The 72,089-nt window shown below is 36.9% G+C and overlaps 4 protein-coding genes across 8 annotated transcripts; 1 reads left to right on the forward strand and 3 right to left on the reverse strand.

The window, feature by feature from the left end:
* The first annotated feature begins 886 nt into the window (after positions 1-886).
* On the forward strand, positions 887-3,250 carry LOC148868087 (ENTH/VHS family protein). The gene is made up of 4 exons (XM_088972445.1): positions 887-1,755; positions 1,945-2,067; positions 2,165-2,326; positions 2,434-3,250. Exons 1-4 carry the CDS (start codon positions 1,619-1,621, stop codon positions 3,044-3,046), a joined length of 1,035 nt encoding a protein of 344 aa, XP_088828571.1. The 5' UTR covers positions 887-1,618; the 3' UTR covers positions 3,047-3,250.
* A 2,198-nt stretch (positions 3,251-5,448) lies between these two features.
* On the reverse strand, positions 5,449-19,046 carry LOC148868088 (U-box domain-containing protein 33-like). 3 transcript variants are annotated; one of them, XM_088974061.1, is made up of 7 exons: positions 18,425-19,046; positions 17,885-18,003; positions 16,045-16,154; positions 8,583-9,123; positions 7,921-8,472; positions 6,514-7,236; positions 5,449-5,878 (listed from the first exon to the last, which is right to left on the reverse strand). In XM_088974061.1, exons 1-7 carry the CDS (start codon positions 18,708-18,710, stop codon positions 5,696-5,698), a joined length of 2,514 nt encoding a protein of 837 aa, XP_088830187.1. In that variant the 5' UTR covers positions 18,711-19,046; the 3' UTR covers positions 5,449-5,695. The 3 variants fall into 3 exon arrangements, with proteins under 3 accessions (XP_088830187.1, XP_088830188.1, XP_088830189.1); XM_088974062.1 differs by having other exon boundaries at positions 17,885-18,000; positions 18,425-19,020; XM_088974063.1 differs by lacking the exon at positions 17,885-18,003 and having other exon boundaries at positions 18,425-18,936.
* Positions 19,047-42,702: 23,656 nt separating this feature from the next.
* Positions 42,703-55,071, reverse strand: LOC148868089 (two-component response regulator-like PRR1). Of its 3 annotated transcripts, none has more exons than XM_088967395.1 (9): positions 54,628-55,071; positions 53,737-54,348; positions 52,761-52,922; positions 52,533-52,666; positions 51,871-52,038; positions 50,050-50,137; positions 48,713-49,651; positions 48,524-48,611; positions 42,703-43,005 (listed from the first exon to the last, which is right to left on the reverse strand). In XM_088967395.1, exons 2-7 carry the CDS (start codon positions 53,897-53,899, stop codon positions 48,726-48,728), a joined length of 1,641 nt encoding a protein of 546 aa, XP_088823521.1. In that variant the 5' UTR covers positions 53,900-54,348; positions 54,628-55,071; the 3' UTR covers positions 42,703-43,005; positions 48,524-48,611; positions 48,713-48,725. The 3 variants fall into 3 exon arrangements, with proteins under 3 accessions (XP_088823521.1, XP_088823522.1, XP_088823523.1); XM_088967396.1 differs by having other exon boundaries at positions 42,703-43,026; positions 54,628-55,026; XM_088967397.1 differs by lacking the exon at positions 53,737-54,348 and having other exon boundaries at positions 54,628-55,016.
* A 4,383-nt stretch (positions 55,072-59,454) lies between these two features.
* Positions 59,455-66,568, reverse strand: CER10 (3-oxo-5-alpha-steroid 4-dehydrogenase family protein). Its single transcript, XM_088967398.1, has 4 exons — positions 66,144-66,568; positions 65,735-65,774; positions 60,270-61,024; positions 59,455-59,781 (listed from the first exon to the last, which is right to left on the reverse strand). Exons 1-4 carry the CDS (start codon positions 66,210-66,212, stop codon positions 59,713-59,715), a joined length of 933 nt encoding a protein of 310 aa, XP_088823524.1. The 5' UTR covers positions 66,213-66,568; the 3' UTR covers positions 59,455-59,712.
* Between the last annotated feature and the right edge of the window lie 5,521 nt (positions 66,569-72,089).

Raw genomic sequence — 72,089 nt, forward strand, 5'->3', positions numbered from 1 at the left:
GGGAGATAGTATTTTGTGGGTAGGAGATAAGGAGTCATGCCTTTGATATGGATTTGCTCCTTAGAATGTTTCACACGAATCTCATATGTTGCAATCATGCATTTAAAACATCTCCCCGTGGATGATAAGTTACAAGGACGAGATGTTCTAGATGTATAGCTCCAACTTGTCCAAGTTAGGAGAGGTCCCAACAGCCATTTCAGCTATTCCCAATGTATCGCTGAAATTGCTGTTGGTCCCTTGGTTGGGACTAGATCTAGTAGTCTCACTCGTCCTTTGTGGAGAGATGTCACGATTGCAATGGTTGTTGAGATAAAATCTAGACTTGTTCTCTTTGAATTAAGAGATCCGGATTCTGAACGAGCTTCAAATCCAAATCATTTTTTAGCAAAACAAGTTTTAATAGGGATGTAAATAGATCAGATTGGATTCGAATTAAGGTATATTTGAATCTAATCCAACACTATTAATTATGTATCTGATCCGATCAAAAGTTTTGATCAGAGACATGGACTTAAATTCAAATCTAATCAGGTCTAAAAACTAATAAATTATTAAAAAAATATAAAACTATACCAATTTAAATAAATAAATAATATATATATATATATGTATTATATATATTTATATAAATAAATATATAACATACATATCAAATTGGATCAGAGAATAATCTAAATTCGATCCAATTTAGATCCTATTATCCATCCAAAGATCTGAACCAGAATGATTCGAATTCAACAAAATAGGATCACATGATCCGATGCAGTTGCACCCTTGCGTTCTAAGTTCTAACATGATTTTTACCCGCACATGGTGGATCTCGGTCTTATGGTGAGATGTATGTGCGTATATATATAAATGAGATCACATCTCCGCCCACAATGCCTCGTAACACATTCCTGTCCTGTTTTGAAAATATCTTCCGATATCACCAAAACTAATATTATCATCGGGAGATGTTTCTAATAGACGGCGGAGATGTGCTGTGGGGGGGGGGAGATGTGATGTAGGAGTAGGAATCGTGTTGTCTCTCGACCCCAAAAGGATATATTCCCTCCGTTGTCATTAATCGTTATTTTATCAATAATAGAAGAAACGTCTACTCTTTTATTTTGCTAAATTTCCTTCTGTTTTTTTTTTTCAATTTTGCAAAATTCTATTTTGCCGGTGCCCGTGGTTTTCAAATTCAAAAAATCGATGTTGACTTCAGAGACGAAGACCGCCCAGGGTCTAGACTGTACGAGTCCCATTGGAATCGAAAGCCGAAACACGAAAGGGACCTTCCAAGTTACAAGTATAGGTTGAAACATCGACGTTCATCGGTTCATGTCCCCACCCCGGCCCCCAACTAGTTTACTGTCCAGATCTCTCATTCAATTCTTTCCACCATTTTAATCACTCAGGTCTTAGCTGACTTCTTCTCCTGCTTCTTCCTCTTCTTACGTCTGCATTCCATCTTTTAGGTGACATTTATTGCTTCAGCGGAGCAGTTGCATTTCCTGCTTACGCAAATCGAAAGGAATCGATACTAAATTCTCCTCCTTTTTTTATTGCCTCCCCCTCCCCGCAAAGAAATTAAGATCTTCCTTTTCTTTCTCCTTCATCGATCACAGACATGTCGATTCTCGGAAACAACAACAGCACCATGGGTACTCCTTTCTTCCATGAGTTTAAGAAACATGCTTCTTTTTTCCTCAAAGAGAAGATCAGGACGGCGCGATTGGCCCTGACGGACGTTACACCCGCTCAACTGTGAGTATCATTTAACTCAAGGCTAACATCGGTTTCCTTCCCTTATTTTCTATTCGATCTCGATACACGTTTTTGAGTTTGATTTTTCATCTGGCTTTAATCATGCATCTTATTTCATCTGGGTTTATTGATTCATTCACTTATTTTTTTTTTTGGTTTGGGGGGTGGGGTGGGGCGCTGGGATTGAAGCTTAACGGAAGAAGCCACCAATGGTAATCCATGGGCACCGGATACCCGAACTATGGGTTTGATATCGCGGGCAGCTTTTGAAGTGGATGATTATTGGAGGATTGTGGACATTCTTCATACAAGGTTCCTGGGTTTCTTCTTTTGTAATTCAATTTGTGGATTTTACCCCTCAGTCCCTCACCTCCAACTCTTTTTGATTCCATGACTCCATGTGATTCAGGTTGTCGAGATTTGATAGAAAAAATTGGAGAATTGCTTACAAGGCTGTGATTTTATTGGAACACCTTCTGACCCATGGACCCGAGAGCGTTGCGGAGGAGTTTCAGAGCGACAAAAACATCATTGGGGAGATGGAAACCTTTCAGTACATCGATGAAAAAGGGTCCCTAATCCAATCTAAGATCATTTTTATTGGGTTATTGGTTTTTTGCTTCTTGTCTCTGTTATTTTTGCCACTTATACTAGGTGGATTCTGTCGTTTTAATACAGATTCAACTGGGGCCTTGCTGTTAGAAGGAAATCCGAGAGGGTACTGAAGTTACTTGATAAAGGGCCTCTCCTCAAGGAAGAGAGGAACCAAGCTCGAAAGCTCACACGTGGTATTGAAGGATTTGGGAGCTTCTGCCAACGATCTTCTTCAGCAGATGGAAGCTTCAAAGGGTCATATCTCAGTAGGTCTAATTCTATCTACTGCAATCCAGGCAACCAAGACGATCAATTCTCGTCCTCCAAGGAGGCAGATTTAACCCAAAACGCCAAGAAAACACAATCGACTTATGAGGATTGCAATGTGGTCCTTGACAGCCCAACAAAAGATTCAAGCTCATGCAATGTCTCTAATCAAGGTCCGAGGCTTGACAAATATGATGATGAAATTAGTTCCAAGGAAAACATTGCACCCACTAAGCAGATGGAACACTTGCTAGTAGAAGAACTTGAAGATCAAGACAACACTAGAGAATCAAAACCTCTTTTGGGTGGTCAAATGGATGAACTTAAGATTGAATATTCTGTGGAAAAAGATCATCCATTCAACCATACTGAAAATCAGATTACTGCCTCACTGCTTTTCACCAGGGACGAAATCTTGCAAGGATGTTGATTTTATAAGTTTGTATAGCCACTGCAGTAGATGGCTAGTCTACATATTACTTCATTACATTTGTTGAGTGACTGATAGAGGTGTTTGTTAAGCATTCGAGCTTTAATGAAGTTACTAAATGATGTAGTTAGAGGCTCCTGGCTTGGTGCATGTACGGTTAAAGCAGCGCTTGTTCAAACTCCAAAGGCAACTTTTTTCCCTAAATTTTCTGTTTATGTCCAAAGACAATTTCATCAAATCTAATAGTCGAACCACTTTTCTTTTCTTTTCTTTTTTTCTTTTGATAACGTAATAATAAAATAACATGACATTCACCATTATTTTCAACGGAATAAGGGGTTAAGGTACAGGGCAACCTTTCTCACCATAAAATGACTACATGGTCTGTAAGGCAGATGTGAAGCAATTACAAAGAGTGAAGGAAGTGTTGGAAAAGTTTGAAGAGGTGTGGGCAAAAAATCAAATTGTTTAAGTCTAGAGTGTTTTTTAGCAGTAACATTCAAAGAAGACATAGAAAAGATGTTTCAAAGGATAATGGAAGTGAAAATATTATCAATATTTGGGAGTTAAGTTGTGGATTGGAATGCAAAAAGAGGGAACTTGTAAGGAGATAGTAGAAAAAGTGAAGAGTAGAATAGCTTCATGACGAGTTTTAAATTACTGTTGAAACAAGAGAGTTAAATTACTGTCACAGAACAACATTTGTTAAATAGTTGCACAAGCAATTCCAGTTCATACAATGGGGGTGGAGATGTTGCGAGATTTTCTAGGTGGGGCCGTGGGGGTGGGTGGATTCACAAAGGAAAGATTCATACAAACAAGTGGAAAGTTTGTTTGATGCAGAAACAGACAAAATGGAGGACAGGGGTTACGGAGGTTTTAATGTTTTATGAAATTAATAAAGCTAATTGGAAAGCAGATATGGAATTTTTAAAATTGTCTAAATGTTTAAGGAATGGATATATTTCAGATGCCAGAAAAAGAGCTCGGATTCTAGGTGGTGGAAAGTGGAAACAACTCCTGAAGGGAGATAAGAAGGAAAATGGCCTAACCTTTTGGCATTTTCCATTTTTTTTTCTATAGGCAGAGACCACAAAGTGGCCGCTGTCAAACACGCATTCTCGTGTTAATGCGTTGTGGGCCCGAGATTTTACCATGCCACAAAGGCCCCAAAGGTTTTTTCCATACCTAAACAGTAAAATACTAAAATTCCTTTAAACCGACATGGTTGTTCTCTCTCTCCTTTTGTCGATTTTATCTGTCGATTGAAATCGTTCATTGGCGTCACGGTAAACCCATTACTAGCCCGTAGATAGGGTATTGAAAAAGACTATTTCTTATTGAGTGCAATAAACCATTGAAAGTGGATTTCCTATTGAATGCATCTTTGAAGAATCCTGTTACAGAGTAATCTTGAATAGCTTTCATAAAATTGTCTCTCTCTCTCTCTCATGTTACACAGTTATCTTGAATAGATGTTATGATGATGGATGAGGACGCCCTCATTGTAGCATGATTTGCTCTTGCAAGTCCTCAAATCACTTGCCTGACCTCAATGTCACTAAATTGCTCTGACAGTTAATGTCAAATCCTATACCAAACATTTGTTAGTGTTTTGCCTGATTGCTCTATTGTGACCTGATCAGGGTTCAAATCTTGGAAACAGATTCTCTATATATACAGAGGCAAAGTTGCATACATCTATCCCTACCTAGGCTGGGGATAATGGATTAGCATACGGGGGTAAAGTTGCATACAAGGGTTCAAATCTTGGTGGAAGCCTGGCCTTGTGAGCTGCTCTTCTATATAATGGATTAGCATACAAATTGCTTATTAGGAAACTCTGTTTATGAACATAGGCTGGGGATCAGAAACTATGGAATGCAAGCATTTTTTTTTTTGGTAAAGATACGGAATGCAAGCATTATGAGGATGTTTGGCCAAGCTGCTTCTGTTTAACCAGTGTATAATAACTTGCCATATCAACATTTTAGCATGATTGACATGTTTATTGATGTCTAATCATGCATAAATGTAAGGGGTTTTTACTGTCTAGCCCACCCTCAGAAATCTTAGTTCCACCGTACAGTTGGAATAGGTGCCATCTGAAATTGATGCCAATTCACGGGCAGATATGAATGTTACAGGTGAAGGCATTTATAATTTTAAATTATTATAGGTCTGCAATTGAATTCAGAATTGTGAGGTGGAGTGCAGTCAACTTATTGCTTGTCAATCCAAAGCTATGCCTAGATTTCCATGAAGGGGTGATTAAAAGTGTAAAATTGACCAGGGATAAGGTATAAACACATTTTGACAATTATGTGGAGTACAAACTGTCAGATACATTCGCGAAACATTGAAAAATAATGAAAAAAATCAAGATACATATGGATATGATATTCGTGAAAAACCAATATAAATCTTATTAATAGTTAAATAATAACTTTACGACATAGACTTGTGGCTGAAGCATAAGCCCATTACTTAATAACATGATGATTATAAATCAGCCAGAATGCCCAAGAAGAGAAGATAGGTACAATATATACATGCATGCATGTAAAACCACCCATATACATGTAGAGATCAGAAATGATAAAACATGCATCGGCGTGTGTGTACATTAGACTCCGGTAACATTAGATTTTAATACTGGCAGAGCCAATGTTGGATAGCATGTCGAAGTGCATGGTTAGGTGTAAGATGCAGGTGGCTCAACTTCAAATTGGTCATGGGAGAAGTTTCCCTCCCATTTGCCAACCACCCACGCAATGCATCGCCTTCGTAGGTGAAACCGTCTGCTGCCACCTGAGGATCATGCATTATCTCCTGCAAGAGTGGCATTTTATCCCATTAAAGTGAGCTACATTACACATCATGAGAGATGAGACACTTTCATACCAAAATCTACAGAGCTGAATGCCAATAATAGAGACCAAGGGGCTTCTTTCATTTTTGTCACTCTTCAACCTAAGGATACCAAATGACCTTAATGCCGTTCCCAAAAAAAAGGCCATTACCCACCAGCTATCTGGGGATCTTGGGAGGGGTGGACCGGATACAGGCCTAACCCATCTTAATAATCTCAGACTCAGACTAGATATGGCATCAAGGATTTAAGATTAACATCCTTAACACCCTTATAACCCATAACAAAAGCAGCAGTTCTAGCTGTTTGGATGTCTTGCTTCAATGATGTCATGGCCCATCCAAGCCATTGTAACCAAGTTAAGGTCCCATGCCAACAGTTCTCAATTAACAAATCAGAACATGTCTATCACATTTGACTGGAAAGTTTGGACAAAAAATCACATTTTCTACTTTCAAGTCAATGAATGATACGCACATTAGGGAGAACACATGAGAGCTTTCTCATCTAATAACCATCAACATAATTAAATACTGCCATGTCAAAAAGCTTTAACCTAGTCCAAAGAACCAAGAAGGTAATTCTTATCACTCACCTGGAGGATTGGACACAAGAAGAAAGATGGCACTGGTCGCTCTTCAGCAAGATGCAACTGCTCCAGATCCCTCACAATAGCTGGTGTCAGCTCAGGTCGATCACGACTGTTCAACTCACAGAATTTTAAACCATGGTCTACCAGTTGCCTTGCCACAAATGTAGGCCATTCTCCGGCAGATGGATCCAAGATTGATGCTAACTTACCATAAGACACTGCCTGGCGCACCTCACTCACTAATCCTACTGGGTGCCTGCCAGTGAGTAGCTGTAGAATAATGATCCCAAAGGAGTAGATATCAGACTTGGATGTCAGGTCTCTAGTCCTCTCTATTTCTGGATCCATGTATGGAAATGCACCCTTTCCCTCTGTATTCCAGCGAAAACTTGGGCAACGTGCAGTTTCCTCAGGGACAAGCCTGCAAATCCCAAAATCTCCAATCTTGCAGTTGAATTCTGAATCAAGAAGGATATTTTCAGGTTTAAGGTCACCATGGATCATTTTCTCAGGTCTGTAAGTATGCAAGAAGAGGAGGGCACTTGAAACTCTGGCAGCAATTCGCATTCGGGTCTTCCAGGTCAGGGGAGGATTGTTTCTCCTAAAGAAGAGGTGATCCTGGAGGTTCCCATTTGGCAAGTACTCATGGACAAGGGACCATGCTTCTGGGCAGGCACCAATTAAGGTCACTAGATGAGGATGCTGTAGTTTGCTGAGAACTACAACCTGCTTGTATGAAAACAGAAGATGTTAAATTCATATGAGGAATGCTATTTGGCTTGTCAATGAAAGCCCGATAATAATGCAATCATTATTTCTTTTATTATAACCAATGTTATTTATGAACAAATTGAGTCCTGGAAGGGTAGTTTAATGAAATACATGCTTTACCTCTTCTCAAAAAAAAGAAAAAAAAAGAAAAAGAAAAAGAAAAAAAAACCCCGAGTCCTGAACAGGACAAAAAGAATCATTAACCCTTTCAATGTTGAACATGATGAATACATGGTAGAGGAATGAGTTCATCATTTGACATGTCCTCCCAATTAGATATCCTAGGCTGAAAAACATCCTCATCTAGTAATTCAAAGGAGTTCGCCTATTTCATTTTCTTTGGGATGATTAGAAAAATTATGGTGCGGTGAATGATCCATGAAAAGAATTAAGAGGAAAATCCAATGGCTGATCTGTTGGTTGACACATATTGATTAATGGGGAAAAATTCCCCAAAATTGTAGTCTTCATGTAATAGACAGGGGAAAGCAGCTTTTCCATTTGCCATTCCAAAAAAAAAAAAAAAAAAAAAGAAAAGAAAAGATGGCTTCTATCTTTTGTTGTTGTTATTGTTATTATTGTATCAAGCCTTAATGGAAATGCACAAGAAAGAGGGCGGGGGGAGGGGAGGAAGCTCACCTCTTGTTGAAACTCTGATATGCTTTGCACGTTATGCAGATGCAATTTCTTTATAGCAATACTTCTATCAAATATCTCTCCTTTATAAACACAACCATATCCTCCCTGCCCAATCTTGAAACTCTCTGAAAAGTTGCATGTTGCAGTTTGTAGATCCAACCGAGAAAACTCTGTGAACATGGGCAGGTGATTGACAAACCCATCTAACCCTTTACCTTTCGTTGCTCCATGTTGGCTACAACTTCTCCACCGTTTCAGCTGACATAAGGCCTCCTCTTTTTGTTGCTGGATCCTCTGCCCTTCATGTCGGAGAGTTTCTATGGAAGCTTGGATGAGCCTTAATTCTCCAGTGGCTTCATCTTGCCGACGCATGGCTTCGTGGGCCTGAATGTCAAGTATAGCTACATTTCTCATGGTCTTCTGTAGATCTCTTATCACTTCTTCCCTTGTTTCTAAGAGATTTCTTTGTTCTTGTCGAGTAGTTCTAAGTGCTTCCTCAACCTCTTTTCTGAGCTCAACTTCGTGTAAGAAGGAAGCTTCAAAATCTTTGACCTAGTAGAGCAAGGAATGCATTCTCAAGAAACATGTTTTTGAATTGTGGTTATGGAACTGGTATGTCATACGTTACTAACAAGTAAGCAAGGGAATAACATCAACACTACCTTGTTGATAGCTTCAATGGCTTCCAATTCCAATTTTTTGGACCTCAGTAGCTCCACACATGCTTCATTCTTTGATGCCTCAACTTCTCTCATTGCTTCCTCAAGCAGATTATATAGTCTTTCTTTCTCTAAATTTAAATCCGACTCTGATGACACCCTTCTTTCAGTAGATGAAGCATGCCCAGAAATTGTGCCAATTAGGTCAAATCTATCTAGTGAACAGGATCCACTGGTAGATAAAGCCTCTTCTGTTTCATCTTGTTCCAATTGATTGCAGCTACTGACTCCACTAGATACTCTCCCAGGAATAGAAGTGGATCTAAAACATTCTGGATTAAATATGATTTCAGGTTTATGATTATGTGGTAAGCTAGACCTTAATCTTTCTGCATGTACATTTTCAGGTGGCAGGACGTTTGGACTTTCAGAAGACTCCCTCGTCCAGACATGTTTTCCTTTGTTTACAAACCAGACTTGACAGAATGCAGGAGCGTTTTTGGCCACATAATTTGCCTTGGTAGAGTTCTTCACCTTCATGCAGCTGCATAGCAACATAAAAATTGCATACTTGGCTACTTGCAGAAAGAGCATGGAGCAAAACTTCATAATAAATAACCAACAGCAGCAGAAAATATATCATGCAAGTCATTAAAGTTGGTAAGTGGTTAGCTGATTAATAATAATTGGCAGTAGACTCTGAACCAAGGTAGCAGTAACAACAAATACCAGCAAATTCTTATCTTTGAATTCTGAATATAGATAAAAACATGTTTAATAATTCCACCTCTCAGTATATAAAAAGATCAAGTACTCAAAAGTGCAAATGGCTTTTGATTAGAAGAGTTCCCACTCAACAATACGGGTTATACCCATTTAGACAGGTCATTAAGTATTTCCTTTAAAGAAAAGGAATTCAAAAGGTTCCTTAAAATGAAAGGTTGTGGCCAATGATGCAGGAGAGAAGAGAGGAAGAGAGGAGAGAGAGAAGAAGAGAGAAGAGAGATCTGAGAGCCAAAAGTACTGCTGGCAGCGCCAGCTTTTGGTAAATATACTAGGGCGACAGGATATAAAAAATAAAAGGAGAAAATTACAAAGTACCCCTGTGGTACTATACTTAGAGAATTAACAGCCTTTTAACACTCCCCCTCAAGTTGGGACATAGATGTCAATCATGCCCAACTTGTCACATAAATCATGATGCCGTGAGTGGTGTAACCCTTTTGTAAAGATGTCTGCAAGTTGATCTTCAGAGCTAACATAAGGAGTACACACTTCCCCTTTGACAACCTTTTCTCTAATAAAGTGTTTGTTGACTTCAATGTGTTTAGTTCTATCATGCAACACCGGATTAGCAGCAATGTTTATGGCTGCTTTATTATCACAGAATAGGGTCATAAGCCCATCAACTGGAAAACCCAACTCACTCAACAAATTTTTTAGCCACATAATTTCAGCCACTCCATGAGACATTGCCTGATATTCAGTTTCAACACTAGATTTATCTACCACATTCTGCTTTTTGCTTCTCCAGGTAACTAGATTTATCTCCTACAAAGGTATAGTAGCCACTAGTTGACTTTCTGTCATTCAGGGATCTTGCCCAATCTACATCAGTATACACTTCAACTTTCATATGTTCATGCTTTTGAAACAACAAGCTTGTACCTGAGAACTTCTTAAGATATTTGAGAACTCTTTCTGCTACTTCAAGATGGGTAATCTTAGGGGCATGCATGAATTGACTAAGAATACCCACTGCATAAGCTATGTCTGGTCGAGTCATAAAAAGATATAACAATCTTCCTACAAGTCTCTGGAACTGTTTCACAACCTTGATGGGTTCACCTTGATAGCCGCCTATTTTGTGGTTAAGATCAATAGGGGAATCAACTGGCTTCACTCCCAATTTTCTTGTATCTTGGAGTAGATTTAGGACATACTTTCTTTGGGAAATGAAGATACCCTTTTGTGAGCGGGCCACTTCAATCCCAAGAAAGTACCTTAGAGGACCTAAATCCTTCACTTCAAACCGGGTAGCAAGAAAATTCTTCAACTTCTGAATTTCATCCTTCCAATCACCAGTGATAACTATATCATCAACATATACTATCAGTGTTGCAATTTTCCCTTCCCCTCTTTTCACAAACAATGCGTGATCAGATTAACACTGCTTGTATCCTCTTTCCTGTACTATTACATGGAACCTGCTAAACCAGGCTCTTGGTGATTGCTTCCGCTCATATAATGATTTCTTTAACCTGCACACTTTCTATTCATTACCTTGAACCCGAAAACCAGGGGGTTGTACCATTTATACTTCCTCTCCAAGGTCATCATTCAAAAATGCATTATTGATGTCAAGCTGATGAAGATCCCAGTCAAGATTAACAGCTAAGGAGAAACAAACTCTAATGGAGTTCATCTTAGCAATAGGTGCAAATGTTTCTACATAATCTACTCCATACACTTGTGTATACCCCTTTGCCACTAAACGAGCTTTATACCGTTCCAAGGTGCCATCAACCCTGTGTTTAACTGTGAAAACCCATTTATATCCAACTGGATCCTTTCCCTCAGGAAGATTAGTTCCCATGTGCCATTTATATGTAAAACATTAATTTCTACCTTCATAGCATCTGCCCATTCAGGTACTGAAAGAGCTTCTGCCACATTCTTAGGGATAGGAACACTATCAATGGAAGAGAGAAAGGCTCAAAAGGAGGGTGAAATGTTTTCATAAGAAACAAAGTGGGAAATGGGGTGTTTAGTAGTGCAAGATCTAGCACATTTTCGGTGAGCAATAGGAAGGTCAAGGTCATTAGCAACAGAAGTATCAATAGCAATAGGGTCAGGAACATCAAAAGGAACCAAGGTACATGAATGGGTATGATCCGCCCCCAGAGAATCTGATGGCATTGGTGGTACAACTTCTAGGTGCCTCACAACTCTTGAACATGGTTGGCCTTTGTAACGACGAAAGAAGACACGAAAGGGAGGAGGATAAGGAAGAGGAGGGAGCTAAACTAATTTCTCCTCACTCCTACACTCCACCTGAGGAGAAATAGGGAAGAAAGGCTCATTCTCAAAGGAGACATCCATAGAAACATAAAACTTTCGAGAAACAGGATCAAAGCACCAGTATCCCTTTTGAGTGAAGGAGTACCCCAAGAAGATGCAAGGAATGGCACGAGGATCTAATTTTCCACAAGTGGGAGACAAATTCTGAACAAAACAATGACAATCAAAGACACAAGGAATAGAAAAAATGGAAGCCTTAGGAAAAAGAAGCTGATGTGAGGCTTTGCACTCTAACCAACGAGAGGGCATGCGGTTGATGAGATAGGTAGCACAAAGGACAGCCTCAAGCCAAAAACGTTTCGGGACATTCATATGAAATAGTAATCCCTAGGCCACTTCAAGAAGGTGTCGACTCTTTCTTTTAGCAACACCATTTTGTTGTGGTGTTCGGGCATAAGAGCTACGGTGAAGTGAGCCACGTGAAGCAAAAAACTCCGTAAGATCACTATGAAAATATTCTTTGGCATTATTCAACTGAAAATTTTGAATTTTAGTTTGAAATTGGGTGAAGATCATCCGCTGAAAATCTTGGATAATATTTGGTACTTCATTTCATCCCTGGTTCGCATGAGATATACCCATGTATATCTAGAATAATCATCAATAATGGTAAGAAAATACTTGTAACCACTCTCAGATGGTAAAGTAACAGGGCCCTAAACATCAAAATGAACAATGTAGAAAGGAAATTTAGATTTATTGTTCTTTGAAGAGAAATGAATTCTACACTGCTTACTCAATTAACAAGTTTGACAAGTAAATTCTGACACTGATACTAACTTAAACAACTTTGGAAACACAATTTTTAAAAACTCAAAAGATAAATGACCAAGATGACTATGCCATAAATAGACCTGACTCTTAGACTTTGTGACTTGAAGACTAACCTTATTCTCTAGCATGTAAAACCCATCCACTATACATCCTCTACCAATCGTCTTCCCCGAGGCCAGATCCTAGATCACACAGTAAGAAGGGAAAAAGGTCATTGAGCAGTTTAAGGAATTAGTAATACTACTAACAAAGAACAAATTAATGGGAAATTTTGGGACATGTAAAACATTAGACAGGGTAAGGCCAAAGGGAAGAAAAATGGTTCCTTGACCAACTATGGTAGAGTACCTGAATAGCCATATTTGCCATGGTGTGCTTTCTTGTACCTTGTTGTCCCGACTTTTTATTCAAATCTAAACCTTGCTTCTTACTCAGATCTTGAGCCCATTTCGGCTTCCCATGAAGATCCCAACATGTGTCTCGGGTGTGTTGGGGTTTCTGGCAATGAGAACACCATAGTTTGTCCTTGTCATCCACCTTTTTTTGAAAATCCCCCTTCTTAAAGGTATTTCCCTCACCTGTAGTAACACTCCCTTTTGTTGCCAACACGACTGCATCCCCTATAGAATTGTTCATCAAATTTCTTTCGCTTTCTTTTGATTGTACTAGAGCATAAACTTCCTAGACGGATGGAAGATCTTTGCTACCTAGGATCTGGACTCTGATAGATTCATATGCAGGGTTCAAGCCATGTAGGAAAGCAAACAATCTTTACTGGGAAACAAGTTTTTTGTACAATTTTGCATCTTTATCACACTTCCAGTCCATACTCTGATAATGGTCTAACTCCTTCCAAACAGAGGTCAAGTTTGAATAGTACACAGACAGACACCTCTCCTCCCCCTGTTTACAAGTGGACGGTTCTGCCTGTAACTGGTAGATTTTTGCATAGTGATGTAGTTCAGAATAGATTGATTTTGCTTGTTCCCAAATCTCATTTGCCGTACCTCTCCTCCCCCTGTTTACAAGTGGACGGTTCTACCTGTAACTGGTAGATTTTTGCATAGTGATGCAATTCAGAATAGGTTGATTTTGCTTGTTCCCAGATCTCATTTGCCGTTTCATCCCACATAAAATTCCTTCTTATTTGAGGTTGCATAGACACTAAAGGCCAGGACATGACCATGATGTTTTCCTGATTCCATTTGTCATATTCAGCACTCCCAGAATTGGGTTCTTTAATTCTCCCATTTATATAACCTATCTTTTCCCTTGCAGTGATGTACAACTTGATCCCTCTTGACCACTCTAAATAATTTAAGCCATCGAGAGGAATAACAGCCATGGGAAAGGATAGGTCCACACCCCTACTCATTCCATTCTGCATTGAGGAAACACTGAATGTAGCAGAATCTTCACCACTCATGATTACAAATTCAAAAACTCTTAAAGTGGGCACAAAACCTTTAAAAAAAAGGTCTAACACCAAGGGAGAAAGGAAACCCCTTCTTCTCTTCGAAAACACAACCCTTTTCTGTAAAACAAATGTGCTATTACAGTGCATACAAGTCATCTCTTGGCCTACGCATCAACAGAAATGTTGTTACAGGAAGTACAGGTTACTCTTTGACCTTTAGTGCACCATAAAAGCTACTATTGCAGCACACAAAAAACCTTCACGACCTACAGCTTATACAGGGGTTATCCGACCCCACGAAAAAGGAAAGAAAGAGGTGTTGATCACCTCACATCCAACCAACAGACCTAGTACAGGTTTTGCCCTAGCACACGACTAGAAAGAAAAAAAAAAAAAAAAGAGAAGGAGAGAAGTTACTTTAGTGCATGAGAAAACATTGATCTTCAATCAACTGAACAGTAGGTGTGGGCAGCAGATCTGGAAATCTGATGCGAAGGAAACTGTTCACTCGACCTCTCCTTTAATATCTGATAGCCCCGCTATGATACCATGTTATGCAAGAGAGAAGAAGAGAGGAAGAAAGAAGAGAGATCTGAGAGCCTAAATTACTGCTGGCGGCGCCAGTTTTTGGTATATATACTAGGGCAACAAGATATAAAAATAAAAGGAGAAAATTACAATAGTACCCCTGCGGTACTATACTTAGAGAATTAACAGCCTTTTAACAATATGATGAAGGTCCCATGTCCCAACAAATAGGGTATAAAACAGGTCTTATCCTTCTAACTCTATATGCCATGGTCCAAAAATGCATGTTAGACATGTATGGATTGGCCTTTGCAAATCATAGTCATACACATATAACATCTATTTATGGGAAAAATACACCCACATATCCCTTGCCTAACTTACTTACTAGGGTAATCTACAAAAAAAAAATAATAATAATCAAATAACGCGATGAATTAAATAAATAAGTAATCACCTAACTTATCAAAAATAAATAAATAAATAATCACCTAATTGATCAAATCACCAACTAAACATATCCCTCATATTTCCACTTAAGTTGATTCAATCAGTATTCAAGCCATAATTTACTTCTTTTACTGCTGAAGATTGTTTTCCAGCAATACAAATATCTTAATCTTGAATTTTCTTGTAAAACCGTTTTTTTGTTGTTAGTTTTCTTCTAAAACCATACTTCAATGCTGTTTTATTTCTTTTGTTTTTTTTTTTTTTGTTTTTTTTTTCTTGGAGAGACATACATTAAAAATCCTGAACTAGGAATACAATCAAATTCATCATCCAGACATCCATGCATCTATTACCTCATGCAAATTAGCATTCTAAATTGACCACCTAAAATATACAAAACGACCACTACAAGGCCACCGATCCCAAATAAATCTTTTGTAGTTATGCTGAACAAAGGAGAATAAATATGTCACTTGATGGCCTGATGTGATCTGCAGTCAATTAATTAAGAAGTCACCCATGAATAGCAGCCAATAACTCAGCTCAACTTTCTCCCAGGGGGTTGACCATGAACATTTTATAAGTATAGGTCTTCAGTACCATGCTCTCGGCTCTCCATATTTATTACTTGACCCTTGAATATCCCCTAGGCACAGCTAGAGAGGGTTAGAGATTAATATATCTGCACGTTTTTAGCTGTGTCATTACAGAACTTGATATTGTGTCACCTTTCCTTTTGATTGTCTATGTATTTTGTCATTATTATGGAAAATTGTTTATAATGGACTTGAAAACAAAATGAACATCAAGACATGGTCTCCATTATTTACTGTTGCCATTTTTATAAGTTTCATTTTGGTTTTAGAAGTGAGGGCCCTGCTTCATCTCTGTTGATAACAGAGACTGGATTTCAGTAGCAACGGTTAGCGTCCAATGCAAAACCAACCAATAAATACACTCATATGAGCATGCATGTTGAAAATTGAATTTGGTTGGTCTGGAACCTATCCGGTGGCTCCATCATAACCAGGCCTGACCCAGTTATTAACCAGGTTCCTAGCTTCACGTGGGAAACCAAGAAGAGTTGGCAGTTTGGGACAAAGACTGGTGTCCTAATTTTGAATTCAAGACCCATCAGTGCGTGCACCAAAATAAAATGTGCTTATCAATGGCATTGGGTATTAAAAATAAAAGAAAAGAAGGCAAAGGACTTACTTATCTGATGCTGTACCCATTACAAGCTTCTTGATGCTACGCATGTTCACCAGATCTAAAATACCTTTCTGTGCTTGGCCAGATTCAATTGCAATGATGCTTGCTTTTACCTGCAGCATGATGATTACTTTTTGTGAGACGAGATAATAAACAATAGGATATTCATAATAATACATATGTTTTGTGTATATTGATCTTCATAAGAATATATTTTTTTGGATATTCTAGCAACATAGAAAATTATGATCAATAAAATATATGTTTTCTTTATAACTGACAAGGGGGAAACATAACCACACTAAAAAATCCTCCACTGTAGGTTCAGAATTCCTTCTGATGAGATTCACTAGGACCTAGGTATGTAATCAGATTGGATTTGGATTGGATTCAGCAAATACGAATCCGATCAAATTATTGAAAACTTGCATCCAAATCCAATCCGAAATCCCATCGGATTTGAAGACATTGGATTTGAATTCGAATCTTACCAAACTCAGATTGGATTCAGATTTAATCCGACTTCGCGTTAATTTTTTTAAATACAAAAAAACTAAAAAGTTAATTACTTTTCAAGTTTTATATGTAATAAATTAATGTAAATATAACATACTGAATTTATTATATATATATAAATTCATATATAATATAATATGTAAAAATATACTTTTTATAATTTTAAATATAATTAGATAACATTTGTTATATTAAAATGAATAAATATTATAACATAATCGGATCGGATGTTGGATCAAGCTGCGGATTTTCGGGTGTATTGACAGGCCTACTTGGACTTCTCCATCTCCATTTATAGGTCAAGTCATTAAGATTATTCAGAAGGCTCCTTGCCAAACCATTCTGAATATATAGTTTGCCTTGTGTCTTTTTTCCTGAATATGGCAGATAACCAACAAATATTTTGTTCAACATGATTGCTCAAACTCAGTAAGTTCCAACACGTCAATGGGTCCTGATTCCTGAAACTTGATCTCTAATTCAAATTTTATTTGCCCAGAAAAGTATCTATCATCACATGCCCTTTCACATTTTGGAGGAGGCTCACGTACAAATCAACTGTAAGAGAAAATATTAGTTGATAAAGAGGAAACCATGGAGACTTCTCTTCCAGACAACCTTTTCATGCATAAACACCATACTGAGAAAGAAGAAAACCACTTATTTGCATTAACGAAGATTATAAGCAGAAAGACCATAGACAAACTAAGGTAGGTGAGGACAATAGTTTTAGACTTTTAGATTCTTGCCACCTTAGAGACATTTTTATGATGCACACACCTCATTGCACCAATTTGGTATTAGGGAGGTCATAGTTTTAGCAGCCAAGAATGGGGACAATGAATCGGGGTAGGAGTGGGACTACTTATTTCGGGAAATGAGGGCACAAAAGGCAGTTTCTTAAGATCCAGTTAGTGGTTGAAAGAAGTTTCAGAGCACCTCTCTGTTAGCCCCAAAGGGCATATGTCAACTCACACAAACCGACTTAACAATCACTTTTATTGAACATAAGCTGCTTTAAAGATTCCCTCTCCCTGTCCTATGTCTTCTTTCCGCATCTCCCTCAGGTGCAAGATTTCGCAAATTTGCAGACAGCTAAGGTAAGCCAGGACCGAATAAATCCTAAATGCCAAATAAAATGACTAATCTTCATTTCCTTGCATACAGAAGGAAATGGTCCATACCACTAACATACATGAAACTGCAGATTGTCCTAGTATTTTATATTTCTTTCCAAATATGCAGTTTTTTTATCCAGAGATCTATCACTACTGATGTTACAGTTATCATTTATTTTTGGAAACAAAAGAATCATGAGACAGAAGACCTTAGCTCTATGGCAGATGCCCAAGTAATTAAATAGAAGTTTCTTGGTCCGTTCCATCTCTTCTTTTCTATAAGCAGATACCGTTTCCTGATTTGCTTGATTTGCAGGAAGTTTTCCTACTACATAAATTTAAAACTTATTAGCCCACCGCCATGGAGAGAAGGAAATTTGGTTAATAATGAAGCACAAACAAAATGAAGTTAATAGGAAGGGAATCCAAAATCTAATTAAGAAAATAATGAAGATTGTATGTATTTGTAGGTACTGTTGAAGAAGAAACCGATAAAATAGACTAAAACCTGATTAACAAAATGAAATTGAAGATTAATATTTAATGAATAGCCGGAACCAACTGATTAAAAAGAAGCCGACAAATCGATCTTGAAGTCCGAATATCAGTAGCAAAGATGAAAAAGAAAAAAAAAAAAAAACATTGCAGAATTGAGACGAATTTCTAGAGCACACCAAACAAATTCTTTGAGAAAAAGAGGCAAAATTGGCAGGGAAAATTAGAGGTGAGAGAAGAGAAGGAAAACTTACAGAGGGTTGGAATCGTGGGAGAAGGTTGATGAATATGAAGAAGGCATATAAATAGGTTTTTGAAACGCCGGAACGTCCAATGAAGCAAAGCTATAGTTTTTTCTATAGAATTTCCGACTGCCACATGTACAATGTCAGCACCGTCTACTGCAATTTCCGGCGAGAGGGGAACAATGCGAGGGCCTCGAAATCCCAGGTGAAAGCCAAGTGGGAAAGTAGGGGAATCAAAGAGTTGGATGGAGTCATCTCCAGACGGTTCAGGAGGGGAAGGGTCCAAAAGCTCCATAGGATCTCCTTGTTCTCCTTTCTCTCTCCGTGAATAGTCTCAGATATGACTGATGGTGGTGGTGATAAGGTAGCGAAGGCTGATTCTTTACTCTTGTACATCGAGATCTTAACTATATCTTAATTGTTGACTTCATGTCATGACTCATGAGTCAGTCCAGAGTCGAGATGACTTGCAGTCGAGCAGAGCAGAGTAGAGTGCAGGAGTAGACTTCAAGTGGATTTTCAAAGGATATTTTTTTTTTGGTAGATTTTTTTAATAATGGTGCTTCAAGTTGTCTTTGCCGTCCTCCTGTTTAGTGATCGGAGAAAGAGGGAGGTTGAGGTTCAATCGTTCAGTTTTGGAAGGAGTACAAATACAGTAAATATTGTATTGTTTTATGTATTTACACCGTAACCGTAGTACCGTACATATTTATACTATTTCCAGCTCTCCAAAGCCCAAAATGAGGCTCAGCAGAAAAAAAAAAAGTTGAATCAATGTGTTACGGTGGAGATGTAATCAGTCCCCACAACGTCCCAGCACATCCATGCCGTATATTAGAAACATCGAAAACCATTCGGGATTTTCTATCCACCCTCTATCCGTCGTGAATTGGAGACACGTAATAGAGATGTGTGGCTCCAGTTCCAATTAACGGCGGATAAAAAGTGGGTAGGAAAAGTTTGTTGAAAACGTGGGGTCGTTGAATATGCTCCAACGTGGGGCCGGACATGATAGACAGAGAAATAAAATGGTCAATATTCAACAGCATGAGGCACCTACAAACCATTCCCACGTGCATTCAACAATTCACACCGATGTCACGGCTACATCCATACTCCGTGAGAACATGGAACGGTCAACATTCAATTCCAGATCTCTTATAGTGTTATTAAAAAATTGTTCCCACATGACTTCACCATCGTGTAGTGGAAAGTGGAAACGGATGAGGAGTTGAATGGTGCTGGGATATATTACCACCAGCTGTTCGCACATGTCTTAGACATTACAGCTGTGCATTACAAATATTTTGAAGAGTGAAGAGTTCATATCTGAGCACATCCCGGAAGAGTGAAGAGTGAAATCAATTGACACCGTAAAAATTAGTAAACAATCAGGTGAATTTTTTATCAGTCACGGAGAACATATTTATTTCCTGCGACCCTTGATTCAGGGCAAGCCCGAGACCCCTCGATACCGATTTGACACGATATTCTTCTTTATCTTTTTCATGGAATATTGATGGGGTTCAAAAATCACTGTGGGGGTCTTTGCCTCTTTGTGATTTATCCCGTGTCTGCAACGGCGTCACAAGAGTCTCAAATTCACGAGAAATTGTGATTTATCAAAGCCTTTCCCCAGCCCCTAATATCCACATACACCTAACCTACCCGCTCCAACTACTCTTTTCTTGGTTGGTTGGTTCTTCTGGTCTTTACTCATGTGGATATGGATATTGCTATTTAGTATAGGGTGGGGGTGCAAATGGTATTCTCCAGGCTCTCTTCCAAAATCACATTGTCTGAGTCATACATATACACATACGCATACTATGCTGCTGTATGCTCTATGACCATTTTGTAAGGTGGTCTGCTTCTGTTAGGATTTTGTCAATAAAAGTTCATTTTCACTTACAAGAGTCTGATATATATATATATATATATATATATATCTACACAAAATTGGGCAAATATAAAACCCATCAGTATCACACCCTTAAAAAGATTGTATCAATGAATGAAAATGAAGTGATTTCATGTAATTGAACGGTTTTAATAAGAATTAATGCATGTGGTAGTAAAAAAAATGACATTCAATTCAACAGAAAAATGGCAATGTATATAACCTGCAATAACTTTTAAACATAAAATGGCAACTTATTTCAAGTCTGACATGTTCACCTTTGTGCAAAGTTGGTGTGGTTCTTCTTAGGCTGCAGGCATCAGAAACCGATCGAGTCACTGTCGTTCCGACGCTGTTGCATGCGTCACCTGCCCCATCAGCAGGCAGCTAAGTGATGGCTCTTTTCAAGTTTCAACCATACGAATGCTCCTGACATCACAGTTTGACTGCAATGCAGGCCAGATTCTCTTCCATGCTCCTCACTGTTTCACCTCCAGGCTCCAGCTAGCTGACCCGTGTTCAGTTAGCATTTTCTTCAGTGCATCAGTGTGTATGTGTGTATGATCTCTGCCTGCCACTTCAAGACGCAGAGTTGCATGTGGATTGTGGCCTGTGGGGGAGGGAGGGCATATCCAGATGGATATATAGATAGAAGGAGGCTGCTGGCTATTAACACCATGACCAGAAATCAGACCAATATCTACACAAGTGAACAAACATATCATCATCACCATAAATAATAACAATAATAAGTGTCAAGTGGGAAAATTCCACTTTAGTACCCTCAACCTTGGGAGCACTGTCACTGCCTAGCACCCAAACTTTCAAATGTATCACTGCAATACTCAAATTTTCAAAAAGTGTTAAGTTGGTCCCTGCCGTTAATGGACTGCTAGTTATCGATTAAAAATGTCAAAACTACCCTTCAAAAGAAGACATTGTTAACTGTCTTCTACCTTGAGACTGAACCGGTTATCTTCGAAAAAGAGAGAGAGAGAGAGAGAGAGAGAGAGAAAACATGAATATGATAGAGGGAAACAATAACTAAAAGCAAATAAATAACTAGACAAGAATGTGTTTCAGATCTAAAGGTAGAAGACAATGACTTCATTAGTCTAGAATCTCAAACACTTCAACCGGTTCAGTCTTGAGGTAGTTTTGACAATAAACAATGTTTTCTTTTAAAGGGTAGTTTTGATATTTTCAACCGATAACTAGACATGTTCATGGGCTGGCCCGGGCCGGGCTCGGGCTGGGCTTTTACTCTTCATTAACAGAAATATGTTAGGCCCGAGCCCAAACCTGGCCCAACCAACGGGCCTACAACTTGGGCCCGAGCCCAGCCCTAATAAAAAAAATTAGAAATTTTCCCTATTCAATAATCAATATAAATCAGAATTTATTTACATTAAAAATATATATAAATTCAAATTTTATTTATATTAAAAAAATAACATAAAGAAGGGAAAGAGGATGTGGAGAAGAAGAATTCGGTTGGAAAAAGAAAGGAAAGAGGTGAAAAAAAGAGGGATATTCAACTAGGGTTTTTAGGTTTAGTTATAGGTTGGGCCGGGTAGGGCTATTTTGACAAATCCCGAGCCCGACTTGAATTTATTGCGGGCTGGGCTTTTTGGCCCGAGGTTAAGCCCGCGGGCCTATATATACCTGTTCAAGCCCGTCTGGGGGTCGGGCCAGGCCGGGCCATCCCGTCAGGCCACCCGGCCCATGAATAGGTCTACTGATAACTAATTGTCAACTAACGGTAGGGACCAACTGAACACTTTCTAAAAGTTTAGGCACAACGGTAACACGTTTGAAAGTTTGGTTATTAACTTGACACTTCCCCCAAAATTGAGGATACTAAAATGAAAATTTCCCTTATATTATTATTATACAAGAGGCAGTGATAGTCACGCGAGCACACAAACATGAAACCCATCAATGAACTTAACACAAATGCTATTGCTAGCCATACCAACAAAGCAATAGAAGAATTTATTTGTATTAGCCACCAATACCATAACTATTCCAGTCCCATGAACTTCCATCAACTTTGTGTGTTTGTGTGCATCAACTCTGGATTATTTATTAATTCATCTGTATGACTATGACCCCCTTAATGGGCCCATCATATGTTTCATATGATGGTGGAGTGGCCATAGGCCCTCGTTTAATCCTCAACATGTTGGAATATCCAATGGCCATGTGACAAGCCACATGTTGATGGTTGATAGTTGATGGTCATCTCCATGCAACACTCTCACACACAATCATTTATTTTTAAATAATTACCTATTTATTTATTTTCTATAAAAACAAATTTATTTGATTGCTTATTTAAAAATATTTTCATGCATGGAGATACCAATGTTGTTAGATAATTTGGATCCATATTCCAGCTCTTATTGGGTCAATGGATGTCCATTTGACCCAGTCTAGACCAGGTGACCAAGTGGTTAGATCCTTGGTCAAGTTGAGACACTTGTCTCAAATCTGGTGGAGCATAAATACTAATGCTTATCTCAATTGGTCATTCTGATAACTATTGTTCCTAATGTCAAGGAACTTAACGTTGGAGGAACAACTATTTAAGGGACCTCTCCCAAGTGCTTCAACACAATGAGAAAAGCCCTTTACTGTGAAAGGAAAATTATCCTCTCAACCTTATCTCTAATCAGATTAAGCTATTCTCTCTTGCATATTGTTTGAGAGATTGGTGTCTCGGGTCCGATACTATGAAGTTACTCTCATTCTCTTTGTGTGTAGGTAAAACCGTCGGAGACTCCAGCCGTTTGATTCCAAACCAACTGAAACTTTCCAAATGGCTGAAAAGCCTAAGGGCAAGTTTTTCAAAAATGCTAATGGGAAGAAATTTAACAAGAAATTTAAATTCTCAAAATGATTCAAGAAGACTAAGGGTAAGCATTGTTTTAATTGTGGAAAGCATGGCTATACAAAATATAACTTCCCAGAATGCAAGAAGAACAAATCAAATAATGAAAAAGGAAAAATTGAAAAGAAAGACAGTGTGTGTAGTCTTTGAATCCTACTTTACTGATTCTGTTCTTTCTAATTGGTGCATAGATTATGGCTCCTCTAAGCATATTTGCATGACTAAAGAAATATTCCTGGAATTGAAAGAAATGAAGACAGGAGAACATAGAATTTTCATGGGAAACAACACCTACACTGATGTGCTTGGAACTGGAAAAGTGAAGATCCCCATAAATGAGAACAAAAATTTAATCCTAAATGATGTATTGTATGCACCCAATTTTAGGAGAAACTTATTGTTTGTTCCTCTGTTAGATGAGAAGGGTTTTGATGTATGTTTCAGGGGAGGAAAGGTGACCATAGGAATGCATGGTAGAGTTTTAATGCTTGGGAATAAGTCTGATGGATTGTATCATTTAACTATTAATAAAGTTGATGCTTTTTCTAGTTATGATTGTGCTTATCATGTGAATGAGAATGCATACATATGGCACATGAGACTTTGTCACATAAACAAAGATAAAATGATGAGAATGAGCACCAATGACTCAATTCCCAAAATAGAAATAAATTTTAATTATTGTGAACCATGCCTTTGTGGAAAAATGACTAGGATCCCTTTCAAGAAGGGAAAGAAATCAGAAGAATTATTGGCTATAATACACTCTAATATTTGTGGCCCTTTGAATGTAAAAAGACATAGGGGTATGGAATATTTTGTAACTTTTATAGATGATTTATCCAGATTTGGTTTTGTGTATCTAATTAAAAGAAAATCAGAAGTCTTAGAAAAATTTAAAGAGTATAAAACACTTGTAGAAAACCAATTGGGTAGAAAAATAAAAACTCTTAGGAGTGATAGAGGTGGAGAGTATATCTCTAAACTATTTAGTGACTTTTGTACACATAATGGAATCATATACCAATTAACCATGTCCTTTACGCCACAACAGAATGGAGTGGCTGAAAGGAGAAATAGGACTTTGTAGGATATGGTGAGATCAATGTTATCTCACTCAAGTCTAGGAATACACTTTTGGGGAAAGGCCTTAGGTACTGTTATGTATATCCTAAATAAGGTTCCAACTAAAGTTAATAGCTTAACACCCCATGAAATGTGGATTGGCAAAAAACCATACCTGACTGACATCAAATTTTGGGGGTTAGTGCCTATGTAAGAGTGCCAAATCTGCAAAGAAGCAAATTAGATAATAAGAGTCTAAGATGTACCTTTATAGGGTACAGTGATAATAGCAAAGGGTATAGATTTGTTAATCATAAATCTGATGGAACATTTGAATTAATAGAAAGTATGGATGTTGTTTTTCTAGACGATCAAATTGAGGATAATAAACACTTACTCAATTGTTTGAATTAAACAAAGAAATTATAGAAGCTGAGACTACACCTGATAGACAAGCTTCACCCAATAATGACACCTTAGGTAGAATTCAAAGAGAAAGATTCCCTTCATCAAGATTAAAAGACTATTATACTTACTTGAATGAAGAGTCTCTTGATTATCCAATTGACTTTGAAGATGCTATGGATGCACCTGATAAAGAAAAGTGGTGTGAAGCTATACAAGATGAGTTAGACTCAATAAACAAAAATCAAGTTTGGGAATTAGTTGATTTATCCAAGAATAGGAAACCTATAGGGTGTAAATGGATATTAAAGAGAAAACTCAATGCTGATGGATCTATAGAAAAATATAAGACAAGATTAGTAGCAAAAGGGTACACCCAAGTAGAAGGGATTGATTATGATGAGACTTACTCGCCAGTTGCCAAATTTACCTCTATTAGAATTCTAATGTCCTTAGTTGCCTTTTTGGACTTAGAGTTATGTCAATTAGATGTCAAAACAGTTTTTCTCAATGGAAAGCTGAATGAAGAAATATACATGAATCAACCCAAAGGTTATGTAATAGAGGGACAAGAAAATAAGGTGTATAAATTATATAAATCATTATATGGTTTAAAACAGTCCTCTAAGATGTAGTACCATACCTTCCATGAAGCAATTTCTAAACTTGGATTTATACCTAATCCATTTGATCATTGTGTTTACTCTTTGAACATTGGGAGCAGTTTTGTTGTTATTTCTTTATATATAGATGATATTCTTATTACTAGAAATAATGTATCCATGATTAATGACACCAAAGATTGGTTGAAAACCAACTTTGAAATTAAAGACATGGGTGATGCAAGCTATGTACTTAGAATTAAAATAGAAAGAGATAGGAACACTAAAACCTTAACTCTTTCACAAGAGCATTACCTAGAGAAAATCCTAAAGAAATTTAATATGAATGATTGTAATGGAGTTGAAACTCCAATTTGTAAAGGAACCAAATTAAGTAAAGATATGACACCCACTAATGATGAAGAAATAGAGAAAATGAAGTATAGACCCTATGCTCAAGCTATTGGTAGTTTGATGTATGCCATGCTTTGCACAAGACCAAATATCTCATATGCAGTAGGTCTTGTCAGTAGATATCAAAGTAAACCAAGTAAAATACATTAGAAGACTGTTAAAAGAATATTTAGATATTTGAAGTTAACAAAACACTTCAAATTAACCTATCATGCAAATGATCTAGAGTTATTGGGTTATTGTGATGCTGATTTTGCAGGTGACTCAAATGATAGAAAATCCACAACCGGGTACTTATTCCTCCTAGGAGGGGGTGTTGTCTCATGGACAAGCAATAAACAAAGTTGTGTAGCAAAATTCACCATGGAAGCTAAGTTCATCTCTTGTAGATCTGCAGCATCTGAAGCAGTTTGGATTAGGAGATTCTTGGAAGAACTCCAAATTCCTAATGTGCCAATAGGAGTTGTGAAAATCTTCAATGACAACCAAGCTGCCAGTAAGACAATAAAAAATGGTGAGATCGGCCCTAAAGGAAAACACATAGATCTCCATTACCGGTATTTATATGATGTCTACCAACGGAATGAGATCCTAGTAGAATATGTGCCTACAAAAGATATGATTGTTGACCCTTTGACTAAACCCATTGCAATTACAGATTATGTAAGGCACGTTGAAGCAATGCGGTTGGTCGGCACCCATTCACCTCGGGCCTAACTAGCCAAGTGGGAGATGATGGTGGAGTGGCCATAGGCCCTCGTTTAATCCTTAACATGTTGGAATATCCAATGTCCATGTGACAAGCCACATGTTGATGGTTGATAGTTGATGGTCATCTCCATGCAACACTCACACACAATCATTTATTTTTAAATAATTACCTATTTATTTATTTTCTATAAAAATAAATTTATTTGATTGCTTATTTAAAAATATTTTCATGCATGGAGATACCAATGTTGTTGGATAATTTGGATCCATATTCCAGCTCTCATTGGGTCAATGGATGTCCATTTGACCCAGTCTAGACTGGGTGACCAAGTGGTTAGACCCTTGGTCAAGTTGAGACACTTGTCTCAAATTTGGTGGAGCATAAATACTAATGCTTATCTCAATTGGTTATTCTGATAAGGGACCTCTCTCAAGTGCTTCAACACAATGAGAAAAGCCCTTTACTGAGAAAGAAAAATTATCCTCTCAGCTTTAGCTCTAATCAGATTAAGCTATTCTCTCTTGCATATTGTTTGAGAGGTTGGTGTATCGGGTCCAATACTGTGAAACTGCTCTCATTCTGTTTGTGTGCAGGTAAAACCGCCGGAGACTTCAGCCGTTCGATTCCACATGCACTAGGATCAATATCATGTTGGAAAAATGTTCACCAACAACAATACCCATGTCTGTTTCACGTCAAGCCCAGCAACTGAGTCATGCCCAACCGACTCATTATCAAAGCTTTTGGTCAATTGGCATTATCAGCTTTCTAGTTGTTGACTGAGAAATACAAGCTACTGTTTTCTGTATAAAGAGGAGAACAGTTTCCAAATCGGGTGAAGCAGACATAAGTGCAACTTGGGGGTGGTTGTTTGGGTTGAACATTTGTTAAAATTTCAGTGGGCCTGGCCTGGATCGAGGGTTCAGGCCCAATGCAATATAAATTCTTTAAGATGGGTAGGGTAGCCTACCCAATTTGCACCTCAACAAATAGGACGCCTCACTACATGACCTACCTTTTTTCTTACACATGGTGGATGATGTGGACAGTCAAAACCATCCACCATGTAGAGAACCCTGTGCCTGTGACTGTGGGTTGGCAACATGCTTAATCCTGAAGTCCACACATAGACACTACATCCCACCTTTTGTTGCTAGTTTTTAATTTTTTAACATAAAACCTTAACATTCCACGAGTAACATAGGCAGTTGGGGTTTATTTTATGATATACATCGTAGAATTACATTTTCCTATAGGAGTTTTTAGGGATTTATTCTGACTACTTGACAAAGGTTTTCTGGGCTCAGTTGGCTCCATTACAAACGCCCACACACCCATAATTGTATCCTGAGTTCACAATGACGGTTTTGTCCAATTCAATAGTAACACTGTTCATTCTTCACACCACTTTTTATTTCAAGTAAATAGTGTATAATTGCTGTAAAGAGAAGGAAGAATAGCACAAAGTTCTTATTGAACATAGCTTTTCATTGAAAGAAAAGGTAGGGAAACCTGTACAAATCTTACTTTCCCTACCATTTCTTTCAAATCAAACACAGAGTTAGGTCCTGTAGATGAAGTGAGAGATGCAGTTAATAAGACATCAAATAAACCAAAATATGTTATCCTTGTCCATTTGTCATCAGCCATGGTTATACTAACGTAAAAGAATGACTTACCACAAGATTCAAGAAAGTAAAATATTCATTACTTTCTTTTGTAAAACATGACACGGAAACATCTAGGTCAATCGAGTTATTGAAGCATAAATAGGGTTTTCTGAGGTCGTTTCATTAGCACTCCATAGTCCATACCGCAATTCCACTACTGGTGGTTTGAAAGGGTGTTCAAATGAGCCCATTCTGGGTTTTCTATCATTTCCAGTTTTCTGTTTTAGCAAACCAAAATGAACCCATTAGTGTTGATGACTGAGATCCTATAATTTGAGATGATTCAATTTGATGCAGCGTTAGAGCCTGGAATGGACAGGCTAAAAATAGTTTGCTCGAACACAGTTTCATTAGGTTAGGGGTAGCCATGTTATGCCCTAGCCCATGATGATGGCCCATTGACGTATTGGGCTCAGCAATTAAACCCGGCGCGAAGAAGTGGAACCCCGCCTATTGCAGGCAATCCAGTTTCCACTCTCCAATCCAAACAAAACCATTCACTAATAGTCAGACTAATTTCTTTTAGGGTCTGTTTGGTTTACAGTCTTGGAATCAGAATCAGAATAGTTTGTTGGCTTCACCTGTTTAATTCAGACTGGACTCGGAATTAGAATCAGAATTGGCTAGAATGGATTTTCATTCTTAGAGGAGGGGGAGGAAATGGCCATTCCCTCATATGGAATAATGTGGAATGACAATAAGATTTTGATTCTATCTAACCAAATGGTTGAAATCAGAATGAACCATTCATCCAATTATTCCCACGAACCCAGCTTAATTGCCACGTGACTATTGTTTTTTATTAATTTATATACTGTAGATCGACTACCAAAAAAGGAAAAAAGAGAGAGAATAAAAAGTAGATGATTGACCTCCTCATTGGAAGGATTGGAGACTTGGAGTGGACTACTAATCAATGAAACGTCCAGGTCCAGGTTGAGAGAGAAAAAAAAAAAACACATGGTTTGCTTTGGATAAAATAAGTGTATGACATCCAACTAAGTGGGGACCCAGGAAGAAGAAAAAAAAAAAAACAAAGTGCATACAGAGACTGAGCTATATGAGTTTATATTTGACGTGTGTATGTGGTTTAGTTGATATGATAGCATCATTATGGATGGATAATCCATGGATTATCAGATGGGAGTTACTAATATACAAGGTGAACAGGGAAATGTCGTTATCCATGGGTTCACTTTTGCATCGGAATACAAGGCACTATGGTCAGTATCAGACTTTTTGATGAATTCGGTTCCTTTTTTTTTTTTTTTTTTCCCTTAGTCTTTTGCTAGAAGATGTGATTGGAAAATGGGTGGTTTAATTGGAGTGGAGCAGTGGAGAATGGTCAAACACACACAGAGTATCTGTCAGGAATTGGGCACAATAAGGTAGCGGCCCATATACATATTGTCATACGAGCAGGAGCACTAGTGCGCGGTGGGCAGTGAACACTATTCTAGTCTTCTCTTCCCAATGTTCTCAATTTCTCATGCATCAAACAGCGAGCCGGTTATTAATTAATTAAATTAATTTTTGTTTTGATTAATGCTGGTTTCTCAATCACAAAAGCCAATGTCAAATAATGTGTTGTGTGGATTAATTCATGCAATCGGCTGGTACAAGAACAATAACATAATGTAATATATATATTAATATTAATGTTATATGTAGTTATTTTATAGAAATTCATCAAAAATGATTGTATAATATATATTTCTTCCCTCTCTCTCTTTATATATGTGTGGATCAATATCATAATTAAAAACCGTCACATGCATGCATGTTGTTTGTGATGATATAACTGTTGTTGTGGGCATAGCGGCCGCCTGAATACAGACAGGGCAGACGCAGATCAGAAGAAGGAAACAATCTAGGAAACTGGTACTCAACACTCAAGTAAAGGATGGCCAAGGGCTTTAATGGCACAATCATAACCATACCAATCCCAAATGTGAATGAAAGCCTGCCTACTCTTCTACTGTCCTAACTTTAAAAGTAGGCTTTCATTGCCAATCATTCTCCAGCTTATATCACCTAATTAATTAATTATCACTATCTTCTTTTTTTTTTTAATGTGTAAACATATATGCATTATTTTCTAAGGGCCTATTTGATTTGCGGGAATAGGGATTTGGAATTGGGATTAGAATGAATCATTCCAATTCTAATTGTTTAGTTGAATAGAATTGGAATCTCATTTTTATTATTGGTGGAATGGTAAGACATTTTCCCATTTGAAGGAATGAATATTCCTTTTCTCTCCATTGAGAATGAAATTCTATTCCAATTGATCCCAATTCCAATTTCGATTCATGTTTAAACCAAATAGATTATGAGAAGAAATGATTCCGATTCTGATTTCAAATGATTTTGATTCTGATTCTAATTCTGATTCCAGCTGTGAATCAAATGGGCCTTAGCTTAAAAAGGACATCCAAGGGGAGTTGATTGTTTGATTTGCTAAATGGTGTACTTGTAGTCATTTGTTGTACCCCAATAACATCCTTGTCTCAGCTTACTGCCCACCCACACATGATAAGAATAATTATTTGATGATAAATATTCGGATAAAATTCATTGACTACAAATCCAAATTGATGGGTCCCGATTAACAAACACAAGCATTTCATAAGGTCTGCTCTGCCCCGATGAAGCTATGCGTCTGATTGGATACATTGATAATTAAATTCAACCATATTATGTATATTTTAATTTATTTAGATGGACTACAATCTACTTGTAAGTGGGTGGCCTTCAAATTACTTGAATTTCATAAATTATTGGTTTTATTACAATAAATATAGATTAATATAGACAGCTTACACCTTTATCAATTAAATTAACATCAATTGCTCATTATATCAATGAACTCGGCCAAATGAACCGAAACATAGCAATGCAATTATTGTTGTTGTTGTTGTAGTGCGAGTGCAAAATGAATGAGTTTGTGGGCCAAGTCAATTCAAACCAATCCAATCAAGCCCACTGAGTGGCCAAGCTGATCGGTCAATAAGTCTTAAAAGATGAAGATTTGGTAGGTTAGTAGGCTTGAAAAGCAACGGAACTTTTGAAGTAAATAGAGGGCAAGACAGCATACCCCTCCCAAAAAGAAAAGAATATATGTATATACATATGGTTAAATTATATACATCTCAAATGACCAAGACAACCCATAGTGGAGATCATGTCCTTGTATCCCACGAAAAGGAAGACATCCCAGAAAGGAAGAAAGAGAATGAATTCAAATGGACATTTGGGATTGGGAATTGCAGAGAGAGAGAGAGAGATGAGGACGATTATTATTAGAAATGGGACATGATGTTTGGAAATGGGGGCAAAATCATGAATAAGAGCATGAGTTGCAATGATGCCCCATGGGAGTGTATTACCCTACCTTAATATTTATACCAATAAATTAATGCAAAAAAAAAATTAATAAAATAATTATAAAATTTAAAGTTAATACCGACCCCCTGTTTTACCTTGCCTTTATGCTGATTTGATGATGAAAACCTATCTGGTCCTCCACATTGAACTCAACCTTCATTAATTTTCCCCCGAGCTTGTCGTGTCACACAGCCGGGAAATTAAGATAACAACAACAAAAAAAAGAATCAATATCATAACCATGTGTATGTGTAGAAAATAGAATATGAATAAATGAGAAAAATTGATCCATTACTGAGATACTAGAAACTTACCAAATCTCGACTCCCTCTTCCCAATATTTAAAGTTGGGAATCCTAAGTTACTAACCCCTTAGTTATGACCCACTCAACCATGTCAGTTGAAAGGGAGGGGAGGGGCCCATGTGAAATCCTTTTGCTATTTCCATTCTATTTTAACTTTTTAAGATCCATGGTAAAACGTTATCGTTATGGTCAGCTTCGGCACATGATCAACACCCTAGCCTCCAGTGGTCCTCCACCTTTCTCATTCATCAGGATGTGACCACTTCCCATTTAGATAGATGTAGGTAGCTCACATTCCAAAACTCAGTTATGGCCAGTAGATACGTATGAGGACCCTTTGACATTAATTTGTGTTGATAAGACCACATCAATGATCAATATGCATCACTTAAACCTAATTCATCTTTATTTTTAATGTTTAATTTAATGGTAGATGGGTCATGGTCCAGAATAGCAAGGGCTAGCTAGATGTTTAATTAATTCCTTTTAACTTCTTATTAATTGATTTTGCTTCCATGAAGCAAGGAATTACATTGAACTATATATAACATCAGATTCAGACCCAGGAGCTGTTCTCATGGTTGATGCATGTCATCTTTACTAATTAATTAATGTTAAAGTGTTGAACACATGGCCATGGTTTCCCCAACACATCTACATTAATTAACTGGATCAGTGTCCATACTCATAGTATTATTTGCATGGTAGCTTCACAATCACAACAGCAGAAAAAAAAAATGATTTCTTTACAGTTACAGATGAATGACAGACCAATTATATATCAAAAGAAAGCGGAGAACTAACAAGGGCGAAGGTAGACTTTGCAATGTTTATTATTTATATAGTTTGTTTTGAGCAGAAAAGAAGACTGCAGGGGTATTTGTATATATATTTCATCTTTGCTTGCGAACGAAAACAAGCATCTGAGAAGTGGGTCCGAGGTATCGTGGAGAAAATGGTGGGATGCAATTTTCTACAGGATATGGTCGCTGTAGCAAGCCACGTGCAGAGATGCATTAAAGTTCGTATAGATCTGAAAAGAAAGGCGAATTGCGTAAACTTGGGTGATTTTAATTTTATAGAGAGAGAGCTTCTGGTTCTGGGGGGAGAGAGAGAAGAAGAAGAAGAAGAAGAAGAAGAAGAAGAAGAAGAAGAAGAAGAAGAAGAAGAAGAAACGGTTTTTAAAGTTTTAACAAAAGTCGTAGTGACTACTAGAGAGAGAGAGAGATGTGGGTATAAGTGCATCGGATCCTTCGCCGAGAGGAGTTCCAAAGCTTCCACCTCATCTGTCGTCGCAGTGTCGAATAAGAAAACGTCGAAAAAGATAAAATCCAAAGAAGCCACTAAAGAAATACAAAAGATGGTGATTTGATGATTATATTCCATCCATGACAAGTATAACAAACCATCTTTTCTCTCATGTATTTCTCGTCGCTTCTCTCTCACTCTTCTTCGAGCTTTGAGCTCTGAGCGTCTTCTTCTTGTTTCGTTTTGCTCGTTTCTCCTATTATATTCTCTTTTTCGCTTCATGTGCTCCGAATTCGAACAAGTTTCCTTCGTGGGTATGTCGAATTCATCAGAACTCTTTCTTGTTGACAATGACCCTGAGGTGATCGAATTAGAAATTCTTCTAAGATCTACGTCGGAATTCTCAGACGATGGCCGCCTAATTACCACTTCAGAAGTTCGTCAACTTCATCGACAAGGAGAACAAGAACAAGAAGGAGAACAAAATGAGCAACGACAACAACAACATGACGAGAAGGAAGATAAAGACCAGAGTGTAGCTTCTTCTGAGGATCTCAAACTGCCATTGCTAGGAGAAGGAGAATTCACGGGGGACGACGACGATGACGGGTTCCGGACCCCAACGTCTTTAGATCATAAAATTCCAGTGATCCTACAATGTCCACCTGCACCGAGGAAGATAATATCAATCCCATCGAAAAAACGAAAAGCATCTTCAACACGCCGACAACTCCTGCTCAATCTGTCCGATGAGATCGAATCACTGTTTCCACCGGCCTTGTTCGCCGATCTTGGCCGTAAGATGAAGAAAGTCCGAGGCAACGATGCCAATTGATCATATATAAATTGTATGTGTATTTGGGAAAGCCAATTCACCAATTGTGTCACTTTTTAGGAAATTTCCGCCCAGAACCTGAGCGTTGTCCATATATGCACATGTCAGTGATAACGATGATCGATCGATGTTCCGCGCGCGCGGACTACTGCTGTTAATTTGTTCATGATGATGATCTTCTTCACTAGTCGATATGTGCATTATTTTTCGGGTTGAGATCTTTGTTGGGTTTGTTGGGCATTAGCCCAATACCCAGATCTATTTCTGTAAAGTTGTAAAAGATCCAATCTGAAGGTACAGACACCATGGAGAAGGTGAAGATGGCATTCCTACTTTACTGCAGCATTAACTTTTGTAATCAAGGTGTTTCGTTGTTCTAAAGATAAAGATCTAGCTAGCTGTGTAGAAGAGAATCTAGTTCTCGATCGAAGCTAAGATTGAATGGAGTGGAGGTTTAGTTAAGCTGATCAGAAGCATATATCAGCATGTCCTTTCTTCTTGTTTGTTTACTAATGCCTAGCTTTTTATTGAAGCAACAAATCTAAAGTCGTGCCTTCAATTTCACACACACACACATCTCTCTCTCTCTCAGACCTTATATGAATATCGATTGTATATATTAAATGAAATGTCCATAATATCCAATTTTTTTCTAGGGATCGAGGAGGGAGTAGGCAGGAGGAGGCAAACATCCTCCATGTTTCACCAGCTAGCAGTAACGTAACCCAAGATGAGGATATTCTCAGACACACTTAATAGTAAATTCATCTGTTTGTTACTGTGAATTTATTGCTTCCATGTGATGTGGGTAGCTTGCTAGCTAACAAGATCGATCGATCCAGTAGTACAGATCTCCTAAACCTAATTATGGCTTTGTGTACACTTAACCAATGGGAATTCATGAAATTAAATTCAGGGGGGGCGGGGTTGATTGGTGAGAGATTCTCCCACAGGTGATGAGAGTAATCAACAAGTCTTTCCAACACACACTTCCCTTTCCAAACTATATAAAATGTTGATGAATTACCATGTTCATGAATTTGTACAATGTGGCCGGCAATGTACTTCTTTTCTAAGTATATAATATATATACATGATGATGGAGCTAGCTAGACAACGGTATCTATTCCTCTTGATTTTGATTTTTGAATGTACGTAGACAGCTTGTATATGTATGGCTATGGCTCCATGGCTTATTGGGTATATATCAACTCATCATCAATATTTGAACAATGGAGTGGGTGTATTAATTTTACTGTTCAGGTGAACTTTAATTTGTCATGCAAGCACCTGGTGTACTTTATGTATATATATATTGTTTCTTCATTCCACAAGGCTTTAACAGTACTGTAGATGAGAAAATTATTAATACATACCATTCCTCGATCGATCAAGGTGGATTAGCGGTTTAATATTAATTTTTGTGACCAATTTAATGTTAATTAAAGGTTCAATTAAACGGAAGGTTAGCGATTATATATGTTCAAAGAAAAAAAAAGGGCTAATTAATAAAATATTGGGTAACAAAGTGAGAGCGTATTGTTTTGTTTTGTTTGTGATCCTCCCACAAATTATTGAAATGGGATGCAGTCAGTGCAAAGCCCAACGTAATTGTTTGAGATCTCCAAATTATTTGCATATATATATATATATATATATATATATATGTACGCATGCAGTACAGTCCAATGTAATTTTGTGTAGATTTCTTGGAAATTTGTGTAGAATGGATGAAACAGGAGCCAGAATAAGAAATGCAATTAAAATCATTGTGATTTATTGTTAGGGGAAAACTGGGGTCTCACTTCTCATGCCCACTTTCTGTCTCTGACTCTTTTGTATGTTGAGATTGAAATTTTAAGATAGCATGCAGACTTAGGTTCTTGCAAACTTGGTGAATGGTTGTAATGATATGGGACGGGGCCTTGCGTTCATGATAATGCTTCTTTACAAATTTACTTGTATAGGTTTAGTATGCACGGTGTCTACTGTGGAGGCTTTTCAGCTTTAATTTTGCCTTTTGTGTCCATAGCCATAGAAGTTGATTATTACCAAATTTTGCCTCAGTCAGCCAAAGCAAACAGTGGTGGTGTTTTGAGAGCAAGCGCTCAAATCCACACTCAGCTCCCTCAAATTAATCAGCCCTAGCTTGCAATAGTGGGCCAAACTAGGGATAGCACGCTGTTTTCAGACTATTACTATTACTTACTAATAGGGAATTAGGATTCCATCGCCTTACCCTACAGCCTACACCACCTGACATAACCTCCCTTTTTTTTTTTCTGTTTATCGAAATATTGATCCCAACTCACATGATATGTTGTGGTTATGGGCACTTCTGATTTCTGAAGCCAACTCCGCTTTCACCGGATCCGAGCTCCTCTTTTTCTCTTTACTACTCCAGAGCTGAGAGCCCAGCCAGAGTTCAGACTACTTTATGCAGTCTAAGACTTACGGTCTTCAAATTTGCAGGCCGGGTTACTCCTACCTTCACTTCCTTGTCCGTCCAACACTTCTTTCGGCATTTCACTTCAGTTCAGCTGTATAACTGGAGATTCCTTCCTTCTCTTTCCTTTTTTTCCTTTTTCAGCTGGTAGACGGTAAAAAATGAGAAATATTGAAATATATTCACATTTGAGTTGCGTCTAACAAAAAAAACGCCTACAAAGTTATTTGGTTGAGCCGTTTTCTTTCTCAAAAATCATGTGAACCGTTTATTAAAAAAATATCAATTTTGACATTTGTCACTGTCTGGCTAATATGGTGCTTAATGGTGCTGAGATGTAAAAAAATCGTACAAAACGTTTAAAGCAGATTTTATCTCATTTTTTCAAGACAAAATCCTACAAAACGTTTATCTTATAAATGCCATCCATACCAAACAACCTCTATAGAACCAAAGCAATTTTATTTGAGACAGCTATTCTCCGGCTACTGCCAAAACAAAGAAAGGGAAAAATAAAACAAACAAACAAATAAACAAGCTGTTTTTGGTCTCCCTTCCCAATCAGGCGAACATATATACAATTTATGAACTTATAAATTATATCTTAACAAAGGGTCGAATTGAGAAGGTCAATTAATATTTAGTTAATATTATAATAACCATGTGTTGTTAATTTCTTGAATTTTTCGAATCCTTGAACTGATTTTCCATGTTTTAGTATATTAATAACTTTCCAGCATCGGATCTTTTAATTTAAAGATAACATGGCTTCCACTTCAATGTCCACCAGCAAGAATAATTAATGGTTCCCAACGTGTAGTCTTATAAAAATCTTTTTTTTTTTTTTTTTCATTTGAAGTCAAATCTAGCCATACATTATCAATCTATATATTTTTCTTATAACAACAACAATAATAATAAAAAAAAACACCTGAAATTGCTTACAGATCATGAACATTCTGATTTTATTCAACCGTTAGGTATGTTTCCTTAGTGTCGTGTAAAAGAACATCAAATCTTGGAGTTGCATCTTACCAGCCAATTTTAATATTTTTATTTCTATTGACATAATTAATTTACTAAAATTTAACCATCTTGCTAATTTTATTAGTTTAAAATATCAAAACTTCAACAAATTTTAATAATTTTATTCAATTTTCAATGCTTAATTGTTTTTTAATCGTTTCACTTCTTTTAATCAAATTACCATTTCAATAACTATTTACGATGCTTAATGTAATCATATAATATTAAAAACCAGTTTTATTAATTTCTTGTTATTTTCTTAATTCTTTTGTTCATTTTATTTGTTTTTTAGTCATTGTTAAAACTTGTAATCATTTTAAATTTATTATATTTTAAATTATTTTAGAATTAAAAACTCATTGAGACTGATTTCTGGAAAGTGCATTATTATTGCATTCAGTTTAATAAGAATTTTTTTCTCGAAAAAAAAAAAAAAAACAGTTGAATACACTGTGACCGCTAAGAATAAAGTGTTTTCTCAGCGATCAGAGGTATTTCAATGCAAAGAAACGACTCCGGATCTCCTGCCTACGAGAACCCTACCCACGCCTACCCACAATACACCCCCCCCTGAATTGGGAACATCTCCCCCTGCATAATGCTATGCAAAGGGTCAGATGTTCTCCATGTGTGGCTGCGATAAACGTGGGCAGGGTTCTTGTGGTCAGGAGATCCAGCCTCCAAAGAAACGGCCACACGTTCTCTCTCTCTCTCTCTCCATCCCACACGTTCTCAATAGCTTAAATAATTATATAATAAAATATTTAATTATATGTAATAACTTTAAATTAAATAAATTTCAAATAATAAAAAATTTTAAATATTTTATATATTATTTCAACATTTCATAAATAAATATTTTAAATAACAAAATATTTAACATGGCTAGATTTTAAATAGTTAAAGTAGCAAAATTATGTAATAAATTCAAAAAAAAATAAAAGTACATTCAAATTAATAATAATTTAATATTTTACAAAATTAATAACAAGATTATATAATAATAGTATAAATTATAATTTTATGGATTATTAAATACAACAAATCATTAATATTTTAAAATTTAAATGATTATATTATTTTAATAACTAAATAATATTGTAAATAACTAATTTCACTTATATCAATTAATAATTATAGAAAATAACTTTCAAAAAATTAATATTTATTAATAATAATTTTAAAATCTTAATCTATATTTATCTATACTATAATTAATGTTTATTGTATTTTCAGTAATTATTTATTTTGTTTTTTGATAAATATGTTTTCAATAGTTAAATATAATTTATTTTTATTTTGTTATTCAATAGAATTTTTTCAATAATCATTGAAAATAAAACATTTAAAATAAACTATTGTTATTTAACTTTTTATTAATTTATTGAATTTATTGCATTTTTATTAGATATTTATTTAATTTCCACAATCAATATAATTTTTAATAATTATGTATTTTCACTATAAATTTTCAACAATTATTGGAGATTAAACTATTGTTATTTATTAGAGATTGTATTATTAATTTACCTGAAATTAAGTGTTCATGGGTTGGTTCAAATCGGTTATAGGTTGTTAGGCGAACCAAATTGACTTGGTCAGATTGGGGAGTTGGTCACCTAAAACCAACTAACCATTAGGTGAAAATTGGCCAACTCGAGTTATATCAATTTAGGTCAATTTTTGGTTTGGTCGGTCAGTTCAAAAGATTTAAACTTAAAAAGTTAAAAAAGTTAAATTTAAATTAAAAAATACAATGGCATTATTAAAAATAAATTTTAATTTTAAATTTATGATATAAAATATTTTAACTAAAAAATATGGGACTTTTCCTACTTCTTGTATTAAAAATAAAAAATATTAATATATACATACATACATACATATACCCGGTTAGGTTGGGAAATTTTTTAAGCAAAGCCGACCAAAAATACTATAAAACTGACTAACTCGAGTTGAGTTGGTTGCTTTCATTAGTTTGATGAACAACCCGGGCTGAAAGTAATTATTAGTTTTATTTTTGCATTATAAAAAAATATTAAAAGTAGTATATAAAATATAAATATGTATTAATTATTTAACAAGTTAAAAATATAAAATGATTGTATACTCTTACGTGTTTCAATTGTTTAGCTTTTACTTAACAAAAACCGTGCATTGCACAGGTCCCCGCTAGTTAACTCTAGAAAACTAAATGAAACAAAGGCATATAAAAAGCTAATGGATTTTAAGGAAAATCTACAATACCTGAAAGATATGATTACAGTAGATCAAACAAAGAAAAACTTTGGTCACTGGGGCCAACATCCTGGGCTGTTGAGAATGTGTTTGGACATGACAAGTTACCATGGGTGGGGGCAAAAGAGTAATTGCCCTCAATATTCAGTCTGACCAAAAAGACAAGGAACCATTACAAAGAATTTAATATGACCTTTTCCAACAGCTTTTACAACCTCGTGTCTGGAATATCTACATACTAATGAGCTTTATTTCATAGTGAGATATTCCTTGTACAAGGCTGCAAGAGAGTGTTCCAATAGTGTTAGCATGGACTTGCATTGACTGAAGCCGAACTCACCCAAAAATAGGAATGGCAACGGGATAGGTTTGGGGCAGTGACCATACTCCCTTATCCCTGCCAAAGACAAAAATAACCCTCCATCCCTAATTCTGGATGACCTGAATCCCTGAAAATTTTAAATTAAAAGATTTCTATAAAACGGATTTACTTAAAATAAGAGAAGTTTTTAAAAATATAAAAATGTTTTAAATATATTTTGATATATATATATATATATATATATAAAATATAAATAATATAACTTACACAATAAATAATATATATCATTGGAGTTGGAGTGGGGCAAGGAATTCACTCACCATCCCCGACCCAATGGCATCGGGGAAACCAGTTACTAGATGGGGACAGAAAATTTGCCATCCCTACCCAAAAGCCTTGCCAATTCTCATGAAACCCCCAATCGATTGATTGGTTACAAGTTTTTCCAATATCATAGTCAACAAATCATAGTCCTGAAATTTAATACGACAATTTGTTGATGTGTGCTTGTGTGTATCCGATGCATGTGTCAGTATGTGTTAAAGGTTTGCCAAACAAGCCCCAAAATCTTGGGGCCATCCCAAAAGAAAAGTCTACTGGTCATCTGGTGAGTGGTGAGGAGAAAGCACCTTGTCCAATAGTCCATGGCATCTCCATTCTCCAGTGTCATGAAACAAGATTGTATCATAACGGGCACATTGACAATGTGCATCAAAAGTCAGGACCAAAGGTTTACCGGGGCAAGTAATTAAAATTAACGAAGAACCGGGCTTACTGATCCATGAAATGGTGTGAACTTTCTAATTCGATATTTCGATGGTTACAAACTTCAACGAGCATTTTTTTTTTTTCATTTATTTCAGTCTCATGGAGCGAATTAAGACTACACAAGGGTAACCCATCTGGTCATCCCTACGGAACTCAGATTCAATTCTTATTCTTACAAGACCGTGATCACACTGTCCCCACAGCTACTTACAAATATCTCCCTATGAATAGAAGACGGAAATATTCCCAATATGTAATTGCAAGTGATTATGAATACAGTGTGAGCATGGTTTTCAGAGTACTGAATCCGATCTCATCCCTACCAAGGCGGGATTCAACCACAGGGCTAGTCAGTTGGCACTTGGCTCCTTGCACTTCAACGATCATTTTTTCTTACACAGACAAAACTAATTTGGATTTGTTCCTCACAGAGTGCACGGTAAGGTTGGTATGAGGTGCACTTTGTGAGGGCAAGAATGTGTATTTAGAACAGAGAACAGTAGGTGTATTGGGAGATAGGTTTTTGGTAAGAGATTATAAGGTTGTGTTTGGCATTCCTTATTTTAAGAACTTATTTTCTTTTGGCAGTTAAAAACTCGGTGTTCATGGGAACACTTTAATGACAAAAAGGAGACAAGTCATTAGCCTAAAACATATTTCATTTATCTAGTTTTTTTGTGCCACAACTCCAGGTGGAGGCTGTTTTAACTTCAAATCAAGGTTGACATTGTTGATACTCACGATGTGAAATTTGCATATCCTGAACTTTCAGATCCGGATCTGTTCCACACCGACCTCACATGTGCCAGCGATATATCAGGAACATCTCCCATATTTGGAAGATGTTCCCAATACACGGCGGAATGTAGCTGTGGTCAGGTCAGTGTTAGGACTAAAATGCCTCGACTCAGTATTTAGCATTTCTTTATTTGATGTCCAGTGTTTATCATTTCAGTAACCACGACACAATACTTTGATCCTTGGTTCGACATGTGAACTGGCTATAACTTTTGGTTCGCCAGACTTATAGAAGCATCTCAGAAAAGGAGACGCTTATTAGTTATTACTTAGAGACCAGATTGAACAGCTCACCACATGGTTTACAGCAGCAGGTAGTATCAATATGAATTTTGAAACTGGCACTACCATCCACATATAGTAGATCCAGTTCCTTTTCCATGAACATATACCAGATTCAGATACTTTTCTAATGTTTCGACCCACCATGCCGTCCAACGAGATGATCCCAAATCAAAGGCTGGATTCAAACTTCGAACAAAAAGTATAAATCAAGGACTAAAGCAGATAACAAAGGCTGGACCATATTGCAACTGCAACTTTGAAAGGGACTCTATTTCTTGCTTTAAGTTTATATTTTCTTTTTTTAATACAGTACAGCGTAAACCAGCCTTTGAAGTAGGATCATTTCATTGAAAATATCGAAGTTCAGATCTGCTACAACTCTACAACCACAATCAAGCACACCATCTTACAAAGCAATGAATATCATATCGATGTTTTATTAGGGGAAGGGGGTTTAAAAGAGCTCGATCTACTGACCACAAAACGCTGGTCTCAATCCAATGCACAAGACATCATAGCCGCACATTGGGAATATCTCCCAATGCATGATAATAAATTGTACAGAGTGTTTTGTGGTCAAAGAAGATCTGAACCCGGCTCCAAAAAGTTTTACGACCCCAAATGCAGAAGAAAAGAAACGATGGCAAAGGGAAAATTGGCCTCCTAGTCGTAGGTAGACTAATAGAAAATATACAAATCTTACCTTCAACTCAAATATCGGGTTAAATTTCATTTTAAAAGATAATAAGTTAAAGATGAAATGAAAATAGAAAAGTATAACTTAATATTATATAACAACGTATATACAACAAAATAATATATATACAAATTTCAATTATAAGAAAATTTGTTTGTTCCCAAACAAAATAATGAAATTTCAAGAACTCGACTACGAAAGAGTGAAAGTATCATGATTAAAAAAAAAAAAAAACTATCAAAGAGTAAATGCCACAATGATAAATTCAAGCCAGTGAGTAAAAAAAAATTATAAATTCAAGCAAAACAGCCTTTACATCCAACCCCTCGGGAGGAAGCAAGAGGGTTTGCATGTTCATATTTCGTTTGTAATTTTCGCTATAAATGAGGGGAAATCAGAATAGAATGCAGCGGAACAATTTCGTTTGTCAAAATAAATTGACTAGTGCAAAAGAAAAACCTGCATTATTTTCCCAACCTGACTGGAAACACATCATCTATGTGCGATGTCCAAGCTGGCTGTTCATATATGCTCAAAACTCCAGGTCAGGTCCTTGCTACAAATCCCAATGTCTCTGCACGAAATCAATAAACAGCTAAAAAATAGGGGGAAATTACTGGCATGGGCATTTCTAAATTTTCAGTAAAACAAAAGGGATGTAACTTGCAAGACAAAATCTTTATAAAAATTTCCTCCAACTGAAACTTGTGTGCCCATTAAATCGTTTTTTTCATATTTAACTTCTACCCAACTACTCCTAAAATGGCTGTTTTAGATACCAATAGCATTCTATTGGCTTTTATTATCTTTAGGAAATGGTATGTTTTATAATGCTAAAAATATAATTTTTTATATTATTTTAGTTAATTAGTCATTTATTATGTAGGTACTGGACAACATATATTTCTACAAGACCAAGTTTCATTCCTAACAAGTTATAACAAGGAGAAAGTTGGCGGGAGCCTCATGCACTGGGCTGCCCCTTTTTTGGCTGCATAGCAGGGAAATAACCTCCATATCTTAAAAAACCAAATTTCAAATGTGTTTCCACTTAGGCTCAGTTTGAAAAGAGTACAAATACAAATATGTACAGCGCAAATACATATAAAATAATACAAAATACAAGGTTTTGTACTCTACAAATTTATATTTGTACTCCTTCCAAACTGAGCCTTAGGGTGTAGGCAATATTAACAAACCCTATTCAATCCTCAATGCCAGCAAATTTACTCTCAAGGATAGTCCAGGCTGTCCTCGTGTGGAAGTCATTACAGCCACATTGCAATAGCTGTACATGTATATTATTTTCCATTCAATCTGAAGGTGCAGAATAAGTGGTAGATATGACAAGGTTTTGAAAATTATAATTATATATATCATATAATCATAGAGAAGGTTAAATTGAGTTGAACTACAACATAAGTTATAATATTATTTTTAGAAATTTATCATAAATTAAAATATACAGTAAAAGATCAAGCATATAGAAAAAATGAATTTGACTCCATTTTTAATCCACAATCAACCATATATTTAGTTATTACAACAAAAGTGGTACAACCTACAATATAGTAAATTGACTTTTCAATCTCATATAAGAGTTCATCTCAGCATAGGTCATGGGTCATGGCAAGCACGCCCCCCAAAATGAGACACACCCATGCCATTTAAAACACTGAACAAAACTTTGGTTTTTGGTTGAAGCATGAGAAGACAGTTAAAAATGTTAAAAATGTGTTTGATTATTCATCAGTTATTTTGCAAAAGTGTGTAATTGTTCAGTTGTGGACTTGCCTAGAAATATGCAAGGGAAAACTTCTCTGAAACTTGTTTGATCATCATCATGAATACTAATATGTAAATTGAACATATCACTCAAGAAATAAACAAAAATAATCCGATAATTAGCATTGTAGTAGGTAGACCATCATCTAAAATTTTCCCCATTTTCACAACACAACGTTCAGAATTTTGTCTGGAAGGATGTTTTCTCTAAATAACAGACTGAATCCATCATCCTACTTTATTTTAGTAAAATCAATCACAAAGAATGGAGAGGCCTAATTTTCCATGGCTACCAACTAATAACTCAGAGAAAAAAGGACTTGGAACTGGATGAGGGCCTACAAAGAACAATAAAGGTCACCACTCATCTTTTCCAAGTTAATGAAGAATTGTATTTTAAAGCACAATATGTTTTGAGGTTTTCTCTGAGATAGTTATAAGATGCCATCATCTCTTTGGGCTTTACGAGACTCCAAGGTACTACCCATATCCCCCATTCTTGTAATATATTTGTTGAAAAACCACCACCAGATACAGATACGATGACAAACTTCTTTTTCTTTTTTCTTTTGGTGTGAGGTGGGGGGTGGGGGGGGTCTAGTTAGTTAAGAAACTTTCCTCAAGATGATTGCGTATTGCCAAGAAGAAAATCCATCCCAAGCCACTAATCAGATATTTTATGAAAAGCAGATTATTAAGGTCATTTTTAATGTTATTTGCCTGCTATTCTGTCCACAGTCCATTTCATAGACAACTGATCGAATTGCCATCCTAACCTAATGGGCTATTTGATAATGACTAACTAAACTAATGACTTACTGCTTTGTTTTTGATGGAAAAAAAAGTGATATAATAAAATATTTAGGAGCATAGGAATCAAACCAACATGGCATTCAGTTCAACCACTTCAGCCATTATCAAACAACCACGAAAACACACGCACACACAATGATGGAACTAGAAGCTCATAATTGCATTATCCAAAAGGGTAAGATTAATTAAACTAGCTGAACCCTAATAAAGTTATCAACAGACATTCCATTCTTGAACAATATCAATAACAGTGGATTCCTTTCACATGGACACAGGGTTCCTCTCACTGGATTCCTTTCATTGGCCCTAATTTAGTCAATTATTTATGCTAAAAAGAAGAAAAAAAAAACATAAAGAATTATTTATGACAAAGAAAAAACCCTTTATTTTCTTTTTTTTCTTTTTTCTTTTTTTTTTTTTGCTTTTTGGGGGTAGAGAGGTGGAAAAAGGAGAAATATTTAGGATTTACTATGTCACAACAAAACTAGGACTGGTTCAGATGCAAAAGAAAACAAAGGATACCATGCTCATCAAATCCTCAAGTTAGATATCTGCCATTCTAGTAACAAAATTCCACACAAAAAAGGAAGTATAGAAATCTCTCCTTTTTTTAGAATTTTTTAATTTTTTAATCATGATCCATGTCATTTTTAGAACTACCAATTAGAAACTATACTTTCCCAAAAAAAAATCTTCCTAAAATCTCCCTCTCTCTCTCTCTCACACACACACAATTTCTCCAAAACAAACCTCCCCCACTATCCCCAACTTTCTCCTAAGTTATCTCTAATTTAGTAGAGAGATTCTCTCCTAAATTATCTCTAATTCTTATTTATCTTCTCCCCCACTTTTTATCTAAATCTATCTAAAGAAAGTTTGAATTAAAAAAATTAAGTATTATTTATATATAATAACAAAATTATATATGTTTAAAATATTTATTAAAAAGACAAAAAAATTATAATCGATTTCATAATATTCATATTATTAATAATTATATATTTTTACAAAATCCATCACGAAATTATGTATAAACAATATGAATTATGATTTTCTGCATTACTCAATCTAAATGTTATTCAAATAATAAAAATCAAACATTAAAAATGAAATATTATTTAAATATTTCAATAAAAATATTAAAATTAATATTTTAAATCAATTAATAATACATTTTTAATTGTTATTAAAAAACTTTCACTTATTATAAATAGAATACATAGTTAAATAACAAAGTATTTTAAATAACGAAATATTTAATATAACTAGATTTTAAATAGTTAAAATAACAAAATTATGTATTAATAGTACTATAATTTTATGGATTATTAAATTCATCGAGTAATTAATATTTAAAATTTCAAACAATGATATTATTTCAATAAAATAAATAATATTGTAAATAACTAATTTTATTTATACCAATTAATAATTCTAGAAATAAATTTCAAAAAAATAATGTTTTACTAATAATAATTTTAAAAACTTAATCTATATTTATTATATATTTATATATACTAAAATTTATATTTATTGTATTTCATTAATTATTTATTGTTTTTTGTGATAAATGTATTTTCAATAATTATGTATAAGTTATTTTTGTTTTGTTATTTAATAGAAAATTTTCAATAATTATTGGAGTTTAAACTATTATTATTTAGCTTTTTGAATTTAATTTAGTGTATTTTTGCTATAAATTTTTAATAATTATTGAAGATTACTACTGTTCACGGGTTGGTTCAATTCAGTTGTGGGTTGTTTGGCCAACCAAATCGACTTGGTCAGGTTGGGGAGTTGGTCACTCAGGTTCTATCAGTTTGGGTCAATTTGTGGTTTGGTCGGTCGGTTCAAAAGATTTAAACTTAAAAAAATTAAATTTAAAAATTAAGTTTAGATTTTAAAAATTACAATAGCATTATTAAAAAATAAATTTATGATATAAAATATTTTAGCTTAAAAAATATTGGAATTTTCCCTCTTTCTAGTATTAAAAAAATATATTTAAAATATAAAATATAAATATATATCTATGGTTGGGTTGTTCGATTTTAGTCAGCTTACAAATGGCAAAAACGAAATTGATCCAACCTAGTCGGGTTGGGAAATTGTTGAGCCAAAGCCAACTAGAAATACTAGAAATCGAGTTTGTTAGTTACATTATTTTGATTAGGAATGGCAACAGGGCGGGGCAGGGACGAGGAGACTCTCCCCATCCCCGTCCCTACGAAAATCCCATCCCCATTAACGGGGACAAAGTTATCCCCATCCCCGCGGGGATCCCCACTCCCCATGATTCTTTATAATGCCAACCATTATGCTTTTCTTTTTTATTTTATTTAAAAAATAAAAATAATATAATTAAAATTTACAATCCTATTAGAAAAAGATTCAAACATATTCAACCATATTATTAAAAATATTAACATACAGACGCATGTGTACATATATTATATATGCATATATAAACGAATGAGATACTAAGGAATTGGGTTGAAATAGCACAAGCAGATGTACCTGAAGTTCTTGTAAGCATGGAATGGAAGCCACCAACACGGAACAAACTAAAACTGAATTTTGATGGGAGTTCTCTTGGCTACCCTAGAAGGGCAGGCATAGGGGGTGTGTTTAGAAATTATTTGCGTGTGGTGGTGGCACTCTACTCTGGACCAATATGCTGAATCTCTAGCCCTACTTCAAGGTCGAAAGATGGCTGAGCAGATAGTAACAACAGACTTAGAAATTGAAGGAGACTCTCTATTGGTCATCTCTTGGGCCAAAAACATCACATCAGCACCTCAAAAGCTCAAGTTTATTTTCAGAGAAATTGACACACTTGCAAGGAAGTTCAACTCTCGGTTTGGTTGGATTAAAAGGGATGCAAATGGGATGGCGGATACCCTAGCAAAACAAGGGGCAAATAGATCTTCATTGTATTGGGCAGAATTGAAACTGATTGCTAGAGATTGCAATTTCCTATGCAATCTTTAGCTATTGTATCTTAATCTCTCTATTATTAATGAAAGATTTTTACTGATAAAAAAAAGTATATGCTTATATATACATATATATTAGCAAGGATCCCATGGAGCGGGGATCGGGGTCCCCACAGGGTAGGGAGTGCTCTCTCCGTCTCTACCAACGAGGATGAAAACTTCCCCATCTCCATCCCTATGGGGGGAAAATCACCCCCATCCCCGCCCCATTCGAGGCAGATCCCCACAGGGATCGGGGAAATGGAGAAAATTGCCATCTCTGAGTTTGATAAACAATCCTATCTAAAATTAATTATTGTTATTTTTGTATAGTAAAAAAATTATTAAAAGTAGTATATAAAATATAAATGATTATTAAGTATTATATAAAACAATTTTATACTATGTTTCTACCGTTTATCTTTAACTTAACAAATCCCATGTATCGCACGGGTCCCCACTAGTTTAGGATAAAGCAAAGGAAAAGTATACATGTCTATTAAGTAGAAAATGCCATACCTGAATCCTGATAGACCCTTCGATGCTTCATTCTGGTGTCACCTAGGCACTTTCCCTCCCTTTCAGCTGTCAGTTGAATCAGTATACACTGGAGAAGACTTCCAGAAATGACTTAATGTGCCTATGAAAGCTTCTGAATAACAACAAGATGGAGCTTTGAAGAAATTAAAAGAGCTACTAAGCACTAACCAAGGCTTTAACATTAGGATCCTGAAACATGATCCTCAGGAGAAGAATCCCTAGATACGTGCTCATCATCTTCATCCTCTTCATCTTCATCATAATCATCAGTAGTGGCAGGCTGGGCACTAGGATCCACATCTACACCATTCACCTGCCTCACAAACTGTCCCCGCACACGTGGCCTCCTTTCAGCAAGTCGTTTTCGATTGACATACCTAATCTTCTTGTCAAAACATCTGTCTTTCCTCTTCTGCCTAAACTTGATCAATGCTGCCTCTCTTCTTTCAAATCGACCTGTTTTCACTTCAGTGGAAGATGAACTTCCCATTGACTGCCAAATGTGGCTTGTGGGCATTTGATCTGGTTGTAGACATACACTTACTGGGTAATAGGGGAAAGATGCCATGACAGGTAAATGAGGACATTGTGGAAGATGACTATACTGAGGCAGCATAGGTGAATGCTTTGGCAAATCTTGGAGATTCTGTGGGTACAGTTGCCCTGATGATGGCATGATAACTTGATTCATCATTCCTGACAAATAATATGATGGAGTTTGTAATGGTATACCAGAAACATCAACTTGGGACTCATTGCTTGGACGCAAAAATAACATAGAGTGTTCTTTCTCCCTTAAGTTCAGGGGAGTACAAGATCTCTCAGCAGAGGTGGAATCAAGACCAATATCACTGCTTTGACGACTAAATCCCCTCAAGGAGTTCTTCCACCCCTCTCTATTTTCACATCTCTGTGCATCATCACTTGCTTCTTTACACCAGAAGGGAAGTTTGTCCCTGCTGGAGTATACTGATTGAGCAGCATTGTCATCTATGGGACCAACCTTCTGAGAGTCGTTGGTGGGCAAGCTTGATTTGACATAGGTAAAGAAAGCCGAAGACTCACCTACCTTGAGTTCACTTTTCTTTGGACATGATGAAATCTTCCCTGAAACAATACTTGTTGGACTTACTTTTCTTTAGAAGAGCAAAGGGTAAGTAGATGAATCTTTTGACATGAAAGTTCTTGGCATTTGGTAGTTTTCAGATTCCAAAAGGAAAAAGAAACAGGAATATATAAAGAATAAAAAATGAAGATTCAGTTTAGTTAATGAAACTACAAATTTCAGCACCTCATGAAATACCAGATATGTCATGAAGAAAATCAAAGATCGGTTTCTTCCACAATATCAACAATAGTTCAACGGTTATCATTTTCTATAAGCAACCAAAAATGACATATAAAACTGGAGTTTCTGAAAAGTGTAACCTGTTAAATTAGCCCTATAAACAAGAAAAATAAAAGAATAAATTAAGCACTATTTGTTAAGTGGGACCAGTTGTCACCTATTTGCCCATTGGTTATCCCTAGCACACCAGGTTGACACTCAGATGAGATTTTCAGCAGAGGCTCTTCAGAGGCAGGGACATTAGTCTGAAGAAGGAAACAAACAGATATACAAGAAACACAGCTTAAACAACATTAATTGAACATGAAGTTAAACACATACTAGTAAAGACACTATTCAGGATAACATAAAAATTGATATCTATAATACTGCAAAAATAACAGCAGTAATCAGCAATTCAGCATGAAACCTTTAGGTAATAAAATTTAGAACAGCATTGCTACCAAGGTTCAAAGTATCAGAAACGCAAGGTGTACTGGAAAGACAATTTTAAGAGATGTATCGCGATACACTTTGGATACGAATGAAAAATCAAGATACGCATAAATATAGTAGAAAACTCAAATAAATCCTAAAAAGTATATTACTAACAATAGTTACAAATTTTATATGATTGTAAATAAGTCATTTAAATGTAAAAAAAAAAAAACATAATTTAATGGTTTATATATGTGACATATCGGGACACAATTAGTAACCGTTGAAAAATGATGGAATAACTAAAATGTAAAACAAAAAAGCTAAAATGTGAATGCCAATTTTCAAAAAAACAATATAATTAATCTTAATAATTATTAGTATATAGATTTTAATAATTAATTGTAGCATTTATTAATAAACACTTGTCACTCATTAAGATAAGTGAAAATTTACTTAAAATTAAAAACACATATGAGCATAGCAAACAAATATGTGTGGCTCATTGGCAAACTTGCGGTTGTTAAAATCAAGTGACCAAGGTTCAAATCTTGCTATAGCTAAAATTTGAAGTTTTTACACTAACAAAACAAAATTAATGAGAGGGGCTCATTATTTAAAGGAATTAATGAGAGAATCTGAATTAAGCGCTAAAATTCAAATTTAAATTTAAATTTGCTTTGGAGTAATTGACTAATTAATGAAAGAGAAATTAGACTTAAACAGCCGAAACGATCAAATGTATCGAACTGTATCAGACTGTTTTGCGCCCGTATCGGTCGATACAGATCCGAAACAGCCCGATACGGAACTGTAACAGCCGATACGTACGAAAAGAAATGGAACAAAGGATTTATACATGTTTCGTGTATCGGGTTCTTGTCAGAATGATATGTAACGGCCAATACGACCCAATACATTGTGATATTTTGAACCTTGATTGCTACTACAACAGTATGAGAAAGTTCAACCTTTTAAGTAGATCCTGCTGCATGTAAGATTCCATGACCTTCATAAATAAGCTTAACAGAACAATATCTTGAGGCAGAACCATACAAGAATTCAGACTCATGCTTAGGATAGGATGAAGGATCTCTTTTTAGGGAATATGTGATAGCCCCGGAATTGCTATAAAATAACAATGACCAATGTATTCCTAAATATAGCCTTGAGACCATTATAATATAACCACCACAGGTTTCTAGCACAGAGGAAAACTTGATCATGAATCCCAGTTGATGATTGATGGACTACTTTTATTCTATTCCTATGGCCCAAAAATTACATCTATCAATGGGCAGCCTGTGTAATGGAGAGACCACATCAGTATAAATGCAATTCACATGTGCAGACATTTTAACATGAAACATGCCCATAATGCCTTATCCCTTCCTCCAAGACAGTCTAAAAACGGGCAAGCTACTGATAAGGATGCACAGGAAGGCTACAGCATAAAGGAGCATAAATGAACTGCAGTTCAGTGGTAAAATAGAGCTTTTTTTTTATAAGTGATTGTGTTAAAATAGAGTTGTGTAAATTGCTAACATAGAATAGTACTTACATCACATTCCTGATTCTTTGAAATATCTATTTCCATTAAGGTATTCTTCTTGGACTTGTCATCAGTGTCATCTGAGAATAGGGTTGTGCTGTTTGTATTTGCATCACTTGGATCTGAGCCTACCAAATCAAAGTCGCAATTCAAGATGTTCTTTTCCACCAGACCAAGCTGAAAACCCAAATGAAAATCACAATTCATCTCTTAATATCCTTTTGAATGGACAAGGTTCATCCATTAGTTAAACTCCAAGTAAGGTTACTAATGCAATACAGGGAACATATCCGGGGAGGTGGAATATGCAGCCAACAGACCCCATCCTTGTAAAATTTGCTCACTATTTTGTTTTACTTTTTGATTGCTACTTCCTTGTTTTCAATGGCTCGGAGGATGCAATAAATATATGATTATAGGCACTAGATAAAATGTAAACAACAGAAATATTAACAATTTATAATAGCACTAATATTTAGCAAAGATCTACAAGGAAGGACTCAGCTAATGGTGGGTACTGATCCCTGCACATGCTCTACATGTACTTGTATCAGTATGTTGTTCATGGGAAGGAACCTTAGATCTTTTCCTTGCATAACAATATAACTTGGAAATTTAACAGCAGTAAAGACCAACGGAATAGCAAATTGCTCAGGTATAATGTGTCAAACCATGTGTCGTCTTCTCCACATGTGAGTCCACAAATTTAGTAGTTCATTAGTACGTAATGGTTTCACAAGATAATCAGCTGCTCCAAGCCTTAAGCACTTGATGACAATGGAAACCTCATCTTGGGCAGACATCACTAAGAAAAAGAAAAGAAAGAGAACAATGAGGATCAGCCTACAGTCTAACTTGAGAAGAAAAATGGCATGGAAATAACAAGGAAAGAAGCTTACTGATGATGGGAATGTGCCGCAACTCATTATTCCGCATAATGTATTTCAACATCTTCAAGCCTTTAGACATTGGGAGGTCAACTTCAGAAAGTATTATATCTATATCAGGCCCCTCTGCATTTAGTGCATCAATCACCTGGCGTGGTGACCTCACTTTAGTTACTGTAAAGTGATGGATACTCATAGTCAGTACATAAGTTTCTCATTGTCTCATGTAGTTTCAAGTATATTAAGCAAAAGATAAAAGGAATGTGGAGATCTGACCCACTGATAAGTAGCATACAAAGCACTCTTAAAATGACAAAAATAAGGAGAAAGGGAAAACCTTTCTCTCATATAGAAAAGAAAACGAGAACAGCAAGAAAACCAAATTCCCAATGTCGGAAAAGATTGGCAGTGCAGACTTGCTCTCGGTAAAATTTGTATCAAACTTCGAACTAGAGCCAAGGACGCAATTGTCTAAAGCACCAAACCACCTGTAAGGTACTAGGAATGCAAAAAAATATATATATATAGTTGAGTAAAAGCTCCTTGGGTACAGGGATTCAAGCCCCTTTTCTACATTTGGAAAAAGATATAGCACTTAAATAAGTCAACCCCTTGCAATGTCTTATACAATCTAAATTCTGATTCTCTTCCTCTAGTTGTAGATATTTGTGAGCTTCACAATTTACACAAAAGGGTAGATAATAAATAAGAATAAAGAAAGTAAATATATATTGTGCTCACCCGTCTTTACCAAATAAAATCTTGCCATTATTTTCTAACCAAATTACAAATTTTTCAGTAATTTAATCCGATAACAATAATTCCCTAATAATGCCAACAAAATTGAAAGTTATCGAGTTTGAAAAAACAATTAACTTTGGTTCAGAAAGAAAAAGAAAAGAAAGTAATCAAGTCCAGGCTAAGAAGAAGATACTTCCCATAAATAAGGGGCGATACAAGCGAATAGTGCACAAAAAGAAAAATATACCTTGGTAGGAGCACTTGCACAGAAGTGCAAAGACCTCTTCAGAGTTCTTAGCATCATTATCACACAAAAGAATCCTTACTTTGCTGCGGTCGAGAAAGGGATTCTTATTGATGTTATTACCACCGTCGCCTTTGTTCAGTATATCATCCTCTTGACAATCCATGGCAATGCAATTCGATGGAATCAACAAAAATCAAATTCTCACATCAGCTATTAACGACCACCATAGAGTATTGCCGCAAACTCCAATTAAGACAAAGTCCCCCCCCCCCCGGCGCCCCACCCAAATTGGACTCCGTTAATAAACTTTACAAGCACGAAAAAGGGGCACAAAGGTCGTCGCCCTTCTTCGTTTCACTAAAACTAGATCCAGCAGAACCTGATCAAATCTTTTCATCCTCCCAAAGACTCTAATTCTAGCTTTTTTAATAGTCTGAAGGAGAGGAACAGATTAGGGTTTCTTCATCTTCTACTGTATCGATCGCCGACGACGTCTCCATTCGCAACTAAAGATCAAAGCGCAGAAGTTTGGCTTAAAATGTTTTGCGTCCCTCGGAAAACAAAATCTAATTCTTGAAGGAGCGCGAGAATGGAATAGTTGTCGGTATTATCCTGTATACATGGTTGGGCACGTTATATCTAATCCAAAAACAGCGTTATATCTAATCCAAAAACAGCAAGAGAAAAATATAAATAAATGCATACACGGTAGTAGTCAGAGATGTAAGACGACTAACCGACAATTCCAAATCTAGTAATAGTTTTAGTGCCGGAAACCGTTTTATCGGAAAAGGAGAAGAGAAACAAAATAGCAGCAATATCAAGAGAGGAGAAACCAAGAAGAAAAACAAACAGCAATATCAGATCAACCGAGGGAGGAGAAAGAAAAACCTATTGCGAATCATTTAAGGGTGCTCATGTTAGCATCTTCACCCGGGCACTTGATCGAGTTGGAATAAGAAAGTGTAACCGGACGGTAGAATAGATAGCCAAGCGAGCGAGTGGGATTTGAAAACTCTGAAGCTTCTTCCGTCGTCCCAGATTTTTTTATCCCTTTTTTTCTGCTTCCTGAACTTGTTATCAACGATGGGTTGGTTTATTTACTTAAACCGTGGGCTGACTCCGCCGGTGGCTGAGAATGGTGGGATTGTTTTGGGCCGGTGGACAGGACTGGTTTGAGACCAGAGAGAAAGAGAGGGAGGGGAAAATAAAGTTAAAAAGAGACAGAGGAAAGCTGAGGTGGCACACTGTGTATATCCATCTTACTTAGAAAACACGAGAGAGAGTCGCGAATAGGAGGCAAGGAAGGAAAAGAAATAAAATGTGGAGTTGAGAGTTTGCACGGCTAATGTTTGGTCAGCTTTGAAGCGATAGAGAAGAGGCCACGTCACTGGAAAATCAGGGGGAGAGGGAGAGACTTGTATCTTTATTCCTTCGGTCAAAGCAAAGTCCGTTCGAACACTCTTCGAATAGCCTTTATAACCTTACATCGAGAATATTTCTGTACTTCTATGCATATTACCAATGTAAGGCTATGATGGCTGTTCGAATGGACTGCTCTGATTTCAGCTTTGTTATCGTGTATTAAAACGCAAAAGAGATGCATGCCACACGTGGCGCGAAACCCCTTCCGAGATCTCCAGTTTTTAGACACTTCGGGCTCGTGAAATCGTGAAATCATAATCCCTTGCGTGGTTTATTGCCATGTGCCCTTTCCATATCCTGTCTCTCTGTCTCTCACTTTCTTGCCGTTGCCGGGCCGGCTTTCTTATCCTCATTGGAAATTATGATCAATCATTTTATAGAGTAGAAATCGTACACGTGACAAATTTAAATAATGATAATAACATATCAATTTTTTTATAGATTTTACGTATTCCTTATTTTTTATTTTTAAATGGATGCATATTGCAAAATCTAAATTTAATTATATAAATATTTCATCCAAATATGTAATAATTATAACAAGTTTTGGAGTTTCAATTATTATTAGCAAGTCTATCTGCTTAGCTAGATTCTTTTTTTTTTGTAATGTTTATCTTTTTGGTGTTTTTTTTTTTTGTTCATTTATCAAAAAAAAATGTAAAACTTAAGTAGAGGGACTAAATTTCAAAAATGATTATTTTTGTCAAAAGAAAGTTTCACAACCTTATTTATATTTTCAATAGTAGTGTAAATATAGAATTATATATGTGTTCAATTTTTGCTATAATTTTTATTGTTTTTCTGCGTATAAAAAATAATGTTGATGTATCACACTTACTTTTTATTTAATATGATAAATATATAATATTATACATAGGCCCAAATGTTTTTTTTTTTTGCAAAAATAATGCATTTTTTATTTTTTATAGTTTTATATTTATTAATTTTTATTATTTATTTATGACATCAAAGGTTAACACATTTAACTCAAAAGTTGAACTATTCATTATTAATTTTCATATTCCAATGTCAATAAAAATATATCTTGTTTATTACACTTATTTTTTAATTTTGGTTAATAAAAATATCATAAACGTGTCTACTTTTTTTATATTTTTATAAATTTATATACTTATTTCTATTTTAAAATTTTATTACCTAACTATGACTTCATAAATTGATCAATTTGATTCACATGGTTGAATTGCTTAGTCACCACTTGGATAAAGAATGATTTTGTTTTTTAATCATTTGTAAAACATATGGGTTTATATTATTAAAAATATTGATATAGATCATATTAGTAGCATTTATTAGTAAAAATAACTCAAATATAGGATTTAATAAGAGAAAATGAGATTTAATAATGATATGTGATTAAATGGGGTGAAAAGTAATAATTGAAGTTGCATTTTCAACACTTACAATTAGAAATAGACTAAGGCCCTATTTGCTTTTCGTTAAGTTACTTACCCGGTAAACATTCATCTAGGTAAGTACATTTACCCATGTTCTTTTATTTCCAATGTAAATAAGGTAATGGTCACTTTAGCCATAAAAATTCATTATTAAAAGAGGCATTTTTTGTCCCATTCAAAGGTTGGCAACTCCTCCCACCCCATCTATGGGTACCCAAGAAAATAATCTTTCATTGGTCTCCACATAAATCTAAAAAAAGAACAGCAACATTGGAACACATTGTATTCTGCTTTTAATTGCATTTGGTTAAAATTTGTTGTGGTGCAAATGCATGGGAGTGCAAATAAAATGGGTGTAATTGCATGGGAATGCATTCTTTGCTAATATATTGATCTTCTTGTTTGTGAAAAGTAAAAAAACAATAAGTAAAATGATCTATCCTCACCTTATATGCAAAGAGAATGGAGAGAGGAAGAGGGTTATTTGTGTTTGGGAGTGAGGTAAAAAGCAAGATGATGTGATGAGCAGTTTATATGAGAAAGAATTGAGGTAGACAAAAGTGGTATTAGTTTTGCTGTCAGATTTTGAGATGCAACATTTTACACTAATGATGAATGCAAATGTGAATATATATATATATATATATATATATATATATATATATATATATATATATATATATATATATATATATATAAATTTTGTATTAAATAAGAGTGCAAATCATAGTTGCAAACAAAAGTAAAACTGAACAAGGTGTATAGTTTATATTAGAGTGCAAACAACGCAGCTTTTAGATTTTTTTTAGCCATATTTTGAAGGCTAAACCCCAAGGCTCTGTTTGGTTTGATAGAAATGAAATAGGAAATGGGTGCTCTCTGTAAATGAAACCGATGCAAATAAATTCCACGTGAGAGCAACCCAGGTCCGTAATAAGGACAGTATTTTCCTTTAATTACTGAAATTACTAATTATAAATAATTAATAATTACTGACTATTACAATAATTTAATAAATACATCTTCACACCATTTCATGGATCACTAAGCCCGGTTAATCGTTAATTTTAATAACAACTTGCCCCGGTAAACCTTTGGTCCCGACTTTTGATGCACATTGTCAAAGTGCCCGTTATGATACAATCTTGTTTCATGACACTGGAGAATGGAGATGCCATGGACTATTGGACAAGGTGCTTTCTCCTCACCACTCACCAGATGACCAGTAGACTTTTCTTTTGGGATGGCCCCAAGACTTTGGGGCTTGTTTGGAAAATCTTTAACACATACTGACACATGCATCGGATACACAAGCACACATCAACAAATTGTCGTATTAAATTTCTATGATTTATTGACTATGATATTGGAAAAACTTGTAACCAATCAATCGATTGGGGGTTTCATGAGAAATTGGCAAGGCTTTTGGGTAGGGATGGCAAATTTTCTGTCCCCATCTAGTAACTGGTTTCCCCAATGCCATTGGGTCGGGGATGGTGAGTGAATTCCTTGCCCCACTCCAACTCCAATGATATATATTATTTATTGTATAAGTTATATTATTTATATTATATATATATATATATCAAAATATATTTAAAATATTTTTATATTTTTAAAAATTTCTCTTATTTTAAGTAAATCCGTTTTATAGAAATCTTTTAATTTAAAATTTTCAGGGATTCAGGTCATCCAAAATTAGGGACGGAGGGTTATTTTTGTCTCTGGCAGGGATAAGGAAGTATGGTCACTGCCCCAAACCTATCCCGTTGTCATTCCTATTTTGGGTGAATTCGGCTTCAGTCAATGCAAGTCCATGCTAACACTATTGGAACACTCTCTTGCAGCCTTGTACAAGGAATATCTCACTATGAAATAAAGCTCATTAGTATGTAGATATTCCAGACACAAGGCTGTAAAAGCTGTTGGAAAAGACTCTTTTTGGGCATGACAAAGGTCATATTAAATTCTTTGTAATGGTTCCTTCCTTGTCTTTTTGGTCAGACTGAATATTGAGGGCAATTACTCTTTTGCCCCCACCCATGGTAACTTGTCATGTCCAAACACATTCTCAACAGCCCAGGATGTTGGCGCCAATGACCAAAGTTTTTCTTTGTTTGATCTATGTAATCATATCTTCCGGGTATTGTAGATTTTCCTTAAAATCCATTAGCTTTTTATATGCATTTGTTTCATTTAGTTTTCTAGAGTTAACTAGCGGGGACCTGTGCAATGCACGGTATTTGTTAAGCAAAAGCTAAACAATTGAAACACATAAGAGTATACATTCATTTTATATTTTTAACTTGTTAAATAATTAATACATATTTATATTTTATATACTACTTTTAATATTTTTTTACAATACAAAAATAATAATAATAATTACTTTTAGCCAGGGTTGTTCATCAAACTAATAAAAGCAACCAACTCAACTCGAGTTAGTCAGTTTTATAGTATTTTTGGTCGGCTTTGCTTAAAAAATTTCCCAACCTAACCAGGTATATGTATATATGTATGTATGTATGTATATATTAATATTTTATATTTTTAATATAATCTTTTTAATACAGGAAGTAAAAAAATTCCCATATTTTTTAGTTAAAATATTTTATATCATAAATTTAAGTTTTAAATTTATTTTTAATAATACCATTGTATTTTTTAATTTAAATTTAACTTTTTAAGTTTATATCTTTTGAACTGACCGACCAAACCAAAAATTGACCTAAATTGATATAACTCAAGTTTTGGTAACCATCACCGCTTGGCCTAGCTTCCAACTCATTTAAACTAAGGTATTTGATCAAATCTTTAACATAGGAAAGAAGAGTTGAAAATTAGTGCTCATCTTCATCATAATGCATCAAAGGATGTCAAAAAGGCAATCCACTAAACTTCAGTTTCAGTTTCCCAAAAAACAAACTGTAAAACGAGAACGAAACCAACGAACCACATTTTATAATTTGAAATATTCAATTAACAGCCCAAAGAGCAGAAACTGAGAGAATCTAATTCAGCTGAAAGAAATGTGATAGATTGATCTCCTTTTAGGGTCTTCAACAGTTGCAACATAATGCTGTTGAGTTTGGAATCTTCTAGCAAAGACCATCTTACAGTAGCTTCCCCATACTCACAGGAAAGGAGGTAGTATCACCCATCGCCGTGGATACTTTGGCCTTCCTTCCTTGCCATCAAATAACTGCAAGAAATACCAAGCCATAAAACAGTGCGGATAACAAAGAAGTTCTAGTCTTCTAGCATTTCCATTTAGACCACAGATAAGGGGATTTATAAATGGCACCGCTTAAACTATGTATATTCAGCAGACAGGAACCAAGCAAAGGATGTATTAATCAAAACTCAACCTGATTAGCTGGTAGAGTTTATTTCAATTCTCAAACCACATCAGTATTTAGATTTGACAGTCAATCAGATTGACTTTTTGCTACATGGCTGTTTTTTTTGGGGGGGGGGGGGTTTCATTGGGGCTACACAACCGAGGGGGGGGGGGGGTAGCCCATCAGTATTGCTGCTGTATGATCTTAGGAAGCTATAAACCATCAACAAAGCCCTTGTCCAAATAGCGCATGAGCAAGATATTACGAGACAAATTAGTAAATCCCACTATTTATCATATTCACCAAAATTTTCTAAATGAAGATACAGTAGCATGTAAAAAATAGTTACCTTCTTCAATCTGCGGTGCTTTGCAAGGGCCCAATTACTCATGATGAGGGCAGCCACCACAAGGAATATGTAGCCAGCAACTGTTTGTGTTGCAATATTGAATCCCAGCCACTGGTATATCTCAGTGGTGTAATTAGCACAAGTCACTATATTGAACAAAAATCCCCGTGGTATTTGATACCCTCCACTTCCAGAAAGGCTCCGCAGGTTCTTCAACAAGATATGGCAATAGAAGTTTGACAGTTGGCATATCAGCCCAAACCCAAATCCAACCTTCATCTGGAAGTCACTCACTGGGGTGTAGAGAGGGTGGTTCACATGGTAAGCAATGTACAACCCAAACGTCCAATAGTAAGCACAGTTTCGGAACACATTGGCGAGAGGTGAAGTTGCATGGCTAAACCTATGGACAAAGAATGTTTCCATTATACGTTTGAAGTAGTGAAAGCACCAATAGTACATAGCATAGGTTTGGACTGGGTGGATGACACGTTCTCCTTTGTAGCCGAAGTACTGATACACAGGAAAATAGTAGAACATGGGATAGATAAGCAAAGGCCCCAAGTATTCCCAAAAGAAAAGGGTCCTATACGAAACCTGTGGACCAAGGTCCTTGAACACCACAGTAATTTCTTCACTGTTTCCATCACAATAGTCTCGGACATTTTTCTTGGGGTAGAGGACAACAGGTTTCTCTTTTGATCCAGGTTGGATGGGAAGAGTGAGACGCTGTCTTGAAGGATAGTATTTTCTGGCTGTTGAATGTAGGACATTACCAAGTATCAATATCTAAATAATATGAAAAAATTAAGTTCATAATATAAGAGAAAGAAAGTGCACAAGATTATATTAAGTAACAGATGACTATTTCAGTGTAAGAGAATAAGATCCAAAAACCAATATGGCCTACCCAATGTTGGTCCCAGATGTTCAAGGCCTTGGGAGGGATGGACTGGATACAGACCTAACCTTTGGCACTTGTTTGCACAAGGCGACCACTCCCAGACTTGAACCCGCATTCTCATGCTTGTCCACTCATCAGTATTTTACCATTGCACCAAGCGCAATGGCCTATCTAAAAACCAAAAACCAAATAACTAGCTTAAATTTGATTCAATTGAATGAGCACAATACCCATGCCCCACAGTGCAAGAAGCTTAGGGCCTCTAGCTTTTTTTATCAAATTTTCTAAGTTGTCCAATATGCATCTAGATTCATCCTTTCTCAAGCCAATGACCTAGATGCATAATTATGTTTACATATATATGCTAAGTTCCTGTCACTAGATAAGAAGAGGGGATCTGTTAAAACCCTTCTTAACTTCTTTTTTATATTTTATTTATTGAAAGGAACAATGCTAAAGCTTGTCATGCCAACAAATAATTGAAACAAACTGAAATGATAAAAAATTAAACAATCAGAAGCATGTGCCTATTTGTGTGATTGGGAAAAGTTTCTTGCTGATATCATAATGCAATATGAGAGATAAGAGTATTTTTAGCTCCATATGAAGTTCTCATGAAAAGTGAAAAGAAATCCATACTAATGGTCTGATCTAATAGTGAGATAAAGTTTAAAGCATGGCTTAAAAGTTGGATTACTGATATTTACACCAACACTCAGAAATGTCATATGGAAATATTGTAAAAGTTCTGGACATGGTAAAAACATTGTCAATTATGCGGATAAATACAATATATTAATATGAAATGATAAAGGAAACATAGACACACCCTTTTAGGTTGTTACTTATTCCAAACCACCAAACAAAATGAAGAAACTAAGATCAATAGAAAAAAATAACGCTATGAAGTTATCTTGTAGGTTTCAAGAGTTTGAACTACATAATAGAACAAGTTCAAGCAAAATTTAACTCCCAGAAAGCGGAAATGATTCTAATATATCAACCAAATAATCAGTAACACAAACAAAAACTAAGAATGTCACATCCATAAGAATTTCGAATCAGCTCAAAGTGGTCATCATTTCCATTACAAGGACAATAAAGTTGCTATTTTACGATATCTACACTATTGTTACCAACTCATCATGTTATCGTACTATCTTATGTAGATGGTAGTTCTCTTTAGGAAATATATTATTGTTGATTAGAGTAAATATATTATTGTTGATTAGAGTATACCTAATGAGGGCGGATTTGGCCCCCCAATGACATTGTGACACATGGCATCTTGAAACAGCTGGACGACACCCAAATGCCACCTAGGCGATGATTTGGAGTCCCAGATCGTAGTTCGTCTTTGCCCCGACTTGGCAACCTGCCTTTACTGCCAACCTAGCGACTTCAACCACAACTTAGGCTGGCTAAGAACACCTCGTCTAGGGCCAACCTGTAGCACCGCGTCACTGGCCGATGTGACCTCAACGCGAGGAGCGACCTCCCTTGAGGGCTTGCCAACCTGACTGAGGTATAGGAGGCGACCTGCAAATTGTGCTCGCTGACAAATTTGGTATGCATATCCCGACACTCCCAAGTTTCTCAAAAGTTGGCCCACGTACCGAGTGTTCCGAAGGATGGCCAACGTGAGTGGTGGTTGCCTCTGGGGATCTCAGACCAATTAGGCGACCTCCTTGAAATCTCAGATGCAGTGTGCGAAGCCCATGCCAAACAAAGCCTATATAAAGGCACCAACCCCAATGACACGACAAGGTACGCGCTATTACTTGCACCCAAGCTCTCTAGCATTCATACTTAGCTTGCAAACACACAGAATACTGACTTAAGCATCGAAGCGACCTAACCGGATCTTCCACCCCAGTCCCTCTGAGCACTGTTTTGCATATTGATCCAGCTCGCCACGCGAGTATGTCCAGGCAATTCTCTAGCTAGGAGCTTCGAGATCGCGCATCAGTACCCAATGGAAATGGAAATGCCATGGAAATACTAGGAAATATGTATACACTTTAAAACATGATTTAAAGGCACATTATTCTCCCTTCTCTTTTACTTTTCTTTCATTAGTGGATAACTTCAACACGAAGAAACCACCACATTAGGTGCAAAGCCTTAACAAATCGGGCAACAAGAATCACTTAGGCTAAGGCTTTTGTGTCCAAGAAAAGACCAAAAACATAGATCTCTTGAAGGCTTCTCCAAAGTAAAATTCTTAGACTCTCCAATGTATTTTCCCTCTTTCATATGGTTCCCCTTTTATATTTCTATTTTTTCCTACCATTTGTATTGTTTATTCTCTTCACATCATTTTTCCTTTTATTATAACAAAAAAGCATTTTTCCTTCAAAAGGAAGGAAATGACATATAAAGAAAGAAAATGGGGACATCTGTATCCCCTAGCTTCAATTTAAAGAATACAAGAAAAATCCAAGAAAGCAAATACTACATAAAAAACGAATCAAGCAAAGTGCATTGCATACTGAAGTGTTGTGAAGTCACCAATTAAAAATTGAACAAGAATACGATCTAAATATTCATTTAATGCCCCTGTTCAACTAGGTTATGAATCCATCATTTTCCTAATCACACTGTTTGATCATCTTTAATGTTTCACTGGAAGAAATAATTAGAACCCACAGTGGGGCCGTGGGGGTTTATTTTTGTGGAACAGAAAAAAGCATAATCTTACTTGCTAAATATAGCAAGTCCCCAACAAGGAACAGAAAAAGGCTTCTCAAAGAAGAAATTATGAGAGCTCAAATACCTTTTATTCCCTAACACCATGCCTAACTAGCTAAATTTTATCCAGATGCAATCTTATTTCAGCTGGTCATCTAGAACTTTGGATTTGGATTTTGAGTTTGGGAATTGGGATTTAGAATGAGACAAAAGAATTTGGAGGAGTGTTTCTATCTCTACATTGCAATACCTCAATCCGTTTATTTATATTTTCATGTCAATTTAATTGCAGGCAAGGTTCAAAGTATCGACACGTATCAAACCGTATCGACTGATACATATCGTGCCAATGGCTTCCCGATATGCTCCTACAGGGGTTGTATTGGGTCAGACCATGGTTCAGAGGCTAGCTGGGACTTAAACTGACCCCTCTGAACTGGTTTTGAAAAAATAAAAAATAAAACATAAAAAAAAAGCACCGATACAGGCCGAAAGCTTTGCACAACTTGAACACTAGCCCTGCACAACCAAACCAAACTTCCCTCCCTTGATATAAATAAGTGCATATAATGCAAAGTAATTGCTTAGGGAGAGTGCTGTGCAAAGATGTAGAGACAAACCTGATGTGTTGGAGGAGATGCTTAGCTACTATATATACAGTAGAATAGTCAAAAGAGGATTCAAGTAGCAGAGGTCATATAGTTCAGATAAGGCCTTGTTGAGTTGAGACTTTGAAATTACATTGAGCAGTTGAGCTAAATTCTCTGGTAAAGTACCAAATTGATAGATTACACCACAAAAGGTTTAGGTTACTTCTCTAGTTTCATTTTTCTGAAGTTCCAGTTCGTTTCCTTTTTCCATTGATCAGATTACGAATTTGTTACTTTCTTTTTATGTAACAAACTTTCTGTCCTAGAGAAATGAGATCAAGGGTCCAATGTGAACTAGGATACCAGACATTTTGTTACATTTCTATTGGCTTTTTGGCAAGTCTAGAAGATTTTTGTTGAATCGCAATCTTGCATTACTTGCAGAATTTGTATAGATCTGGACCTATCCTCTTTTGCTTCATGTACTTATGTCAATACCTATCCTCTTTTGCTTCATGTACTTATGTCAATACCTCTTGATCAATGAAGCACCATGCTCCAAGAGGTTGTTTAGATTACTCATACGCATGCAAGCATTTGTGAACAACAAAAGATAAAAAAACAAACAACCAAATTTGTAACGCAGCTAAAAGGAATACCAACCTCCCAATGTCCTAAGCCAAAGATTTTTTTTTTTGGTAGAAAGAAAAAGCATGGGGCCGTTTGAACAGCTTAGTTGGCTGAACTGAATGGCTTATTGCTTTGTATTTTAGTGAGAAAATGGTGAAATAATAAAATATTCAAGGGTATAGTAATCAACCCAACTTTAGCTTCATCCATTAAGAAGCTCAACTTATATTCATTAAAAGACAAAACAAGAAGTCATTCAGTTCAGCCACTTCAGCTGTTACCAAACGGCCGATTAGTGATGAAGGAAAAGGAAAGATGGAAAATAGGTTTTCTAGGAGCTTACTGAGAAGCTAGAATTCCTAGCACAAAGCTAAACAAAATTTCCCCAAGAATCCTTTGATTACAATTTTTCAATTTGAGTCACAGAACATTAAAACTGTTCCTTTCCGTTGTTTTGTGAGTAAGATATAACAATAGAGCATCCTATCTTTTGATTGACAAAATACAGACCGGGAAATGAGTTATAGCTCGATAGTTAGAAAGTTAAAAATGAAAAGATGATATCTCTCCAGAATTGCCTTTCCATTAAAGAAAGAAAGAAGAAAAAAATAAAATAACAATTAAGCAACCATGAATAGTAAATTACTTACTTCGACGGTGAAATGCTTCTTGCAGATCGCTCACCGTAGACTGCAAAGCATCACGAAAAGAAACATAAACTTCAAACTTGACAAAACCGAGGGAGAAAAACAACTAAGACTTCCAGGTCCAGTGAAACAAGATCAGGAAAGCCGACTTATAATACGAAACCGTAGAATCAGAAAATCCGGAAAATTAACAGGAAAAGGGAGAAGAAAAGAAAGAAAGGTCGGAACTTTTAGAAAAAAAAAAAAAACGAAGCTAACCTTTAATGACAATATTTGTAGAGATCCACAAATAAAAAGAAAATAAAAAGACGAACGGAACAAAGGAAACACAAATTAACTGAGTAAAAACTAAACCCCACATATATTTTGAACAACGGAGAACAGATCAAACAAAAAGTGGGGAAAATCATACCGAAGCGTTGAGCTCAAGCCCGCCCTTGATAATTTCTCGGCCATTTCGAGAAATAACGGTCACCCTCATGTTGGAAGAAGAAAATAGATGAAATGAGAGATACCCACTTCGAGAAACCGAGAGAAGTAGCTAATAAAAGAAAGAGGGGAAATAATAATGGTCACAGAACCCCAGCAAAACCCATCCTCCCAATTAATTGCAGTCGGTTGGAGATATCGAAATGGGTCGCTTTTGATTTGGATTTAATAGTAAGTCTCTGTCTCGCTGCGTCTTAGTATTCTTTTAATGGTGTATGGTTGGGGTAGGAGAGCTAACCATGTGATACGATGAAGTAATGAACCCACTCACTCCCACAGGCACAACACAAACTCATTTCTTTGAATATAACTCACAACTGTCCATATGGACCTTTTAAATGACTCCAGTTCAAGGTTTGAACCTAGAAGCATTTAAATAATTAGCTATTATTTTTTCATTGTTTGTTGCCAACTCGGATCTGCTAGCCACGAGATATGACAACTGTGAATTAAATATCTCATTGGAGATGTTCTTAATACATGGTGATGGTATTCTGGGTATGAACGTAGGTACAATTTGTGAGTAGCAGATCCCGAATCGCTTGTTACTTATCACCCGTCCATCAAAATTCATTTGCGAGGTCATTTTTCTCTGTTCTCTTCTCCAGGGCCCTCCTTCATGGCTAGCTGTTTAGGTGGTGGTATTTAATAACTGTTAATGTGAACTAATTTGCCAACTCAAAAGGGGCCCTCGGTCATATATTTCAGTAATTGGGGAATGGATCGAGGAGACCTACTGATCGTATTGTTGTGCATGGTGAATTCAGCTTAGGTTGCCCAGTTGGTCGATCAGTCCTTCACCCTCCCCCACTTGGCCCATTCCCATGCCCTATGACCTATGACCCATCTCCGTGTTTGACCAAATAAGTAAATAAATAAATTATAACAATTTTTTATAATTATATTTAGTTAAATCTACTTAAACAGGTCGACCAACCATTGGTTCTAGTCTTCTAGATTGGATTGAATATATAAAAAATGTTTGTCATTTGTCATGGATTCCACCTACATGGTTGGCAATGAATCTTGAAGAAAGTTGTATTTCCTGATACTTTGGTTTGAGTAATAATTTGGTCTCCCAACTTTAAAATATAATAATTTAGTATCTAAATTTTCAAAATATGAGAATTCGGTACCTGGTTATTAAGTGGTATGCGAAAAGACACAAATAATCTTTAAGTATTATTTAATTTTTTTTATTAACCATTGGCTAAAATTAAAACTAACCTATAGACAAAAAATAAAGCTAGTTATGCAGAAAATTCAAATTTCAGATGTGAACTCAAGGCTTCTTTAACCAGTTTTCAATTTCCCCCAGTTGTAAGTGATGAAAAGGATGCTCCTTCAGCAGCTAAAACTAAATCAGAAGAGGAAATCTCAATATCTCGTTGCTTTAGTATTAACCGAAAATCAGATGGAATAAAAACATGATAAAACGGAGTTACCGATTGACATTTTGTATGTATCTTTTTAAAGACTGTTAATGTTATACATCTCTCTTCCAGCCACCTAAATACTGTTTGTGTATATTGAATCTTCTACAAATACAGCAGAGAAATTTGGACCTGTCAGCTACACACCAACACCAATACCCTTGGCCTCAATTTATTGCCCCGCCCTCTCTCATCTCTTGATCATCCACTTAAATTAATAGCATGCAATTATATTTATAAAATGGATCCCCACTAGACCTGATGGCCTGGCCCGCACTTCAGTCGGGCTTGGATATGTAATTAGATCCGTGGGTTTGATCGTGGGCCCAAAACAGTAAGTCCGGCTGTATTTTGGGTTGGGTTTGGGATTTGTTAAAAAATTTCAATTCGGCCCAACTCAGCATTATATATTTTATAAAATATAAAATATATATTTTTCATAATATAAAATATATAATATTTATTAGAATATATATATTAATAATTTAATATATACATTTTTTATTTTTCTTTATAGATTCTCTCTCTCTCCCTATTCAGTCACTTCAGCGATAGCGGCAGCATGAGCTAGACTTTGTGTTCAGGCCCAGGCTCGGCTTCAGTCTTTTTATGAGGGTTGGGCTTGAAACTTAGAAAAATCTATTAATGCATAGTGAAAGCCTGGCCCAGCCCATAAATAAGTCTAATCCCCGCTAACTATCGGATGTCAATCGACCGGTTTCGGGTTAGACTCCATCCGATTGGAAGTGTTTGGACGAGACCGCTGGTCCAGTCATTTTTGTTTGAAGTTTGAACGTTGAAGGCTTGAAGTGTGGAAACTTCTAAGGCTAGTTCGGCGTCTCCATTGTTGCATCTCAACGTCTCGCCAATGGTATTTCGTTTGAAGCTTCGAACGAACTCCAATGGTATTTTCCTTTCTCCGGGATCTTCCTCTCACCCTTAACCTACGCACCTCCCACCTCTCCATCTCTGCATTCCACTATCACCGTCTCCGCCACAAGTGCCTGACACGCCACCAACAGGTTGGCCTCCATCTCTCTTACGACCGCCGCCCCTTGTTTCTGAGTTCTAGGCCATAGGTTCGTAGGCCGTGAGGGTGTCTTCCAGAGAGCCGATACACTCACTACTGCAACAGGCTGATCACTTGACTCTTTCATGGTTTTTGATGAGGCTACAGGCTTCAAAGACAGGGCACCGATTTGATGTGCGATTATCGTCGCCATTTCTGTGAAAACCTAAGAAACCAGAGAGAGAGAGGGAGAGAGAGAAGGTGGTTGCTTTGTTTGTGAGATTGGGAGTAATTTTTGAAGGTGGGGAGCTAGAGCTAGAGGTCCAAGGGCTTTGCTTTATATAGAAAACATCGGCTCTCAGCATGCTACGTGGTGACTAGCAAGGGAGAAGCGATGCCACAGGCTACGACTGAGATTTCTCCAAGTTTGTAGGGATGGACGGTGGGATATTATCGGGGGAGGGGGCGAAGTTTCCAGCCTTCCAGGGTCTGTACGCAGTTTGGAAGGAATGTTGCTTTACCAAAACTCTCAACCAATGAAAAGATGGCATGTACGTGTTGAAAGGCTGTCGTCCGTTGATTGTTGCTGTTATTTCATAGTGACCGTTGTGGACTCTTATGGATTTTGAGTAGGGAAAACATTTAATTTGGACCGAATTGTGTTCAATCCGGTCCATTTGCATTTCAGTTGGACCGGACTGGATTCGATTTGTATGGGGCTTAGATCGAATTTAGTCTAGTCTATTTGTAAATGGATCAATGTTGGACTAGACCAGATTGGACCAAATCCAATCCAATTGACAGTCATACTTGATGAGGGCAAATTTGGCCCTCCAATGAAATTGTGACACATGGCACCTCGTGACAACTAGAAAAACACCCAACCAACAAACTTACGAAGTTGGTGACCCACCCGGGCACCAGTCTGGCTGGCCTGGCGCCTGCGCGACCTGCACGGCACGCGCGAACTACGCACGACCTGCGCGAGCTGCGTGCGGCCTGCGGCCTGCGCGACCTGGCCGACCTGGACCAGCCTAGCGCATGATCCGGCCAAACCGCCCATAAGGCGTCCACCGACAAACCTGACTAGACACTGACCCGCCGACTGACACAGGCGCCAGCTTGACGACCTGGTCTAGATACTGACCCGCCGACTGACACAGGCGGCACGTGACGACCTGGCCTAGACACTGACCCGCCGACTGATGCAGGCGCCCCTTTGACAACCCTGCCTAGGCGCCGACCTGGCCGCCTGACACAAGCGCCAGCCTGACGACCTCGAGGAGTTCACCACCGTACCTCGGTTCTGACAGGATATGACGAATCTTTCCGTTTGGAGGCTTTTCACCCACCTAACCCGTGAGGACTCTGGTATATAAAGACCTCACCCCCCAAAAGGGAGGGGGATGAAAAAAGGGAAGTAACCCCTGCTCTCTAGCTCTCTCATATTATCTTCAAAGCTCTCTACAATAAGAGTGCTAACTTGAGTGTCGGAGAGCCCCCACCGGGAAAATACCCCCGGGACCTCTGATTCAATTCTCGCAGGTCCTTCAGCTCCCGCCGCCTACAAAGAGGAGGAAAAGATGGAGTTCTCGCAGGTCTCTCAGCCCCCGCCACCTACAAAGAGGAGGAAAAGATGAAGTTCTCACAAGTCCCTCAGCTCCCGCGGCCTACAAAGGAAAGAAGACCACCTCATGCTGAGGGCAGTTGGATTGTGCCGCACGAGGGAGCTCCAGCATTCCCTAAGTCATCGGCCGCCTAGTAGGCAGTTCACCACCGAGCAGCTCGCCACCAGGCAGTTCGCCACCGAGCAGTTCGCCACCAAGCAGTTCGCCACCAGGCAGTTCGCCACTAGGCAGCTTGCCACCAGGCAGTTCGCCACCAAGCAGTTTGCCACCAGGCAGTTCGCCACCAGGCAGCTTGCCACCAGGCAGCTCGCCACCAGGCAGTTCGCCACCAAGCAGTTCGCCACCAGACAGTTCACCACTGGGTTGTTCGCCACCAGGCAGTTCACCCCCAGGCAGTTCTCCACCGAGCAGTTTGCCAGTAGGCAGTTCACTACCAAGTAGCTCATCACTAAGGCAAGCCACCACCGGGTCAAATAACGAGGTACTTAGCCAAAAAATTTTACACCACAAAACATTGGTACGTGGCCGAAAACGATTACATCAATTGGCGCCGTCTGTGGGAACACGCTACAAAAAGCTAAGTTCTCATCTTGCCAAAACTAAGTCCTCACTTTTTAGAAATTGAAGCTATCGCTTTGTAGTTTACATTTTTTATGAACTCAAAGGCTATGCAGGGAGCTAACGGACTAAGTAGCTCTACCAGCCTTACTTTCAATTTAGATAATGCCACTTCAGTCCTCTCCGCAAGGTCCCCCCTACAAAGATGAGCTCTTCGTGGCTTCCGCGGGAGTTGGCGGCCAACTGACTACATAGGCGCCCTTACTGGTCGAGCCTTCTAAGGCTCCCGTGTGAGTTGGCAACCTAAAGTTAGTAGTGTTGCCCCCGAAGGCTGAGCCCCTAGTAGCTTCTTGTAGGAGTAGGTGACCGACATTACGAATCTGATGCAGGCCAAGCCTACGGGCCACATTATTATTTAAGACCCGATCGCCTCTCCGACACGGGCACAAGTCAAAGAAGAGCAGACTACGAGTCGCTCCCAAAGCCTACGGGCCACACTAGTAATTGGATCAACACTTACTAGCTCATCGACTTACGGGCCAAAAAAAAATCTACTCCCTTCGCTGAGTTACTATCAATTCAAGAGTGGGGGGCTATTGATGAGGGCAGATTTGGCCCTCTAGTGAAATTGTGACACATGGCACCTCGTGACATCTAGGAAAACACCTAGCCAACAAACTTACGAAGTTGGTGACCCACTCGGGCACCAATCTGGCTGGCTTGGCGCTGCGCGACCTGCGTGGCGCGCATGCGGCCTGCGCGAACTGCGCACGGCCTGCGCGAGTTGCGTGCGACCTGTGCGACCTGGCCGACCTGGACCAGCCTAGCACATGATCTGGCCAAACCGCTCATAAGGCGCCCACTGACAAACCTGGCTAGACACTTACCCGCCGACTGACACAGGCGCCAGCTTGACGACATGGTCTAGACACTGACCCACCGACTGACACAGGCGCCGACTTGACGACCTGGCCTAGACACTGACCCGCCGACTGACGCAGGCGCCCCTTTGACAACCCGGCCCAGGCGCCGACCTAGCCGCCTGACACAAGCGCCAGCCTGATGACCTCGAGGAGTTCACCACCGTACCCCGGTTTTGACAGGATGCGATGAGTCTTACCATTTGGAGGCTTTTCACCCACCTAACCCGCGAGGACTCCGGTATATAAAGACCTCACCCCCAAAGGGGGGGGGGGGATGAAAAAAAGGAAGTAACCCCTACTCTCTAGCTCTCTCATATT

This window comes from Nelumbo lutea, chromosome 2 (genome assembly GCF_056320005.1).
Source record: "Nelumbo lutea isolate HS-2025 chromosome 2, American lotus-T2T, whole genome shotgun sequence".
In the NCBI taxonomy this organism is placed as follows: domain Eukaryota; kingdom Viridiplantae; phylum Streptophyta; class Magnoliopsida; order Proteales; family Nelumbonaceae; genus Nelumbo; species Nelumbo lutea.

Excerpts from the sequence above, each read along its gene's own strand:
- LOC148868088 (XM_088974061.1), bottom strand. The coding sequence starts at position 18,710 with ATGGAGCTTTTGGACCCTTCCCCTCCTGAACCGTCTGGAGATGACTCC. Across the intron at positions 18,004-18,424 it reads TCCCACGATTCCAACCCTCT|TAGGAAAACTTCCTGCAAAT; the intron begins GTAAGTTTTCCT and ends AAATTTATGTAG. Across the intron at positions 5,879-6,513 it reads TCTTGTGTCCAATCCTCCAG|GAGATAATGCATGATCCTCA; the intron begins GTGAGTGATAAG and ends CCACTCTTGCAG.
- LOC148868087 (XM_088972445.1), top strand. The coding sequence starts at position 1,619 with ATGTCGATTCTCGGAAACAACAACAGCACCATGGGTACTCCTTTCTTC. Across the intron at positions 1,756-1,944 it reads GACGTTACACCCGCTCAACT|CTTAACGGAAGAAGCCACCA; the intron begins GTGAGTATCATT and ends CTGGGATTGAAG. Across the intron at positions 2,327-2,433 it reads CAGTACATCGATGAAAAAGG|ATTCAACTGGGGCCTTGCTG; the intron begins GTCCCTAATCCA and ends GTTTTAATACAG.
- CER10 (XM_088967398.1), bottom strand. The coding sequence starts at position 66,212 with ATGAGGGTGACCGTTATTTCTCGAAATGGCCGAGAAATTATCAAGGGC. Across the intron at positions 61,025-65,734 it reads AGAAGCATTTCACCGTCGAA|CCAGAAAATACTATCCTTCA; the intron begins GTAAGTAATTTA and ends TACATTCAACAG. Across the intron at positions 59,782-60,269 it reads AGCACCGCAGATTGAAGAAG|TTATTTGATGGCAAGGAAGG; the intron begins GTAACTATTTTT and ends TATTTCTTGCAG.
- LOC148868089 (XM_088967395.1), bottom strand. The coding sequence starts at position 53,899 with ATGGATTGTCAAGAGGATGATATACTGAACAAAGGCGACGGTGGTAAT. Across the intron at positions 52,667-52,760 it reads GCGGCACATTCCCATCATCA|TGATGTCTGCCCAAGATGAG; the intron begins GTAAGCTTCTTT and ends TCTTTTTCTTAG. Across the intron at positions 52,039-52,532 it reads TGTGGAGAAGACGACACATG|CTTGGTCTGGTGGAAAAGAA; the intron begins GTTTGACACATT and ends TTGGGTTTTCAG.